This window comes from Numida meleagris, chromosome 2 (assembly GCF_002078875.1).
Source record: "Numida meleagris isolate 19003 breed g44 Domestic line chromosome 2, NumMel1.0, whole genome shotgun sequence".
Classification (NCBI taxonomy): Eukaryota; Metazoa; Chordata; class Aves; order Galliformes; family Numididae; genus Numida; species Numida meleagris.
In genome coordinates, this window is record NC_034410.1 from 61965171 (window position 1) to 62037259 (window position 72089).

General features: G+C 38.0%; 1 protein-coding gene across 3 annotated transcripts; it reads left to right on the plus strand.

The window, feature by feature from the left end:
• SLC35B3 (solute carrier family 35 member B3) lies at positions 20413–46886 on the plus strand. 3 transcript variants are annotated; one of them, XM_021387010.1, is made up of 10 exons: positions 20413–20879; positions 24324–24602; positions 26023–26144; positions 27798–27952; positions 29127–29234; positions 33616–33713; positions 37257–37349; positions 37749–37860; positions 42392–42461; positions 43555–46886. In XM_021387010.1, exons 2-10 carry the CDS (start codon positions 24402–24404, stop codon positions 43703–43705), a joined length of 1110 nt encoding a protein of 369 aa, XP_021242685.1. In that variant the 5' UTR covers positions 20413–20879; positions 24324–24401; the 3' UTR covers positions 43706–46886. The 3 variants fall into 3 exon arrangements, with proteins under 3 accessions (XP_021242685.1, XP_021242684.1, XP_021242687.1); XM_021387009.1 differs by having other exon boundaries at positions 20774–20920; XM_021387012.1 differs by lacking the exons at positions 42392–42461; positions 43555–46886 and adding an exon at positions 39952–40660 and having other exon boundaries at positions 20774–20920.

The window sequence follows — 72089 nt, forward strand, 5'->3', positions numbered from 1 at the left end:
CAACATCAACATAAACTGGTGGAATCAAATTACAGTTTAATGCCTTTAGATACATAGGTAAATTAAACATTACACATGTTATCATATTGCTTTTCAGTTTTGCTTTTAAAATTTAATGTAAAAAGGAACAAAATATCCTTAACTACCATAGCAACCATAGAGAAACACCAAAAAAGAAAAACACATGTCAGAGTTGAGTAAGATAAGAACAACTACCACGCAACTTAGGATTTTTTTTTGTGGCAGCTGGTTTGGGGTTTTTTTATTGTTTGTTTTTTTGTTGTCTTTGTTTGTTTGATTTTTCTTCCAGCGAGGTCTAATGTAGCTCCATGTATCACCAGCTCAGAAGGTTGCAAACCCCAGAAGGACTGCTCAGAATCATACACCAAAATTTACAAAAGTTAAGATATAAACATAAGTGAAGTGAAAATCTGTTGATAGATAATCTACAGGCTCACAGATGGTTCAGTACAATTTTCTCAGCTTTAATTCCGTGTCTTTCGATGGTGGCTTACTAAAGTCAATAGTAAATGACAAATTCACCTTGAGTGTCATTCAGTTTTGCACTCAATTGGTATTCATGCCAGCTGCACTACTGCATGGAAGGAAGATGTAATGTTTAAGCTGCGATGGCATTGCACGGTATTCCCTCACACAGTACTTAGTCATGACTGATGTGCATTTCTACAGACAGCTTCGCAGACAGGTCTGCATTTACAAGGGATGATGCCAAGCACTTTTCTTTTGTATTTCTGATGGTCTTCATGCTGAGAGGTGACTCTTGACATTTTGGCATATTGATGTGAAGAACATGGATATGTTTTCCTGCAGTTTTGCATAAGACATATGGGAACCAGAATGCACCTGTCACAAGTTGCCAGCCATAATATATAGCTTGTAAGAAAACATAACCTCTGGGAATATCCAAATGATATTAATATAGTATGGCTAAACAGACAGAGGCCATAGTCAGGCCTGGCGCATAAGGGTACAGCTGCCATTGACTTTGGATACTGTAACACTTCCTTACATTGCAGTTGTACCTGGTCCCAAATGACTATCCATATAAAATAAACTCCATGTTTGAGCTAATCGCAGTGCTACAGTAAAGACAGAAAAAGTTAAACTGCCACATAACCTTCATTTCTTTCAGGGTTATTATGAAGCATTTAAGTAGAGAGAAACAGAAATCACCTTCAAGACTTTGAAAGCTCTCTCCTGAATATCTTCACTCAGAACATATATGACATTTATAACCTACAGTAGTTATTTCCACACTGTAATTTTCTCTTGAAGTAAATAAAAATAAAAACATTGTACTTAGAAACGCAAATGGAAATAGAAATAGTACATTTTCTTCAAAAGAAAAATATTAGAAAATAGTTCTTCAATTAGAATTTGAATGGTAGCAACTGCTAATAATATACAAAGATATACAAACTTCTGAAGTTAAAACAGGTATTTTTAATCAGAGTAGAAATGACAGCTAAGAAAAAAATCCCACATTAAAACTGTATTTATCTCAACCCACAAGTTCTCCTTTCTGATTCTCTCTCCCATCCCACTTGGGAAGAGCAAGCAGCTGTGTGCTGCTTAGCTCTCCACCAGGATTAAACCAAAACATTGACTCAACAGCAAATCAAACCAAAAAAGAGAGGCTAGAAGCATAAGTAATCTTCATCTACATTAGCCTTCAAACCACCAAATCTAAAACCTGTATAAAGGCTTGGGCAATCTAAATTATCAGTATGCTAATGAAGACGACCCTTAAGCTTCCAGATTCTCACACCTACCTCTGCAGCACATTCCTAACAGCCAAGTCACGTAACCTCTTGAATAGGAAATACTTCACAATATTTTGTTTCTGTTCATATTATTTACCATTTGTGCTGAAACAGCAGTAAGGCACTGCATTTTAGTTTCTGCACAAAATCACAGTACACACAAGTTTTATTACCCCAGAAAGCTTACAAACCTCAGTTTCACAATATTTAACATCATTACAAAGCTGTGATATTAGACCTGATCTTGCAATGAACCACAATCCCCATGTTACTGAGCAGAAGCAGCAACAATTCATAATGCCTCAAGTCTATCATACACAATAAAGTACAGTCAAGTGACAGAAGAAGCACAATTACTGAGTGATGTGCATCTTGCAACACTGCATGCTGCACTCATTTTTATACCAAATTTGTGTGATCACTAGACAGCCATGGGGAAAGCTATTGACTAAACAAACTGATAATTTACTATTCAAAATGAGAGGTCTCACCAGATACCTTAGGACCGTGTTGACATTTTTGTTATCATCAGAATCAGTCACTGAAGTCCACGCTCCCGAGAACAGAAGTTAAATTAAAAAATATAAAAACTAAAAAGAAATTACTTGTATATCACAAAATTTATCTTCCACTCATAGCTGACTTCAGATGACTCAACAACCAAAAATCATATGAAGTTGTTTATATTTTGAACTCGTGTGTTTGATCTGAAGATGCCCAACATGAATTATGGAAGAGCACAAAACAGAACATGCACTCCTTCAAATGAGTATCAAATTAACAATGGATTAAATTTCTTTAAAGAAAAAAGTGCAACCGGCATGTTCAGACCTCTTAGTGATACGGTGCTATACAGAAAAATATAGAAAAGAAGGACGCTGGTTTTATTTTACCTTTTAAGGGATGGCTTTGTGTGGGTTTTGAGTCTTTTTCGATCAATACACAAAGAATACTAACAGAAATTTCATCCTCCTCCATTTTTGTCATTTTTTATGATGATCTATAGTACTGCCTAGATGATTATACTTCACCATCTGGTTAACCTTATCAGCAAGACACTAGAAACAAATCCTGTGCAGTACAATTTTATCTACACTTCAGTTATTCTGATCACAGGCAGTTACCCAAAACTATGAAGAATTGTTATGGAGTCTTGAAATGTGCTGCCTAAACCACTTGTGACTGAATTCAACTATCAGTTCCTACACTTTTCAAGAAAAAATATATCCACCAAAGCTCCATTCATCATCATGGTTTTGGTGAATGAGAATATGCTATTAGATCTTAAACAAATTGATAACACTGGTTGGTACCAAGGTATTGGGAAAGAAGAACTCAGAGAACACCAAAGCAGGGTAAAGTTCAGCAGAAGCAAAAGAAGTCCCAAAAATTCCAGTCTTGGTAACTTATTTGAGGCTTGGAATAAACAACCTGTCTGGTAAAACAACCAGCAATAAAATGTTGTACTTAACTCTTCAGGGCTAAATACACAAGTTACCTAACCTACATAGTAAGAGTTATTTTAAAGTCTCACACAGTGGTTATCCATGTACATATGAGAGATAAAAATCTTATATTTACAGCATAACAAAAAAGCAAAAGTAAGAATCTCATACACTACACAGCAGTCATGCCAATAAACATTAATGATTTCTTAATAAGAAAGCTACTTTATTAGAACAACATATTTCTGGTTCTTCTAATTCTTTAGTGAAAATGATCAACTTTTCATAAACTGGAAATACTCCTATGTAATCATTGCTCCATTGTCTGCAAAGACAGAAGCTTTTACAAAGGAAGTGTAAAAATCCTAATTGGAGTTAGTAACAGAATACCTCCCCAAGAGTGACCTAGAAAATTTGTTCAGTCTTTCTCTTCCAGCTTTCTCTGGCATAAGTATTACAGTCTTATTGTCTATTGTAGGGCTGCTTTGTATCTCTTATCATCTGAAATAAATGAAGACACTGAGAAGGAAGAACATAAAGAAGTATGTTACAACTACCATAAAACTGTTATTCAAAATGCAGCAGGTAATATTCCAAGCAGACAGACCATCATAACTTTTTGATGCAGCACTTTTTAGAAAACAGAATTAAAACTGATCATAGGTTTAGTCCTGCTTAGTACCATGTACCATGCCAGTACCATGTCAAATACAACAAAGAGGTTTGATCTGTAAGCAAATGCAAACTGTTCTGCTTCCAGATGACATTTCTATGAGTTATGCAGAACTGATTTGGGTTTCTTCCACAGCATTTATGCACCACTAAAGTGATAAGAAAGACAAATGAGTAAGCCACAAGGAGGTAGGGAGAAATTCCCACAGGAAGGCAATGTAGAGACAACAAAAGCTGCCTGATACTCCACTCCCGACCCTACTATAGAGCATGGTTAAATGTGTGGGAACTTTACATCTCAGTCCTACAGAAAATATATACTTCACTGCATATCACTGGCTAAGAAAGGCTGCTATGAATTATAGTAGTATCCAGAAACTATGCCAAAATATGGAGAATAGCACCAAGTAGTCTGTCCTACTGGGTCACCTTTTACAGGAGGACTTCAAAGTAGTTGGCAGCCCGCACTATTTCTGGAAGCAATGAAGCCCCTGTGCTGAAAGGAATTGTTTTTAAAACAAACAGTCAAATGCCTCTGTATTTATTATTACTCAAATGAGAGGCCAATAACAGAATGCACGTTTGCTGTCAATATAAAGATTTTAGAGAACAGCTATAATCCTGCTACAGTTTATACCTCATCAACCTCAAAAATGACCTTAAAAGATCACCACATTCTGCTAACACTAGACTTGTTCTGCATACTGAAGGAGTTCCATCACTCTTAACTTCTGTTACAGTCCCTCTCTTCCTCATACCTACAGAATGCCAAGAGCTTTGAAATACATTACTATGCAAATATCTTGGGTGCCTTTACTACACATTTATATTGCAGGGTAATCAATAAATTATTATTTCAATATTTATTGGAATCCCAGAATAAGAAAGAAGACAGATTACACAAATCCATCTTAGTTGATTAATGGGCACTCTGGCAAAAGGCATACACTGATGGAGTGGGTCAGTATGCAGACTATATTACTGAATATTTCAGCTCGGTTGTAAATATAGTATCTGTTTCTCTTAGGGACTGTCACACTGAGTGCAGTATAAAAGGCAATAAATTTCAACAGATTAATTAACTCTTTGGTTACTGGGGCTGTGTGTCACCTATCCTGGCACCTAATAAAAAATCCTTTAATGCCAAGACATAAAGAAGGGCCTCTTTGGAAATGAGTTATTAACAGCATTTCGTGAATAGATGGAGAAATTGTAGCCCAGCCATTTAAGTGTCATAAAGTGCAGCAAAGGCTGCTGGAGGCCTCTGAGGGACGCCAGGCAATACCATAACAATCAAATCTGAGATGGAAGAGGGATTGAGCTGTCCACTCAGAATTTTTATATTGTCAAAGAGCAGCGAGAAAATAATGTGATCAAGAAGTGAATTAACCTTGTGTGTGAAAGAAAGGGGATGATCTGATGGAAAAGGCAGTAAAGTAAAAATCACTCCATAATGCCTACATTGCAGGCTGGTCATGAGGGGCCCCTAATGTTTGCAGGCTGTCAGGGAACAGATCCAGCCTTCTAACTACTGTAAAACCATTACCTGCATTAGTCTGTAATTGGAATACATTTATTCATACTTTTTAAGTTCTTAGGATCCTGGCAGTGGATAACCACAAAGCATAATTTCTACAAATGTTCTCTTTTTCTGTTCTCGTGATAGAACACGGACAGTCTTCTGGGGCAATTACTCAAAAAGGAATGGAAGACTTACGCACCATGTTACATTTACACTTATGTCTACATCAACCATACTGTTTAGTCTGGTTTCTTGGTGTCAGCTCCCTCTGAAGCCAAGCTGGCATTTCTAGCTGTAGAAGTTCATACAGTTCCAAAAGGAATTGATGTAATAATCCATACCAAACCTAACACAGTTACTTTGATCTAAACATATTTAACATACTAGACAACCCAGAGTCAGTGAAAGCCATGCAGTACACTTCTGTCAGCTAGGAGTACGCTTTTTTTTTCTGTACACAAAATAGTTTTTTCTTGGGCAACTTTTTAAGGTAGTGATGGGCACAATTTACGAGTGAATTATGTCTAGTGGGCACAAGCCTCTTATGTATGAATAATTCTCCATCAGATGTTACATCAACGAGGCCCAGTATAAAACAAAATCATGCATGCTCAAGACACACACTTACAGTGACCCACAAACACGAGATAAATTATACACAGGCAGTGCTCACAACTTATGTTCTGTAGTTTGAAAAGTATTTTCTGTTATTAAATAAGGCTGCTTTCCTCCTAAAAATATGTTCACTATTACAATCAGAGCACAACATATGACACTGCAATAAGACCTAAGGACAACCTAAACAACTGGTTGTAGCATCACTAAAGGAACTGAGAACAAATTAAGCATCCTTTACAGAGGGTTTTCATTTCATAAACTATGCTGATGACCAGAGATAACCAGAATTATAAAACTAATAAATAAGTTTAACGAAGATTTTAAAATGCAATATGACTGTCCAAATATTCTTACTATAGTGAGGAGAAGTTAGTTATCATCTACATAATCATACTTTAGTCCATCTAGCAATAAAAGTCAGATTGAGAAATGCAGGCACACAAGGTTGTTGCCAACAGAAATTACTTTGAAAAAAGACCATGCTTCCTAGCCATTTCTCACAGAAGAAAAGGACAGGACTTCTGGCATAATCATCCTTCTTAACAGCCATGTTTAGCCACCATCGTGGGCATACCACTTGTTCTTTGCTTACAAACCTCTGCAGTTCAGCCTCTAGTACTTCTGACTCTCAGAAACAGAACGGTTTTCATTTAACCAGGAAGGGTGACTAAGAACTACTCTTATTTTATATATATCTTATTTTTCAGAGCCTACAGCACATACTATTGCAGATCTCACTGTGCAGCCTTTCCTCTAACAAAGTGACACTCAGATAAAAGCACAACTGACATTTCTGTCAATAACACTTCTTCAACATGCTTTTGTGAAACAGCATGTTCATACTTGTGCAGGGGGACTTACTAAGAGTAGTAGAATGGATTGAAAATTAAACAGTTACATGAAGAAAATGTGTATTTATTCTTATAAAATTCTGTTCAGCAGACCAACCATACAAGCAGCTGAGCAAGTTTGGAATCCATTGGATATGCATATAATGAAGAGATTACATTATGAAAGTAACTGTTGGTAGCCCTTCTCTGTTCCTTCAGTATTGTTTGCACACTCCAAAACACTCGTGACAAACATAAAGCAAAATACCTTGAGTCATTCTGTATTATATCCACTTCCAGTTACTACCAAAAAAATAGACAAAAGCTACCACTTGCATCTTTTCAGGGCATGGAAAAATGCATTTTAATCTTTTTTCCTTTTTGTTCAACCAGCCAAACATCCAAAGCAACTGAACAAGTAAGCAATACGAGAGATGACATTCAAAGCTACAGTTAGTTCTGTCATTTCCCAAGTCTGAAGAACAAATAAATTGACCAAGAAAACACAGAATCAAACCACGCAGCACTCTGTAGATGTAAAAAGCACTTTCATCTTAGAAAGAAAAGAAAGTATTCGCTACAAAACAGCTGAATGAAAATGTCCTTCTGCATGTCTGAAGAGCATTAGTGAGAGCCAAGCAAGGATCAAGTGCACCAAAATTCAGTCTTGCAGAATTCCGGGCACAGATTGCCAAGCATTGTATGCAGCAGGGATGGAGAAATCATTTGTCCTGCTTCCAGTATTCCAGTTCAGCATCAGGTGAAAACATCTCATCATCTTAGTAACCTCACAGTGATAATCCAATTGCTTGAAATGAAAAATAGTTTTGCCAAAGAATATTAAATTCAGGCAGTATTTGCTGAGTCTAATGACATTTGAGCACACGGCCACAAAAAGAGTTAAGACCAAATATCACTTTTTCAGGCTCTTTTTGGTTTAGTAAAAAAACAGACACTTCGCTCCTCAGCGTTGCAAAAATTGGTATCTATATGAAAAGCTTGTTTAGTAACTTTGTTGCATTTTTTTTTCCATAAAACGTATTACTTAATCCAAAGGCTTCATCTTCTATCTACAAAACGGGCACTTTAATCCATAATCTATTAGCAGGAAAATTTATTTACCTCAAAGTACTGTTGATGTTCACATACATGACGTTAGCATCTTTCCCAGTACTGTTTAACTCTTGAATTTCATCCAACTAAAACCAAGTTATTTAAATGTTTCCATTAACATTCCACATGCCTAAAGATTTCTAAAAAATTTTCGCAGAACAGAAACATAGATATATAAATATATAAATAAATAAAAATTGATAAATTTACAGATACAGCAGAATTTTGAGAAAAAAGACAAAATATCTGTCTTCAACAAAGAAGGAATTGGCCTACTTTTCAAATTACACAACTTCACATCAAACTCTCCTCAAATCTGAAGCATTCTGGGACAACAATCACTGGCTGTGAAAGGAATTAATGAGCTCTAACAGTACAAGTACTGCTGCCCACTGCGTTATAAACATTTTGTTCACATTTTCAGTTTTCTCACCTACAAACAGGAGCTAGAGTAAAAACAGCATGGTGCTGTAAGATTACCTGCAAAGAGTTTACGTCATTATCAGTAATTATTAAACACTATAGTTTAAAGTATTGTAGGTAAATGGCTGGACTAAAAGACAACATTTCTATGCAGATGATTTCAAGGAAACAAGCCCACAGAAGGGTTTTTATTCTTTAGGAATGGAAAACGTTATAAATGGATGGTTGGAGTCATAAAACATCACTATTCATTGCTTACTAAGGTCATGCCTACCACCACACTCAATCAATTTACTTCTACTCAGTTCAGTTCTGCAGTCATGAAATTTAAACATCTACATGGACACACCACCATGTAAAGCACTGATCAGAAAGACTGAAGAACCCTATGGAAAAATACTAAGAAGACCTTTGCTTCAATCTGAAATGAAATATCTGTTGGTTGGTTTTGGAACAGTCACAAATAGATCACCAGATGTATCAGTCAAAAGCATCGATACTGGTTCATGAGCCCTGGCAAAACTGTTCTGGCAAATGAACTATCAGAGTTCCTAATACAGAGGTTCAAAACTTGCAGAACAGGATAATACTAACCATACTTACCAGTCAAGACTTTTGTCACAGCCAATACCATCAAAAAGAACAGTTATTCATCTTAATGAATCTACAAAATTTATTTTTCTCTTCACTTTAATTTTCTCTCCTGTAGTAAATACAAAAAAAAAAAAAAAGATTATCTTCACAGTCAAACACAATAGGTACATGGGAACTGAAGGCCACTTGTTTCTAACTAAACAAAAATTGTTCAGTGCTACCTTTAATTCTTTACAGTGAATCCTGCTGGTTCTTTCTTGGGAAAGGATTTTTTGCCACCAGCTTTTGTGCCCCAAGTAATTCTCATGTTTCTCACACACCATTAATATTGCTAGTGCTCCAGGTATCACTAAACAATATAATTAATGGAGCCCAACCTAGCCATGTTGTGATGTGATTTGGGTCTATAAAGAACATGCTGAATGCCTTAGCAGAATTGGTCAAATTACCCAAAATAATAATGCTGCATAGGTTCATAAAAAGACGGAAAAAAATGCCAAAAGAAAACCCTTTCAATATAATCAAGCCATTGGAATACAACTGTAGTAAACTAAGAATAACAAGCATGTTATAATGCTACTTATTTGAAAATATCAGTTTAAACAGCTTAGCATAGGAAAAAAAACTTGCAAGGTGGACCATGGGGTGGGGGGTTGGGGAAAGTCTTCAGATTATTGGCCTAAGTTCAGCAGCAGAGTTAGCAATTTATGGACTTGATTATACCTTCAAAATGAACAATAACCCAGTAACTACTGCAGTAGAAAGGTACTAAATTTTTATGATATGGGGTAATCAGGTTGGCTACCAAAGACGTAGCAGACATGCTGCAAAGAAGAAACAATTCACGTTAAAATAGCCGAGTGACAAATTCCCTTCTTGGAAAGGATATTTTTCTTTAGATTATGTCTTTAGCAGACTGTAGGCTGTTTCTTTAAATGAATGCATGACATACTTAATTTTCAGGCACACTTGGTTACAGAAACAGGCACTACACTGTACATCATGTTTAGTAACAAATAGAGCTGTCATACCTGGATTCGTATTGACATTTACATCAGACTCTTAATCTGTATAGATTTGACGTATAGGAAAAAGTCAGACACCTCACATATAAATGATCCTTAGATATTCATAATCAAAATGTTCTTGATTGTTTACTCAGTAAAGCAAAACTAGTGGGTTTTTTTTACATCTTTACTATGGTAGTAAATAGTCTGACATTTCAGCACATTTGGAAACAGCATACTATTTTATTGAAAATTAAGGGGCAAAAATTGTGGTGATTTTTCAAAAAAATAATGTATTCATTTTTTCGTGAAGGCTGAAAAGAATTTTATTCTTTGTTTCATGGTGTAATGGGTACTCACAGACTGTGGAATTAGCAATTTGATGCAAAATCAGTAAACTTTTTCTTTCTATTTAGTGCATGAGTTGCTAATAAAAATGAAATAAAAAATGAAGTAACTAAGGTGATTCAATAAGCACTCAAAATAATATAGTAATACTTCTTTTTAATTGCTTAATGCCTACAGGAGTTGTATATCAATTGCTTAAAAAATGATGCAAATAAAATTATAAAATAAAAAATGCAGAACTTAAATAATATCCAAATTTTATGACTCAACTATGTTTTTCCAACTTATTGCTGTCTTCTAGAACTTGAGTTTTCATAATGCTCTGTCCTGTTATCATCCAAAAAAAAAAAAAAAAAGTGAGTGCATAAGCACTCGCTTGCAATTCACTTGCACTGAGCTGAGCCCAATGCTGGGTACCATCTCTATGTACTTTGATGTTGAATGCCTCCATATGGATTTTCAATAAAGACAACAAAGCTATGTAAGACAACTTTTAGGACACTGAAACTTAACTTTCTAGACATCAATTTTTCTTTGTCAGCTGCATTAATTATGCTGCAAAATATTCTTCTCTTCAAGCATTTTAGACAGACTCGTGACACATCATAGCTTACCCTATTTCAGTCAACACACTATGCTTAAGAAGGAGAAGACAAAGCTTACCAATATACTTACTCCTAATAAAATGAAATCAACATAACACCATTAACACTGGCAAAGATCAACCTTCAAAGAGACAACAATGCTCTTTTCCGCAGGGTATATGTACACATTTTATCCTTCCAGTTACTTAACAAAACACGTGGAAAGGTTGATTTCTGTTTGATTTGTTTTTAAATCACATATTCCCAAATTAAGTGTGGTAATGTCAGTTGACACACTGAAGAATGTAACCACACTCATTATCTGGATGGTTCTTAAAGCAATAAAAGTCCCAGCATAATCAACAGCCCGGGGGCTCAGATATATGCAAGTCAAAACTAGATTTTGAGCAGTACTCTATGGGATCTAAGTTCAGGTTTACTGATCTGAAATGTGAAAACACAAACTGAAGTGAAACTGTTGAAATGGCAATACTAATTCAAGAGCTTAAGTGAGAAATATCAGCGCAAAAATCTACAAACTCCTGACAAAAAAAAAACCTGAAGAATCAGATGAGACACCTAAGAGATAAAGAATCATGCTGTTTTAGGGGGAACAATGAAGACAAACACTTCCACATCTTCTGCAAAGTCTCATCAGACTTCTGCATTCAAGAGTTTTGAGATTAGTGCTTCACCTCAAGACCTGTCTGCTTGAACAATCTAGATGCTACAGCAATTAGAAAATTTATTAACGATTAGGGGACTTTCTTACTGATGGGAAAACAAAGAGGCACGCGACTATACACAATTTCCACACTTGTTTCTCTGTTGCAGTAAAAATCTTCCTCTTCCTGGAACATTCAGAAATATCAGAAGGACGTATGGTCATAAATTCAGAAAAAAGTAAAATGTTCTGCTATAAAAGGACAATATTACAGAAATAAGATGCATAGAGGCCTTTCTGAAATAAATCATTCTTCATATTTTGAAATATCTACCTAGTAAATATTTTTACATTGTATCAGTGCTACAATTAAGTTTGTGAATGTGTGCTTTGATTTTGTTTCTTTGTTGATTGTTTAAGTATCAAAACTTGTCTTTCTAGTCATTTACAAGTTTCTTAAGGCAACAATCTCCAAAAATACCACTGGTGATTTTTTTGCAATGCATGTGGCTTTACCTACACAGAAAACAAAGGCAGTTAAAGGGAAAGAGATGGCTCTTCAGGAGTTCATAGTTATCAGCAGCTGCACAGTGCTCATGTGCATGCCTGAATACATGCAGCACCCTGTTGCCTTACAAGAGTATTGCCAACTAGCTTGACCAGACCATTAGAACAAGAAATCACAGGTCCTGCTTACTGTAGTGGAAAGTAGGCCACAGCAATAAATGTGCACTGACAATACAACACTGCCTATTGTGTATACATAACACTGACATCACTAAATAAACAAACAAACAAACAAACAAACAAAGAAATAATAGTGCTGATGCAGCATTTTGGAGATTAAGTGTAACTTTCCCAAAGGAAATAAAGATTCTTTCCTTAAAAAATCAAAAAGTAAAAAATAATTTTAAAAAAATTGCTGAGCTATGGCCCCTCCTCCTCTGTTCCTCATTTGTACAGCTCTGAAACTTAACTCGTATTTCTAATGTGGTTTAGACATTTGCACTCTCTTCATGTTATTTTAGTATAAAAGAGTAGATAAGTCCTTGAATACTGAGGTCTCAATGACAAATACTTAGAAGCAAAGCAACACCCTTGCAGGCCCAGCACCACTGGTCCAGACATTTGGTTAATAGTAATCATGATCAGGTTTCCCAAATTTTTCCTATGACCAGTTGACACACAGCAAATGATGGTGAGATTGTATAGAAAAAAAGGACATACTTAGCACATCACTCACAAGTTCTAAGGTCCACACTGTGGGAAACCAGAGAGGAATCATCTCCTACAAGGAAAACTACCGATGACACCAAGCTGGAAAAAAAAAAAAAAAAAAAAAAAAAAAAAAGGAGAGAAGAGATGCCAGAGGGATAAGCTGGTTGTTACAGAAGTCTGTGGCTTACACCTTGGATCACCTGTCTCTTGCAGAAACTGAACTACTTTTCTCAGCAGCATGACAAGAACGAGCTGAACTTGACATATAAGTTTGAAACTGACTTCATCCATTGAAAGCTAAAGAGTGTATTTGATGGTGATTTCTCTGGCAACTCCAGTAAATTCTCTGAACTTTCCAGAACACGTTCTGATGCTTGGAAGGTAAGGCTTTATGCTGATTTGGGGTAGGAAAAAATAAGATTAACTGAAAACATTTTCATTGGAGAGTCTTTACCCTAGTTCCATGTGGGTCCATTCAGATAACTGAGGGGTAGAGATTAGAACAGCTTGACTTCAGAGTAAAACTTTTTGTAAAAATATTTTGGCACACAGATCCCAAGTTTTTAACCCCTGCAAATCAAGAGGAAGAGATGAAACAAGGAGGAGAACTGCATTTCCTTCTTATCTTAGCCACTGAAGTCCATATAAATCTGGAAAAACCATTATATAACGTAGCACAACAGTTCCAACCCCCATAAAGTGCTAACAAAATTTTACTTCTCTGAAGTGTTATTTTATCAATTAATTCATGCTTGCAAGATACGCAAAAGCCACTATAATATATCACAAAAATACCAATGAGTACAAAACAAGTGGTGTGAGAATTCATTTAAAAATCTTCCCGTGTATAACATGTCAGTTTATTCAGACTCCCTTATGAAACTGAGCTTTTCCCAGTCTTTTTTTGCCTTCAGAAAATTTGGTAATACATATAAATATCATTATTTATCACAGCAAGTCTTCAGTAATAAATGCAGTATATTGCTTTTAACTGCAATTGTGGTTAATTCCCAGCTGACTTTATTTTTCTAGTATATCAGCAAGGTATACAGAGTTCTTTGACCCAAGTTACTAACAAATATTAACTAATCCAGCAGAAGAAACCATTGAAATGTAAAAATTACTTCAATCCTCTTTTAAGACAAATTAAAATGTAGTGATGAATGAACTTCATAAAAGTTTTATTCAAGATTATTTTGACATAAAATACTTTGACACTTAAAAGTATCATTCTCCAGCCAATCTTGTCCAAACCTTTTCTCTGCCTAAAGCCAGCAGCCAAAACATAAAGTAGACCTTCTATTCTCCTTTCTTTTTTCTGAGACACTAATCTTTCCTTTCTAGTACCACCAAACACCAACGCAACAACACTGTTTATTTTGCCTTTCATGAACATGCACGTTACTTGTTGAAAATTTAACTTCCACTTTCAAGTTCATGTATGTTACAACATCATGTTATGGCTTCACTTACTCATTTCATGACATTTCATCCCAGACATATGCAAGTTAAGAATCTCTTTAAGTTACCTATAGCAGCTTCTTACCTGGACATTATGGCCCCTTAAATATAAATGATTTCAAAGCTGTATAGATAAAATGAGGGAGGTGATATCTACTAGTAGCCATCAAACAACCTAGTCACAAGCTCCACGCAAGCTACTAGAACAAGCTAGGGAGCTACATAAGGAGGAAGACTTCCTGATGTGTCCCCAGTTTCCATGCTCCTCCCTAGGCTCCATCAGAGTGAGTGACTGAATGGATCTTTGAAATGATCTAGTATTTTTTCTTAGGTTGGATCTCAATGATCTCAGTGCCAATGAACCAGTCTGATGCAAATGTTTCACAAAAACAAAGTAAAACATCCCACTATCTTTATTGTTTTCTTGCTCTCCTTTTTTAATTAAAGATATTTAAAAAGTTTTGCTACTAATGTTCATTAATTATATTATATAACTCATGAGGTCTGCTCCAAAAGTAATACCTTCTATTTTATTATGTTGGTGCATGATGTCAGAGGTGGATGTTGGTAGGAGAGGTTCAACTTTCCCACCAGTATTCTGTTACATATTGTTGCCGTGTGACAGCTGGCAGCAGAGGGGCAGTCTGACAAAATGGCATCTGACATGGAAGTGTGTATCAAGCAAAGGTGTGTCACTGAATTACCCATGTGGAATAAAAGGCACACACTGACATTCATTGATGCTTGCTGAACATTGATGGAGACCCAATGTGGGTGTGAGCACAGTGAGAGGGTGGGTGGTAAGTTTCAGCAGTGGAGACAGCAACAGTGGTCACCTCCACTGGTGCAGGCCTTTACGAGCATGGCACGCAAGCTCTTGTTCATCACTGGCAAAAATGCCTAGCTAACAGTGGAGATTATGTTGAAAAATAGTGTAGCTGAAAATTTGCTCTACCAAATAGCGTCCCTGTGCTCTTTGTAACTGTTGTAGTTTCCATGGAAATAAATAGGAGGCACTACTTTCGGAGTAACCTACAGATACATGGCTCAAGGCACCCTCTCTTCACTCAGAGCAGCCCAGGCAACCCCAAAGGTCGGACAGCTCCGCACGAAGCCACGTCCCTGAGCACCGCACTGACACGTCTTTCAAACACCTCCAGGGAGCAGCAGCGTGCTCGTGCGGCCCCAGCTCTGTTGCAGGTGAGAACGGGACTTTTTGTCAGTGGCATAGTCATTTGTAAAATTCATTTTTGATATTTTATTGAACACGAGGGTCAGCGCTGCTAGCGGCGCCGGGGGGCGGCCGGGGAGGACGCCGGGTGCTGTCGGCCCTCCACAGGGCGCCGGGGCCTCCCAGAGCTGCGCTTCCCGTCCCGGCCGTGAGTGGGGCCGCGCCCGCTCCCCCGGGGCTGGGTACGGCGGGGAGCTCGCCAGCACTCCCGGGAAGGGCCGCGCCGAACGGGCCAGGGAGCTCCTCCACGTCCAGAGCCACGGAGCCGCCGGAGGGCGCGGCTCTGGGGATGGGGTTCCTCCTTGGGGCGGTGGCCGCGACGCTGCGCTCCCGCCGCCGCTCGGCGTTCTCATCCCCGAGGCGCCGCGGCCTCTGCGCGTCCGGGCCGCACCAGCTGGCGATGGAGCCCACGAGGCAGTCGACGAGAGCGCGGCGACGGGTCCCATGCTGGGCTCCACGCAGCGCAGCACGGCCTCCGTGTCACGGTGGAAGTCCGCGGGTACCGGCACGGCAGGCCGGGAGACGACGCACTGTACGTACTGTTCGTCTCCTCACACTGAGACCTTGATGGAGGTTGAAGGATGGAGAACAGGAAGAGTAAAACTTCATCAGAAATATCTGACAAACACCTTGAGAGCTCGCTGTGAATGGCAGTCACTGCCACTGAACCAGCCTGTTGCACTGGTTCCACAAAAACAAGGTCACATATCCCGGTAGCTTTTTTTGTTGCTCTCTTTGTTTAAGTTTCATTAAATAATATATATATATTTAAAATTGTTCTATACATTAACTATGTTACATATTTTATATGTGGCCCAAGACAATTCCTCTTCACTCAGAGGGGACCAGGCAAGCCAAAAGTTTGGAGACCCGTGCTTTACAGTCTAGAAGGCCTTAAATTATTCCTAAAATCATGCAATTGGATAGTGAGAAATTCTCATATAGAAAATATTCTTTCCATCAGTCTGTCTCACTAGTTTATTGCCATTTTCTCCAGTGTAACAAAGGACCAGCAGGTATAAGTGAGGCAGCTATTACTCACATGCTCTGGATTGTCGCTGGTGTAACACAGTCAGTTTTATGTCACAACACCTGTTCAGAACTGCTTTTGAATAAAATGGTATTTTTCTACAGAAGGTTCTTTGTGAACTAAACCGACCATGAATGGTACTAACCTCCTCAGATCATAACGCACAACACAATTTGAAGAAATTCTGGTTTAAGGACAATTTTTCTAATACCCACCAGTTACAAGTGCAAAATTCCCCATGAAGTTAATTCCCAGCAAGTCAGAGAATGCCCATGTGCACATCCACTTTCTGTGAAAAAAAATACTTGCTGCTCGCATTTCCAAGCACTCACATGTATATGCACCAGAGGTAAGACAGGAATATTACATTGTATCTAGAGAGTTAGCAACACTTGATATATTATCTGTCTGCTCATATGTTACAAGTTTTTAAGTGCAATTTAAAAATTTAAAAATCAGTATTACAGTACTTTGTAATGTCGGAGGAAAAACCCTAATTTAACTTTATAATTCTAAATACAATAGCTTTCCTTTGAATATGAAGTGATGTATCACACACTTCAAACAGGGTATTCTATAATCATAAAGCTTTTTGTTACTGTTAAAACTGCAGTTCAGTTTCTGAGGCAGTAAAATGCAGTACTACATGTCAGACATTAGAAAAGCTTTTAAAAATTAGGCTAGGAAAAATCATTTCAGCTGGAACTTAAGTACATCAGTCAATAAGAGAGGATTCAGAAAACATGTATTGGAGAAACCTAAATAGCAGATATTACATAAGAGAAAACATCCTTGCTTAATCAAATTAATATCGTGACACCTATCTCACTGTTCCCACCTTCAGCAGGCACTTATTCCTGATTTTAAAAATATTCCTAACACATAAACTTATCAAGTCTTTCTTCTGCATGTGCCTTTATTGACTTTGTTCTTGTTCCACAGCAGCTTGCTCCAAGAATAGCAGCAGTAAAAAGCAGTACAAAGCTGGCAGGAAAATCTTACAGTGAAACATACAGCATTAAATTATCAGTAAAAGCATTATAGTCATCAACAGGAAAAGAAAGCTACTGCTCTTGCCCGCTTCCTGGTGCAACAGAGAGAAACATCCTCACTTCTTTTTGTGAATCAAGTTTCCAGGCTCACCTAACTCCCTCGGATTCAGTGGATGACAATGTTATGATGGGCAAAATGCTCTTCTATCTAATCAATACTTACTTCTGCATAATACTTAGTTGTCTTACATGCAGCCCTAAAGCACAATAAAAACAGGATGCCTTGTAAGTAATTTTTGGTAAAGACAATAAAATGGTAAATTATACTGGTTTTAGCTGCCTAACTCATCACATACTGCATCCTCATTTGCATACATGATGTTTCAGTCAACACAGCAGGTTCTAAAATTACTTATACAAAGCAAAAACCACACAGCTCTGAGAGGATAGGCACAGGGGTACTACTTTACAGTTGAGAAATTAGGAACACTCATATTCAAGAGCCCATAAAATAATCCAGGCCATAAAGACAATATCATAAAGTTGCCGTTTCTAAGTTGGATTGTAGTGAACAAAATTTTTTGTCAATGGAACTACAAACATCAGCATTATTGTTTCTGCATCTTCACTAATGCATTCCAGATGACAGACAAAGGATTAAGTTTGTGCACAGAGTAAACTTCCTCTTGAGTTAGTGAAGAATGAGAAATTCAAACAGGCAGCATGACAACTTTGAGATCTGTAATACTTGCACTGCCTCTGCTTGTGATGTACAATATCTGTTTCCTGGATAAACAGAGAAGTTAAGTCCCCAGAGTCTGAATTCAGTTCCTTTCATAAGCCCTAACTTCATTTTTAAAAGTGATAAAAGAAAATGTAATTTGCTTTCCTGCTTTACCAGTAATCCATACATGTTCATATTGCAGACTGCAGAAAAATCTGTGAGATCAATAATAAGCATCCTACTCATGGTTCATTTTTCTGCTTTATTTAAAGAGAACATTCTCTAGCATTCACTCTTCTCCACACTTTCTGGAGTTTGAATAATGGAATATAGATAATGGAAATAGAAAAATGCATTGCAAACAGAAAAAAATGCATGTTCTTTACACACAGGAGACCTTCTGAACAAAATCAAGCAGACTAGTTTACATATTTCTGAATAAAATAGTTATAGTAAGACGGCAACAAGACTTTAAATTCTCAAATGAGAGGGAACATCAGAACCACATTTGTCAATGTGCTTCTCCTCAGCACTCCTCCAAGTCAATGGCCCCAAGCCCTTCATTCCCGTTAAGGTTACTTAGCCAACTCCACTTAGTAGTATGATTTGAACTTTCCTCCTATCTGCTGGTTTCCACTGAGACAGCCAGGTACATTCTACTCCCTTCTTCAGCATTGGGTTCAAATCTTGCCTCCCACGTATTTTAACTTGCTGCCAAACTTCACAAAGGTGAGAGAGAGCTTTGCTGTTGTTGCTTTTGATACCTATTTTCCATCTCATGGTAGCTGGAAAAAAATAATATCATAGAGAAGTAATCACTCTGCTAACATCCATAAAAATAAAGTTTATTACAGATGACATGTCTAGAAAATTTACTTAAAGGAAGCTAAAAACTTTCCAGTGACCACATGCAAGCTTGGATTTATTAACTTATTAGTACTTACCACTTTCACAGAGACAACAAAAGTGTCATCATTTGGCAAATGGGAAATAATCCAGATAAAGAAAACCCAAACCAAGGAGCAATGAAACCTCTCAAGAAGATCCTTTATACTATTTTAATCAAAAATCACTAATTCCTTTTTTTTTTTTTTTTCAGAAAGAGCTATTTTGCTGAGAGGTTTGAGGGTTTCACATTTTATTTTTCAAGTCAATGTGAAGCACGCACTTTCTTATCAGTGTCTGCCACTTAATGAACACTCTAAAAAAGTTACAATGCTGATGTATTTTCTCACTGCTACCCACAATACATGTGTATTTACTATGTTAGCTCTGGAAAAAAAAAGGAGAAAATAAAAAATAAAATAAAAATTTTAAAAGACTACAAATGTAAAACTGCGAGCTTCCCAAACACTACAGGAAAAAGGGATGAAGATTTATGTTTAATGTCAAGTATTTTGCAGAGCATTTCCACAAGATTATTAACTTTATGTATCTAGGGATGATCCGAAAGTAATGCCTCCCTTTTTATCATATTGGCCCATGATGCCAGAGGCAGATGTTGGTGGTATGGCAGTACAGGCTGAATCTTCCCACCAATATTCTGTTCCATTTTTTTGCTGTGGAACAGATGGCAGCAGAGGGGCAGTCTGACAAAATGGCGTCTGAGATGGAAGTGTGTATGAAGCAAAGGTGTGTCACTGAATTCCTACATGTGGAAAAAATGGCACCCACTGAAATTCACTGATGCTTGCTGAACGTTGATGGAGACCCAACACTGGAAGTGAGCACAGTGAGGCAGCGGGTGGTGAGTTTCAGCAGTGGAGGGAGTGACAGTGGATCACCTCTGGTGGTGTGGGTTTGTAGAAGCACGGCATGCAGACTCTTGTTCACAGTGGGTGAAAATGCATAGCTAGTGATGGTGACTATGTTGAAAAATAGTGTTTTATAGCTGAGAATCTGCTCTATCGAATGGTGTTATTGTGCTTTTTGTAGCTGTTCTGGTTTCCATGCCGATAAACAGGAGGCACTACTTCTGGAACAACCTCCACGTTTGAAGTAACCTCTAATTAACGTATAGCCTTCAGCTATCTTCTTTTTCTAAGCTTTTTTACCTGATTCTTACGTTCTCTATGCTGTTATATTTCCTATGCACTTTGCTGTCACTGCTCTCATTTGCCTTTTGCTTGTCTTTATTAAATATTTTTATTATTCTCTTCAGGGCAGAGCAGAAGGCACGCTCGATGCCTGTCACGAAGGCAGCATCCCCTCGGTGGTTTATTGCGTACATCACGACAGCTGAGCGTTGCCAAGCCTCGGCACAAAACTCGCTCACGGCTGCAAACTACTGTGGTTTCCACGCTCCACTTTCACAGACACTCCTCCTCAGCGCGCCCTAACTGCCCACTCGATTTAAAACTCGATTTCACACGTAAGAACCGCCGGCAACAGGAGAACCCCTCCCCCAGCGCGGAGCAAACTCCCGCCCTTCGCGCCCCCGCGCCGGGCAGAGTGCCACCCCCTCAGGATGATGAGCAGAGCGCCGAGCCCGCGGCTCCATGCGATCGGTGCTCGCGCCGTGCCCTGGCGGCACCGCCACTTCCGGTATGCGCGGGGCGCTGGTGGGGGGGGGTAGATGCGGCGCTTCCTGTCCAGCTGGCCCCCTCCCTTTGGCTGCAGGTACGCGGTGGGAGTGAGCGGGGAGGAAGCTGGGCGCCACGGTGAGGAGCGTGGGTGCCGCGGAGCGAGCCGGGCCTGGCGGGAGCGGGGCAGGAAGGGGCGGTGTTGGTCCTGTCAGCAGTGGGAACCTCCCCCCGCAGCTCCCTGGGGTGAGGAGCGGCCTGTCGCTGCTCGGGAGCTCCGGTCGTGGCTCCGCCTGGGCTGGTGCTCGGGTAGGGCCGCGTCTGTCTGGGCCCCGGGGCGCGGCGTGAGCCCGGTCCCGGCGGCGGGGGAGGGCGCAGCTGCGGGGCGTCGTGCTGCGCTGTCCGCCGAGCAGAGGCTCCCGGAGTTGGTGGGGCCGTTTCCGTGGAAACGCATCCTGGCGTGGGCCGGCGTCGCGTTTGGCTTGGGCGGCTCACGGGAGCGGTCTTGCTGGAAGAGTACTGAGATGCCAGTTTCTCCTAAACTCGTGTTTCTTCCGTAATTGTTACAAGTCAGGAGCTTTTCGGAGGCCGAATAAATTTTGCTTTTCCAGTTGCACGTTCATTTCCTCTTTTTCATACAGTAATCACTCAATGTTACTTGTGTGTAATGTTGAAATCTTGCTCTGCATGGGGTAATTGTTCCCAGAAGAGCAGGAGTAGAAACAGATTTTTGCTGCTCACGTGTTCAACAGACAAATCAATCGCTTGAGGGATTTTTTGCAAAGAAGGAAATGAGTAGCACTTTTGATACGTAGAAAAATAACGGTTTGAAAACTCAGTAGACTTCAGAAGAGTTCCAGTACTGTTGCTAATGAGATCGCTCGATGGAGAGTGTTTCAAACAAATGCATACACTCACTGTTTCTCCAGTCACTAAATAATGTTCCTTGAAGTGTTTTTCTTGCGTACTGTATTTTTATTTAAATTATTGTGCATCATCTTATGGATGCCCTTGAGCATGACTGGAGCTAACACTGCTACTATTGTTTTATTGGTAGAATCTACAATGAAGTAAATTGACAGATCGTAAAAACTGGTGTTGTTGCTAAGGAAATACTTCGTATATAAATAGCTGATAACTCAAAATTATGTTAATAAGTACACTTGTTACTGCCTTTTCTTACCCTTACGTTTTCTGATCTGACTGTGATGTTCTATTCCTGTTGCAGGTATTCCACAAATGTCTAAATTAGTAGCCAAAGTGGGAAATCTAGGTACAAAACTTCATTGTAGACTTTCACACATTGCTGAATTTGTGAAGTACACATGACAGTATGGGGCTATGGGTGTACATCAGTCTCTGTTTTCCCATTCAGATGAAAAATGAGGCTCAGATTATTTCTGCAGCTCTTGATATTGCTGAGAAAATGTGATAATAACAAACACTTTCCCTGATACTGGTCAGGAAAGATCTGAACAGGCCATAAAGTAAATTGAAGTTCCGCTATGATGTCCTTCCTTGCTAGGGAATTTGCTCCTTAGGCTTGAAATTTGGAGTCCTAGCCTAGCTCAGTTCTTTCAGAAGGAGTAGTAACTTTTATCCTGATCTAGTGATCTCTCTGGGTAATAAGTAAGGATCACTAAGGATCACCAAGTGTCTCTGCAGGCAGCCTTACTCTGCTTTCAGTAGCAAAGTAATGCTGTAAACACAGACCTGCTCAGTAATTAAATCCCAACTTAATGGCTCCACATAATCTCTTTCATAAACTTCACATCTTTTAAGCAGTTCAGCTGTTTCTTCTTTATTCTTACTCTGTTCTAGAATGCCAATATTGTAGGAATGAAAAGTTAATTTCTAGTACAGTTTCTTCTTGATCAGTTCTTGCCCATCTGCTCTCCATCCACTGCCCTTAAAATTGGAATTATTTTTCTCCTTAATGATGTTCACTATGATACTTTTATTTAAAGCAGCTCTATTTGCTTTTCACCAGGATTCTGCTAGGTTAGGGAACCCTCATTCTGTTGACAAGGTGGGCTCTCTGTTATTCTATCGTGACGGTCTTTTCTGGAGTCATTCTTTAAATTTCATTCTTTAAATTCATCTCTGAGAGGGATCAGAAACATGCACGATGTTGTATCAAAGAGTTTGCTGCTGCCTACTAGGATGCCATAGGTACTTTTCTATCTCTACTGAAAAAGCCTACTTAACCTTCTTCCATTCTTATAGCTGCCTCACTTTGTGATTAACTAACAGTCTGCAAGGGTAAACTTCCTACCTTCTACTTCTGGTTTTCATCTGAAGAGCTTTGAATTCAAGCATAGTTATTATGATCCCTAAATTACTGTTACAGTCCCCAAACTATTCTTTCAGAACTTTAATAGGAATCTTGTTGCAGGTTGGTAGTAGGTTGTATCAAAAAATGAAACATAACCACAATGTAAGTTTTATGTTTTTCTTTCCTTTATCAGCTGAAATTGTTGTTTCTTATATTGCATAATTATTGAAGTCAATGCAGGTTATGTTTACTACATTTACTGCGTGATCTGGCTTTCATACGCTAGCACATTTTCCATTTGGAAATGATGGGAAGAGCGCTTTTCGTACATGTATAGTGAGAAGTATTTTTGAGGAGAGGATTGCAACCAGCTGAGTAGTTGAGACCAGCATAATTTGATTACGGACTGCTGGCTGAACTAGACTCTCTGCTGTGCATATTAATCTGTGGACGGCTGATGGACCAGTGTGCTTGTTCTTGAGGCTGAGAAGAAGAAGAAAAGTCTCAAAAGTCATAATCTGTACTGAACTTGGAATTAAAAATTGTTTGCCTGTCAGTCTAGTAAGTTGCTAACCATTCTCCAGACTTCCCTTATCTAATTTTGTTTTCTATTACATGTAGAAATGGCTGCATGCATTTAATATTCAATGGATTGCCAATAGCATCTACTTAATCAGAAAACCAGGTTCATTTTTGAGTCTGACTTCTTACTCTTCTTGTTTTTATCTTTAAGTTCTTTTCCTCAGAAGTACGTGAGAAATGGTGTGTAAACATGACAGGGAATGATTTCTTTCACTTCCACACTTGGCCAATCACCATCTCAAATCTGTAGCTTTTTGCAAATTCTCACAGGTAATGGACTAGTCTGGTATATTCTTGTAAAAATGCAGTAAACTAGGCAGAACAGCAGTGCCTCCATACCAGTATTTTCACCAGGATTTGATCATAGGGATCATTCCTTTGCCAAGCAGCCACTGGTATAGCAAGGCCAGTTTGAGATACTGCCCAACTGAGGCTAGTTTTCTATGTGCTCTTTTGGTTTTTTTCTTAGAGTGTAAGAATACTACTTTCCATATCAAGTAAAAGTGCTTTTGAAAATGTTGAAAGCTGTCTTAATCTTGGACATCGGAAAAGAGAAGTCTGCAAATAAAATAATCCAACAAAACTCTTAAACCTTTGTATGTTCCATGTAAATTTCACATTTGTTTACTGTTATTGTTGGAAAGCTATATATTATGTCTTATCTGACTCTAACGTTTCTTTCAGCTTTCAGTCAGAGGACACAAGGAAGAAGAAGGACAGAAAGAAGATAACAGCAGCACCGAATGCAGCGAACGAGGAGTCATGGATCTGAAATTCACTTCATCAAGAAAATACGTTTCCATCAGTGTACCTTCCAAATCCCAGACTATGTCACCCCATATCAAATCAGTAGATGATGTTATAGTTCTTGGCATTAATCTTAGCAAATTTAACAAACCTGCTCAATTTTTCATCTGTGTTTCTGGAGTTTTTATGTTTTATCTAATCTATGGATATTTGCAGGTAAATGCTATGAATTTGTGTCTTATTGTACTTCCCCCATTTAAAAAAAATTCTTTAGTAATATGCTACTACTTGAATATGTAAAGACATAAAATAGATATTCACTGCAGAGTCAAGTTCTTAGAATTTAAGAGCAGTAAGCAATTATAATTTAAGATTCTTCAAAAAATCACATGGTTTTGAGGTTTAGCTCAGTTCATTTTCATAATTTTTTATTTTTTTTATTCAAGACATACTGCACAGTACATAATTGTTTTTAATGTATGTTTTTATATGCGATTTTATAGTCTTCTAAAAACAAATTGTAGAACCATTCAGACTGATGTAGAACCATAGAATGGCTTGGATTGGAAGGGACCTCAATGAGCGTCATGTTTTAACGCCTGTGCCGCAGCAGGGTTGCCAACTGCTGGATCAAGTACTAGATCAGGCTGCCCAGGGCCCTGTGCAACCTGGCCTTGTCCACAGTCTGTTCTCTCCGCTCGTCCTTCAGGACAACGCTGAAGTATATATTATGGTTGTTTGTTAAACAGAAGCATAGTGTTCAGGGAAATGCTAGGTATTTTATTATTTTCATGAAGAATTTCTCTTCCTGACAGCCTTTTTGCTTTTATCTTCACCAGTTAACGTTTCTGTTCCTAATTTATTTTTTTTTTTAAGTTCTACTGGCTCTTCTCAATAAAGCAGTGACTGAAAAGATCTCAAATCATCCTGTTTTCAGTGCAGTTTCTAAAACACCTAAGAAGATTGTTTAATTGAAAAAGTTACTTCCAAAGAGTTAAATGGTTATCAATAAATAAAAGCAGAATCTCAAGAAAAAATATTAAGCAGCTTTTTTTCTACTGTAGTTCTTGCTGCCCTGTCTACGTATAACTGACACATACACAGTTCTTTATGCAATGTGTGTGTTTTTCCCATTGCAGATTGTTCCAGTTTTAAATGTCCCTGTAGCCCACAAATTTATAAGCTCCCAAGTACTGTTCAATTTAGGCACTCAAAATTTTAGTCCCACACTCATAAGAGATGAGAATTACTAGTAAATATGTCTCTTAGTGGAAATATGTATTTAATTTATTTTGAGCTAATTTACAAATTCTGGCTAAGAAGAATCTGCTCAAGTAAATGAACTGGAAAGCTGACTGAAAACCATCTATAATTTGAGATAAATATTCATGGATCAATTGTATTCCCCTGATGAATCGATCCATTAATTTCAGTGGATTTACACCAGCGGTACATTTTCTTATTGCATTTTGGAGAAACTAAATTGTCTTCGTCAATACTGTGGAAGTTATGCATGACAAGCAAATTCTAGTTAATTCTAGCAAGGGCTAGATTTGCATGTACATGAAGAAAAAATATTTTAAACGTGATGTTTTTGGTGTATGTATGTGACTTTGGTGGGGTTTTGTTTTTATAGGAATTGATATTTTCAGTGGAAGGTTTTAAACCTTTTGGTTGGTACCTCACTTTAGTGCAATTTGGATTTTATTCCATTTTTGGACTAATAGAATTGCAGTTGATTCAGGACAAAAGGAGAAGGTATGTGTTTTTTCCAAACATTTTGCATGCTATCAATCAGAAAAGAAACGTTTTGATGCTTATGGTAAATTTATATGCTATTGCATCATTGTGACTGTGTTGAGGCGTTGTTAGTAGATTCTCAATAAAAATAATCTGAACTTAATGGATAGCATTAAAAAATATTTCATAAGCATCCACTTAGAACTCAGGCTTGTAAGTGGTCTTGTTGACTTGTATTGTTGCTTTGTTCCTCTTACGTAGCGTATTCAGTCTCAAAGGGAATTGATACCGACTGCCTGTGGTTTGTGCTGCTTGATATGGTCATGTCTAGAATACCCCAAGCGCATTTGACTGCAGTAAACCCAGGAGATTCTTGCAATCTGAAATCCTAAGCATATGGGATTGTTTGATGTAAGTCCGTTTGGCTGTTGTGTGGCTCCCTGCCCAAGTACAGCCTCTGCAAATTGCATATTGAAGCACTCAGGAAGCTTGGATAGAGGTTGTCATTGTGTATGTAAATTTTACATGTACAGTAAAGCATTATTTCCTAGTTGAACATAACCAGTGTTGCTTACAAGTAGTCGTCATTGTCTGACTTACTGTATACTGATTTTAGGTAACAGAATTATTTTACAACCAATATAATTGAGAATATTTTGGGGTAGCTAACTTTCAGGCATGCATCAGATAACATGTAGTTACCCCATAGACATTATGTAACTAGTTTTTATGTTTTGATTACCAAAATATTTGGTATTGGTTACAGTACATGGCCTGGTAAGTAAGTTATGTTGGAAATGTAGCTCCTCAGTATATTTTTACCTGTTGTTTTATGTAATCTAGGCAACGTCTCGCAGACATTAAAAATCTGTTTCCTAATTTTTATTCTGTATTCACTCTTAGATTTTATTATATGAATCGTTTGTTAATGCCTGAGTATGCCTGCATTGTATAATGAATAGTGGATAAGACGGTGTTACCACAAGACATCTCCTTATGTTGCTAATTGTGGCTTTGAGCATGCATAGAAAATAGTGGAACATATGCACAACAGTAGCTGTGAAAAATCACAAAGTGAGCACAGTGATAGGTGAAAACTAGTGCTGGATCATCTGTTGTCAGGTGATCATTTCATCAAATTGAAAAGAACAAGCCTGAAAATGTTCAAAGAGGATCTCTTTTTGTAGTATCTAAATCACCTCTTATTTTTGTTGAGATTTTCAGTGATACTTTTTCTCCATTCTTCATTCTTAGGCTGTCAGTGTTCATGTGAAAACTTAGACAAATTGACACGGTGACAATGAAAAGACTAAGATTCAGGGTAACTAGGTGTACTGACATTTTGTGTTTCCTTTTACAAATAACCTAGAGCCTTTCTCTTGTTTCTTGTGTGATATACCTTCTCAGAAGGAGGTTAAAAAATTCTTGCTTGAGTACTTTAAGCCGTCAAGTTTGTGTCTCCCATTTGAACAAAATTTATTGGCAGTAATTGAAAAAAAAAGTTTGAAACCAGTCATTTATGTGTATTTTAAAAATTCTATTATTGAACAGAAATGAGTGAGAAAAACTATGAAGTTCTATTACGAACACATTACTTTATATACGTTTTCTAAGCTAAACCTCCTGTAGATGTGTCTGTAATACCAGCATTTGTATGTTTATATTTTGTAGAATTCCTGGCAAAACCTACATGATAATAGCCTTTTTAACAGTGGGAACTATGGGTTTGTCAAATACCTCTTTAGGATATCTGAATTACCCTACTCAAGTCATCTTCAAGTGCTGTAAACTGATTCCAGTTATGGTAGGCGGGGTTTTTATACAAGGTGAGTACTGGTCTTGCTGTTAAATTATTTCTTTATCTTTGAGGGTGCAGTTGTGTTTGGACCCTGTACTTTGCTAAATCCCACTGACTAGAGACGAACAGGTACCATTTCTCCTACTGGAGGTAAAATGTGAATTTCTGAAGCATCTTCTCAGAAAAGGTGGTAGAAAATGTTATACAGGTTACTTGCAAAATTTCAGTTTTACATAGACTTTTCAAATTAGTATTACTTTGTTTTCTAAACAAAAACACTTTGTAAATGAACCATTTTCAGTGCTGAAATGAAAAAAAAAATTCAACTAGGATTTAGTGTTTTTTGAAGAAATCCCCTACTCTTTTTGTTTGAAAGTCTTAATTCTTAAGTTGTATTATATTTATTGTTCAAAATAGAAGTCTTTAATTGAAAGTATATCTGCCTTCAATCATCCTTGGCTAATCCCAAAATAAATGTTTGTTTACACTGTAGTTATGTGAATAAATTTCATTATTTCTGGAGTTAGTAGGTTTAAGTGTATTATAAGAAGTTAATGTTTCTTTGGCACACAAGGATTAATTAAGTCAGTTCTGCGTATGATAATGTTGTGGAACACTGACAATAATTATACGTTTCTATTCGTTTCTGACATTCCAGTTGCATTAGACTGAACTTGTACAGTACTCAGGGCCGGCAAATATTGTTGAAGAATTTTCATCCAGGCAACGATATATATTTTTTTATTTCCCTGCTCTCCTTCTCCACTTCCACTTTACATCCTCTCTCAAACTAAGACACAGTAGGGTTTTAAAAGTTCCCAAACGTAGTTAGTGTTTGGGAATGACTTTTCTCTAAACACTAAAGGCAGTCAAAGTCTCTCGCATAAGAGAAAAATTAAGAAAATATCCAGATTGTCCTGAATTTGCAGGGATGATGATTTGTTACGGAGGATGTATCTTAGGAGTAAAATTAAATTTGGTCACAAGAATCAGGTAATACCTTTTAAGATCCCCTTCTGTGTTAGTAACTGCTGCTATAGAAGAAACTGATTTCAGTCACGAAAGGCCAGAACGTTATGACTTCTGCTGAAGTGAAAGACGACTGAACGGTTTTTCCTTTGCCTTCTAGTCTACTGACAGGGTAAACAGAAAATGCTGAGAGTGTTGGAGTCTCATTCATGTTGTTTTTATTCCTTTTGCAGGAAAGCGTTACAACATTGCAGATGTGTCTGCTGCCCTATGTATGAGTCTTGGATTAATATGGTTTACTTTAGCTGACAGCACAGTTGCACCAAACTTCAACTTGACAGGTAAAGATATATTTTTCTAGTTTAATAAAATGCAGACTTTTTCTACTGTAAGCTTTCCATAAAAGTTTTAAGAGTTCTTGCTGTAGTGCCTCATGTATCCTATGGAAAATGCAGGTTTTTTTCTGTCTTTGTACTGGCAGAAATATGTTGGTGGCAGTAGAGACGTTTATTCCAAACCTTAGTTTTTAGGGTCTTAAAACATAGGGAAATAACCACCCTTTAGGTTGAAATACCACATACTTGTTCTCAAGAAATATTTATTTCCCTGTGAATGCTTTGCAATAAATAGAAATCATCAGACTGATTTTAAAATTGCAGAAAACTGTCTTTTCCAGTTCAACCTTTCAGTCTTGTTGCGTTTCAGAACCTTTGTATTTATTGCTGAATTCACTCTTACTTAGAGTGTAGGCACTGTAACTTTTCTGTATAACATGAAATCATAAATAACTAGAACATTTTAACAATCTTAGGTTTAAAAACTTAATTGAATCTCTGTCACAAATGAGAGGGGAGAATTGGTTATTCCTAAAATGCATTTTATATACCTGGTCAGTGTTTGGATTACTACTGAGCCCTGCGGTACATTTGAATAATCAATTTTAGCCGTATTCTTCCTTTTAAAATCAGAGACTGATTACAATAACCGTTATTAGAAATGTTCACTCTGAAACTTTTATTTCTCAATAGTGAAAACATTGATTTATAAGTTTTGTTCATAAAAATATTAATACATTTATCTTTTTAAATAAAGGCTTTTTGTTCTAAGAGACCGTTATTTCATCCAGTGTTATTTATGATCAAATGGAAAGGTGCTGTTGTCTGAACTATATTTTTTGCCTTGCTTATATGTTAGGTGGTATGACAATTAATTGTAGTACTGCTGGTAGTGGAAGACTTTTTTTTTTTAAATCACTCAATTATATAACCTGCTGTGCACTAATGTGTTTGTGGTGCAATTGGGTGGCCACTTAGACAAAATATACTTATTTTGAGTATAGGAGGAAGGTGGTATGCATGTGATTACAGTCTACTCTGAAGTACAGATACATTCTACTTTTACAGCAATTTTAGACAATTGCTTCTAAATGTATTCATATGTTGATGCATTCATTTCGTAAAATATGAATTGTTTTAAATATATGGTAACAATCTGAGAAGATTTGAAAAGTTTTCTTCAACTGCATAGAATAGGGTAAAGTGCAGCAAATGTAGCAAAATCCTGACACCCAAAAACATCTGCAAAATGCAGTATAAAATCTTCAGAGAATAAACAGGGTTGTCTATCAGTTTATTTTGTACATATCAAACAATTCTGTATATATTCAAGTTTAGAGCACTACGATTTGAAGGACATCAGTTCTGTGAAAATAGAACATAGACCTGAATTCAAAACTCTGGGTCTTCCCTTAGGAAGGTAATTCAAAATTCTACTGCTCACCTTTGAGGGAGGTACTTTCTGCATTTTTCTGTTCCTTCTTGACTGTTTTATTTATGCTAAATAGAATTCATAGTCTTTGTCCAATGCAAATACTAAAATGGAGCACGAGCAAATGTGAGTTTTGCCCATGTCATACCTTCAAGAATTTTACATGTTTGTTTTGTTGTTTTTTTTTCTGCTATTGAATTCCAGCCTCAGTATTGCTGGGTCAAAAAAAGAATCTACTCAGGTTTTGTTTACACATGAAGGAGTTCAGCAAAGGAAACAAAATCTGTCTTCTGCCAGAACAGGTACATATTTGTAACAAAGGAAGAGATATATATTTCAACATAGAGATGGTAATGAGAGCTCAAAAAATCTCCTAGCATTGCTAAATTAGAGAGGTAGTGGTAAATAACCTAAGTAGTTACAAATAATAGAGAATTTCCAGAAGAGAAAGTAGAGGAGAAAAATGTGCCCAAGAGGAAAATCTTGAAACAATGATGCTACCGAAACTTCCACTGTTCTGTCATTACAAGTATAAATGGAAATTATCTGTTATTTGCAGTGAGGAAACAGTGAAAAAAAATACTTCTGTGCAGATTTCTCCATTGTAGACTATAATGTCAGGTGCAGTTTAGTCTTTTGCAGACTGAGGCATTTTGTGAGTTACAGAGGTTAGTTACCTCTGCTGCGTCTTCTGACCTTATGTGTGGCAGGCTTCTAGAAGGTGGAGTGTTAAAGAGATCTTAATGAGCAGATAACCTCCAAATAACTCATTGGTCTTTAGTACATATAAGTGGTGGGAATTACAAATGTGAGAATGTGTTGTTGAGGAAGTTAAGTATCCGGTAGCTTATAAATAAATACGTGGTGTTAATATTTCACTGTCCTGAAGCATCTCATTAGTTGGATAAAATAAAATGTGAATATCATCAATCAAGCCTGCAGGTGCAAGATCTCCAGATCTTACGTCTTTCAGAACTAATGTAGAACCAGTTCTTCCAGTCATTTTTATTTGTGTTTTCTATAATATACGTTGTTGCTGCTCTCATTCATTATTTTGCTGCTGCTGCTTGGCATGTCAAATGCTGTTTCCGTGAGCAGAACAATTCCTATTTCATGCCTCCAAAGTCTGCCTGTAATATTTACATGCGTCTTGTCTCTACATGTCTTCATTCAGTGTGCACTTTCACTACAGATTCCAGATAACTTTTCTCGTATCGATCCAATACTGAACCCAAGTATTTGTCCTGTGATGTGCCTGTGTCGTTAAGCACTGTTGGAGGCAGTGTGACAGCACAGACAGAGACAGGTTTGGTCAAGACTGTCACTCAGCTGGAGTTGATAGACTTTTGCACCAGAAAGTTAATGTCTCTATACTGTGGTCTGTAGCATAACCAATACTATTCTGGTTATAATGCCACTACTGTTGACTCAAGCCTTTTCCAGTGCAGAGTAACTTTGAATAATGAAGAGTTGCCTGCACAGGCTTTTTTGTATTGCTTCAATTGCATGCATCTAGCATGGGAAAGGAAATGGTTCCCAAACTAAAACCACTGGTTTGAAGTTTGCATATATCCTGAAGTTTACTAAGGAGGTGCTACCGTGAACTTCACAGGTCAATAAAATTGTTAAATTTCTTAATTCTAAAACTCCTGAAAGTTGGGATTTTATTTTACTTTTCTTTGTCAAGAGCTTAAACTCCATTTGGTTCTTGAGAACGCTTGTTGTGACACCTCCAATCTTAAAAACATAAGAAAATTCAACGCTACTTCTTTTGAGTCTTTCACTCCTCATTCTTCTCTGACAATCGTGTTCTTTTAAGGGACCGAGACTAGAACAGACAGTAAACATGATTTTGTTGACAAATGTTTTCTGTTCAGCAAGTTTATATGATGTCTTACTTCTAGAAAAGTGGTATTTTAATCTGTATGTATTGTTAACTTCTAACTCTTGCAGTATTAAATATAATACTTGTTACAATCAGGAGAGAATGGAAATTTAGAGATTGAGAAATTAATTGTGTCTGGCATGAAGGGATAGTTATTATTTTTTGTTTTGGAAAGCTGCTGACGGTATTGATTCTGTAATGACTTTGTTGTGACCAGGTATGTAGCATTAAACCACAGGATCTATACATGAACAGTGCTTTTTAAAAATAGAATATTTCAGCAATGAATGATTTTCATAGTGAATTCTCTTGCATTTTTCTTATCACTACACATAACATTTCTATTTTCCTTTTTTTCAGGGGAAATAATGTAGGGCTAATTTCTAAAAGAAATAACTTCTCTGATTATGTATTTAAAAAATACCTAAATGAATGCAGTTGACATACTTTAACTGTTTTTACTACAAAAAAAAAAAAAACAACCAACAACAAACAAACAGCTTTCTTTTTTATAGCAATAACCAGATGCTCCTATCAAGCCCAGAGACAGGTGCAGCTTGGAGCTTAACTGTTGGGAGGAGTGGGAGTGGACACTGCTTTAGAGATTTGTTAAAACTTATGTTAGTATAATGAAATAGATTTGCTGACATTTGGAGATAACATAGAGTCATAGAACCATAGAATAGCTTGGGTTGGAAGGGACCCCAAGGATCATCATGTTCCAACCCCTTTCCACAGGCCGGGCCACCAACCTCCAGGTCTGGTGCTAGACCAGGTTGCCCAGGGCCCCATCCAACCTGGTCTTGAACACCTCCAGGGACGGGCATCCACAACCTCCCTGGGCAGCCTGTTCCAGCACCTCACTGCTCTCTCTGTAAAGGACTTCCCCCTGATATCCAATCTAAACCTTCCCTCCTTGAGCTTATCAAATATGAATTTGATATGGAGATGTTTTTTTATTACCGGTTTGCTATTTCTGAGCTTTTTCAGGATGAGTACAGAGTGATCTTTATCACTACTCTGCTTTGTTGATAAATATTCTTAACAGGTTTTTGTTTTTCTTTTATTAGGTGTGGTCCTAATATCCCTTGCACTCTGTGCAGATGCAGTTATAGGAAATGTACAGGAAAAAGCTATGAAGTTGCACAATGGTTCTAATTCAGAAATGGTAAATATTAGTTTCTCATTTAGCGTTCTGTCACACAAACCTTGAGAGTCTTTAAGTAATCAGACTAATATTGTTATCTGGGCAGGATAAAGGCTGAATTAATGCAGAATTAACATCCTTTGCAATTTTGAAACATGTTCTGTCATACACAATGTATACGATGACAAAATAATGCTGTTTTCTCTCTGCAATTTCAAATGTATATTGGAGCTACAAAAACCACAGAATCATAGAAGCATAGAATAGTTTGGGTTGGAAGGAACCTTTAAGATCATCCAGTTCCAGCTCTCCTGCTATAGGCAGGGACACCTCCCATTAGACCAGGTTGCTCAAAGCCCCACCCAGCCTGGCCTTGAGCGCCTCCAGGGAGGGGGCACCCACAGCCTCAATGAGCAACCTGTTCCAGTGTCTCACCACCATCACAGTAAATAATTTATTCCTAATATCTAGTCTAAATCTATCCTCTTCCCGTTTAAAATCATTTCCCTTTGTCCTGTCACTTCCTGCCCTTATAAAAAGTCCCTCCCCAGCTTTCCTGTAGGCCCCATTCAGGTACAGGAGGGCCGCTATAAGTTCCCCTCGTAGCCTTTTCTTCTCCAGGCTGAACAGGCCCAGCTCTTCATGGCCCTCCTCTGGACCCGCTCCAGCAACTCCATGTCCTTCCTGTGTTTGGAGCCCCAAAACTGGATGCAGCACTCCAGTGGGAAGTCTCACAAGAGGTGGGGTCTCATGAGAGCAGAGTAGAGGGGCAAAATCACCTCCCTTGACCTGCTGGTCACACTTTTCTTGATGCAGCCCAGTATATGGTTGGCCTTCTGGGCAGCAAGCGCATATGGCCAGCTTACATTGAGTCTTTCATCAACCAACACCCCCAAGTCCTTCATCTCAGGGCTACTCTCAAGCTTTCTCTGCCCAGCCTGTATTTGTGCTTGGGATTGCCTCAACCCAGATGGAGGACCCTTGCACTTGGCCATGTTGAACTTCATGAGGTTGGCACAGGCCCACCTCTCAAGCCTGTCAAGTTCCTTCTGGATGGCATCCCTTCCCCACTGCACCATTCAGCTTGGTGTCATCTGCAAATTTGCTGAGGATGAACTCGATCCCACTGTCCATGTCTCCTGCAAAGACGTTAAATAGCACTGATCCCAGCACCAATCACTGAGGAACATGACTCAACACCAGTCTCCACTTGGAGATAATATGCTATATAAATGTTTTATTTCTAGCAACAGGTTTTGGTGTTGTTTTTTTTTTTGTACATACAGGGAAGAGTCTGCCCTGCAGGCCTGAAATCAATGGAGAGTTTTCTATATGCTCATGCACTTCATTTGTAAAAAAAATTATATACTGTTCTTTTGGTGTAGATGAGTGTCTGTTGCGTAGAATGCATTGCTTTTTCTCCTTGATGGATTTCTGATTCTAAAGTGTGCTAGTACTTGAAAGGCAGCCTTTTATGGAACTTATTCTGTTCTGCTGAAATCAGTAGAACTTTGACTTTTGGAGTGAGTGGATATATGTGCTTCTGATTCAGTGAAATACATGATTTTGTACAAGTCTTATTCAACATTTTTATGTACTTATTTGGAACATGGATTACATGTTCACATACTGTGACGTTTTCCTTGTAGGTAAACTTCTGTTCGAAGTTGGCATCATTTTCTCTAAAATTGAGTCAATATTTTATTATGACAAACGTTATTCCAATATGCCACAAGTAAAAACAAATAGTGAAATTTTATTTGACATATACCTTTTCTGATGTGACTGATCAGTCTGGTTCCTCATTTATAAGAACAGCTTTAGAAATGGAGAGGAAATTAGAAAGAAGCTTCATTTATGCATTAAAGTAGTTTAGGCTGACAAAAGAAGTTCAACCTGCAGGTTTCTGGAAAATGGAAGAATATACTGAGAATACGGCATCATATTCTTGTATTTAGGTTTGTATTTTTCCTTAACTGAAAGTATCTACTGTTCGCTGCTGCCGGAGGCAGAGAGCTTGGCTGGGTGGACCTTACCTGACCCAGAACAGCGTTTTATAACTATAATCTCTGAAATCCAAAACACAGCCAGTTTTCTTGCCCAGTTTATGTCTCATAAGCGGTCATCTGACATTTGTTACCTGCCTTCCAATGCTCTTGATTTCTCCAAAACTTTGCTTTTTATTCTGTATTATATGAACAGATGAGATGTTGCTCTTGGTATTTTCTACTACTTGTAGAAAATCAGTGTAGTGATTAAGGACATTAAAGGCTTTGTTTGTTTGAGGCCTAGATACTGCATTCTTGGATTCTGTTCAGAGAATTCAGTGCAGAAATACAAACAATTTCAGAAATCTTCTTTCTAGACTTGAGACTGTGAGTGAGGATTTAAGGGGTCCTCTCAGTCAGAGAGCATGTTTAATGCACAGTGATTCAGAAATACAGTTGGATAGTGAAGGAATGTGTCATCAGTGGGATCTCTTGCAGAAGTTGGAACTCATTCTGGATTAAGCAATTATGAAAAGAGACAAAATGTCTTTTAGATAAAATAATTTTCCAGAAGAATGGCTACTATGTCTGATTTTGCCTTGTGTTTGATTCACACTTCCTAAGAAGGAACTAGCTACGTGTTGTTGAGTCCTCGTTCTGAAAAGTAAGATCTTAAGTCTGGGAGAAAAGCTGGATGGTTGCAAAGGCAAAGAATTAGAGCCTAACTTTTATGTATATAAACACTGTGCGGAATAAAAGCCCTGAAGGACAGTCTGTTTTTTAAGAAATTGAAAGTAGTTCTGCTATTGGAACATATACTGGTCCTTATTTACTATAGAGCAGTGGCAAGTGTTTTGTCATCTTGTGGCATTGTTATCAATTGTTAGTACGTTTATTTTTGCAAATAATTGAGATGCTACAACAAGGAAACAACTGATAAAACCCTTGCTAGAAGAAGCATGTCTGTAATTGACACTGAGTTTTGAAAGTGTAGTAAGTCTCCTTAGTTTTCTCCTTAGTAACGTGAAGTAGTCCTGTTTGCTGTCTCACCTAGGCCAGAGCTTGTCATATGTGAAGATTTGGTATCCTCTAGCTATAATGCAGATGTGTAGTATAGGTGAACTGAAGGGACACACATGATGCTTTGTGACGCATACTGTGGCAGCTCATGGTGATTAAGTGCACATTTAATGTAATACGCATCTTAATGTGTAGGGTAAATAGCAGAAATCTATCTGTCTTTGACATATTATTCAAGCTAATTATATAGGTTTCTGGAGCTTTATTTGGACTGTGAAATCTTGAACTTGGAGGATTTAAGTCAGCAGTGACTTGAGGATATTAACTGTCTTGCTTACAAAGCTTTTTCATGTAGTTGTGGGTAGGAAGAATGATTAATGCTTATTATTCACTTTTCATTGTACATCAGCTATTACAGAAATACTAGTAAAAATATCTTCAAACACTACAAATCCAGCTCAGAAATTGAAAATATTAATAGGGCCATATGTTTGAAAGCGTTTGATTTTCTTTTTATGATATCACCTGGTAATTATTATCTCTTACACTCTTCTAGGTTTTGTACTCCTATTCAATAGGTTTTCTGTATATTTTATTTGGATTAACTTGCACTAGTGGATTGAGCCCTGCAGTAGCATTTTGCTCACAGGTAGGTTTAAAAATTTCCTTTTTTCTTCTGCATCAACCTCAATAGAAAACATTACTCTGTATAGTTTAGAAAATCTCACCAATTCTCTAATGTTGTTTTCATCGTGTAACCTGGTTGACTTGCATATTTCATACATTAAGCATGCTGTTACAGTCTTTGATGTATAAGATGATGTGATAATGTTTTAAAAAAAAAATCACAAGACCAAATTTACAAGCTTATAATTTCATAATTATTTTTCCATTATTTAACTAAAATTAAATAAGGATATTTGCATGAATGCGTTGTTGAGCAGCTTATTATTGCTCAAACAGTTGATTAAAGTCTGTAGTTTTGTCATTTTTTAATACCTCAGGGTTTGTTTTACATTTTCCTAACAGGCTTTTGTTGTTGTTGCAGCATCCAATTCAGACTTATGGTTATGCATTCCTTTTCTCCCTGACTGGATATTTTGGCATATCCTTTGTTCTAGCTTTGATTAAAATCTTTGGTGCCCTTCTGGCTGTAACAGGTATGAACAAATGATATCTTTGCTGCTTCTGGTACAAAAACTTGAAGTATTTTATTATTTAGGACAGCTTCTGAGAATTGTTCTTTCTCTGGCCTTTTTTTTGTTGTTGCTTGTGCTTACCTTGGTTTGTTTAGCACACATCTTTTCTTGTGTGTATTTGGGAACTTCCTCCTTCTTTTCCTGCTACAGTTTCAACACAGCAGAGCGTATTAAGCAGCATTGTGCAGGTGGCCTGTGCTGTGTTTTAATACAGAAACAGCACTGTTCTAAACTGAGGAATACAGCCAAGATATAAGGAAAAGATGAGTATTACTTGAAACATGGAAGGAAAACATATTCAAGTAAGGCATGGCAGACACCCTAAGCATTTTGGAGATTTCCAACAAATAATGTTGTTAGGAAGGCTATGAAGAATTCCTCTGAAGATTTTGTGCATAATCCATACACTTTCAGTGGAACGCTGCTGTAGCAATGTTAAGTGTACACTAACAGTCAGTTCAAAATAAACTCAAGTGGAATGAATTTTGGCTCCTGTGACAGTTTATTCAGTTTTTTATTAAATGGAATGCAGTAAAGAGTATTTGTTTTGGAAGTCAGAATATAAACTGGACAGACTTCTCCTGGACTGTAATGTTAATGGCAGAAGCAGACTGTCTAGCCTTTAGGTTCTTCTAGACTTCCAGAGCAATTGGCCCAAAAATGGAAGCAGTCATATTTTTCTGTTAAATCTTAATACAGCGTATAACTATATCAACTATATCAAGATAAAGAGATGTAAAAAGTACATGTAAAGTACAAACGTAAGGTGTCAGTAATATATTGAAAACATTTTTCCCAGTCCCTGGTATGACTAGCTGCACATGAATGTATAATAATATGAATTTCTCAAGTATGTCAAAGGCTCCTGTAATCCTCTCCAAGTTAAGAAAGTCACTAAATGCCATTGTACCTGTTCTTATGGCAGTTCATATGCAATTAAAAGTTTGTGATGTTCTGACTTCGCTATAATATTTTTCTGTGAGTAAATGCAAGTCAGACCTATCTGTGCTGACAATTGCCAGGTATGTATCCAAATTGCTGAGGAAAAAGTGGATTTGAAACGAGAGGCATTCACAATCATTATAGATTTTCAGTCTCCATAGTCAGACTTGACTCTTACCCTGTATACAACTGGGCACAATCTTCATGTTGAGTAACTGGTCATCTGGAAAATTCATGTAGAGACTGAAATCTTAATAGTTAAAATTGTCAGGCTCTGTATGAGTGAGTAGGCAGCTGATAGGAGTCTCAGCACTGCACTGGCAAGTAATGTCATCTAGTTATACTTGGTCTTTACTAATATGTTGGCTGATATGTATGCCTTAGAAACAATGAAGAGTATTAAACATACTCTGTTTTGAAGGCTGACTGTATTGGTTCATAGGAAGAAGTGAGCTTATTGATAACTTTGTCTACCTAAGATCCTTGAAGGAGGAACAGTATAGAATATGGTTAAATCAAAGGAAGTGCTGATAAGACAGAAATAACAGAAATAACAGAAATTGTGTTACTCTGTTGTGAGTTGCATCTGTCTATGTGAAGCTCTGACAAATTTTAGCATGAGATCTTTGCTACCTGAGCGTAGCAAAGCTACAGCAAAACGATGTGGTTCTTGCAAGTGAATGAATGTTTTCAACCTGTATCACAGTGAGTTTGTAAACAGCTGAAGTGTTTACGTATTGGAATGCCCTCAATTGTTGGGATAAACAGAAATGACGCTGCTGTTAATTTTAGCAGTTGTTAATTGTAATGTTAACATTTTCAATGTATGTCACAACACTGAAGGAAAAGCCTTCAGGCACTTGTTTGTTTTTCAGCATCTTTCTGTATGTCTGCTTTCAGACTACCCCTAAAATTATTACTCTTTGCTATATGCGACTGCTGGATTGGTTAATTGCTTGCCTGAAGAACACTGTTGCTTCCAAATTTAAAATGTCACGTGCGTGAATTTTCCAAAAAATAAGCCATTGCCTATCTAGCTTCTCTTGTTGCATGTGTAGTTGTTACAGCATTCTGTCAAGAATGGTTACATCAGGATCGTTCCTTCCTTAGGTTACCTTTTCTTAAAACTTCAAACATCAGTCACAAGGGACTAGGGTGGGGAGGTGTAGCAAGATGCCATGGAACTACTTTGCTCTCCTCCCTCTTCCCCCAAAAGCTGGTTTCTGTCAGGTAACGCTCTACTTCATTTGCATTAGTGGAGAGGAAGATACAAACAGTTATTTTCTGGCCTGAAAATTGCATGCTCTGATTTTCTATTAATTCTTCTCTGTAGCGCTACCATTTCGTATTTGTTTTTATTGAAGTTGAGTGCATTTAATGGCTGAAAGTTGGCCCAGATAAGAGGGTTGGTTCATGTGCTAAAGTTGCTCTTAATAAAATTTAGAAAAAGTATCTACCTGTGATAAAAATTGTTTAAGAGTGCTGTGGAATTGCAGAACCTTCCCAAATTTCCTTGTGCCTAACCCTGACAATCCTAACACTTGAGCCCTTTCTGTGTTGCCCGTAGCAATGTGAAAATGTTTATTGTGCCTTGGAAGAGCAACCGCATTCATTACTGTCCCCCTGTCAACCCTCCTCCTTGTTGGGGAGAGTGGGGTGACGGAGTTTAATGGAAATTGTATTTCTATTAGCAGAATGAGAAATTATCAGACTTAATTGGGAAAAAGAAGAAAAGGCATTTAATTTAGAAGGAAATGGTTACATAAATATTTTAATTAATAACTGATTTGAAAGAACAGAAATAATCATGATTAGAAAAACTGAATTTAACCATTTTTAAATTATTCATCTGTAAACTGTTTTCTAATTAAAACTCAGTTTTCTTCTTCATTCACATTTAATTTTTCATGTAATACAAAATCATTTCATTTGATGTGCATAAATTTCTTAAAATATATAGAAATTGTTACCGAGCAGTTGAGGCTGGGGCAGATAAAGCAATGATGAAGGCTGTTTCTTCCAGTGCTAAACATGCTTTTAAGAAAAAAATTTTTGCGGGAGAGGCTTGTGGGGTGTGAAACTTGCTTTACTGGACAAAAAAAAAAAAGCATGAAAATACATCCGTAGTCATTGGTTCCTTTTGTCATGGTGTTACATTAATACTAATGTGGATGTAGTTATGAGAAAAGATTTTTAGTCTGCTATACCAAAAAGCACTTCATGGTAATCAAAGTATTTTCTGCTTGATAAAAAGCTTGGTTTTCCACTGGTGCAGACAAATGTACTAGATTCTTTAATAAATGAGAAGCCTATGCTGTCATGTAACACCTTCTCTAGCCCTTCATAGCTGAATTTGTGCACCTGTCTGCATTGCTAACGTTTTTCAGGGTTTTTGTAATACTTTTACTCATTTACTGTTTGCATGTTTCAATGATAAATGTTTTCCAAGTATGCCGTTTACTAGCAACATTTTATTCTTAATCATAGCAGATAGCTTTGACATTGTTCACATAATTGTGGAAAGTTTTAGTTAGAGAGTAAGCCAAACAGTTTACGCCTGTTTTGCTAGCAGAATTGTGTTCCCAACTTTTCTTACAACCTTGTTTTTGGTAGTGATGAGATCACGTGTAAAAGGCTTTTTAAGAATTTTAGGAAAGCTTACTGGCACATAGTCATTGAAGTCAGGCATCCTTGGTCTTCTAGATTCCTAGCCAAAGTTAAATTTCTCTGCACTGCTAGATAACTGAAATAACATTAACTTGAAAAGAGTTACTAGATGGCATGTCTCATTCCACTTAAAAATAAAGCCCAAAGCAACAGTCTAGACCACTGGACTGTGGTAAAGTCACATGAGAATGGCAGGAGATTTGGTGTGTCCAAGTCCCCCTGGATCTGAACCCACTTCTTTCAGCTTTAACAGACGAACGTTTGTAGTTCAAATGATCGGTTACTTGCAGGGATCATTCACTGCTTTCAGGTATTATGAATTGATTAGAGTGAAGCTGATAAACATGAAGTCTTGTTCTGGGAGTTCCTGTGCTGCAGATACTGGGACTAGAGCTGATAGAACTCGTATGGTGTACTTGTTTTGCGTAACATAGAGTCATATAATCCATGCTAGAGTTGGAAGGGATCGTTAAAGGTCATCTAGTCCGACTCCCCTGCAATGCACAGGGACACCACAGCTACATCAGGTTGCTTAGAGCCTGCTCCAGCCTGGCATTGAAAGTCTCCAGGGACAGGGCATCCATCACATCTCTGGGCAACCTGTTCCAGTGCCTCACCACCCTCACTGTAGAGGCTTTTTCCTTACATCTGATTTAAATTTACCCTAAGTGTGAAACCATTTCCCCTTGTCCTGATTCATGATTCTAGCATAACTTTACACTGGAGAGGTGCATCTACAGTTTGCCTTTGCACCAAGGATGGCAATGAGTGTAGCCAGGTCCCTAACTATGTAGTAAGGGTGTCTACTAATATTGAGGACTATCGTGTGTTCTTATGCTGTAAGTGGATTGTTAAAGAAATAAATTTCTGTTTTCCTCTGCAGTAACAACAGGAAGAAAAGCAATGACAATTGTGCTTTCTTTTTTGTTCTTTGCAAAGCCATTCACATTCCAGTAAGTATTTATAGTTTTAAGTGTATTTTTGTATGTTTTATTAAAATAAAACAGTTGATCATGGATATATAAAAACAGTAATCATATTCAGGCTTCAATGGTTCTTGTTCTATATCTTCTACAATTTTGACAGTCTGTTTTAGATATTCTCTTGATGCTAATCATGCTAAAGAAAATAGTTTTCATTTTTCTAAAGGTCTGGAAGATAAACTGTTCCGTATGTTGGCATTTTTTGTTGTTGCTTTTTAAGAAATATCTGATGTAATATCTGCAATTTATGATACTTAATAAATTGTTTGGGTACTTTCTCTAGGAAGGTTTGGCTAAAGGCAGGCTTTTCTTCATTATTACACCTTTTCTGAGCACAAGCTTGGATTCTTAGTGAGCTGTTCTTAACAAATGTAAACTTCTCCTATCTGGGTAATAACTGAAAATGTCTGGGGCTTTGATTTCTTACCCCTTTTAAATCTCAATGAAGCGATTTTTGTCTGTGAAAAACTGCAGCAGAAATATTGCAATGGTTTAAATTCTAATTTGAAACAAAATAAAATTTTATTTTATTGCTACAGGTAAATTTGAAACTTACTTAAGAACAAAGCATACAGCTAAATGCCCAAATACAATTTATTCCAGGTAAAAATGTTGGGATTTAAAATATCAGCGAGCTTAAACAAAAAATGCGCATTGGGATGTACAGTCGTAAGACACTGAATGAGTGTGTATTTTAGACCAGTGATAGAGAGAATAGCTCTCCTAAATGTGGGCAAGGAGAACATACTAAAACCTCTCAGGTCTACTTTATTCACAGAAGAAAGAACAGTTACTGTTTATTTATGTATTTAACTATGAAAGCACCTTAATGAACTGTCCATTCTGGACAAGAATAGGAAGGATTGCAGGACAGTAGTAATGGAGATTCAAGGAAATTCTTTCTCCAAGTCCACTAACTTGTTTGTTGTGTTGTTTTCTATTTTGTTTTGTTTTTCTTAACCTCTTCTTTCATTAATTTAGGATCTGTATCTCTAAATCATAAATATTTGTCATTCTAAAGTGCTAATGGTAACCTCTTTTCCCTCCTTTCTCTCCCCTTCAGATATGTGTGGTCAGGCTTACTGGTTGTCCTTGGAATATTTCTTAATGTTTACAGTAAGAATATGGATAAAATCAAACTGCCTTCGTTGCATGGTATTTGGAAAAAAAGTGTGGAAGAAAGAAAAACAAGGACGTTGTCACAAACTGTGTAGAGAGTGGTTTATGCCATGTCTAGACTCTGACTTCCTGTTTTATTGGAACAGTCTTCAACTGATTCACTTTCCAAAGGGAACATTATTAAAACCAAAGGAGCTGAAGGCATAGTATCTGCTTGCAGATGGCTGGAAATGCACATTTTTGTGAGCCCTTTCTCCAGAGCACTTGAATTCATCCTAAAAGGCATTACAGGCCATTATCAGGTGGCGTTATCAGGCAATGAAGGACAGCAGCTCCTGGTAAACTGCTGAGAAGCTGCACTCTGAATGTGACACAGTAGAAGACTTACTTGGGCATTTTAATGATATTGGCCATGTGTCTGATTCGAGATCAGTGTTTCTTTGTCTTTGTTAATTGTCTAGCTGGGGTAATTTAAATGTAATACTGTATTCACATTTAATGGAACCTAATTAGCAACCGATTGACCAAATTTCAGTTTTAAAGGTGCAAGATTTAGAATATGGTATGTTGTCACTCTTTGTCACGTTAAATAAAAATGTTGTCTTTTTTAATAAGTTATTGATCAAATCATCACAAAACTTGTTATTTATTGTCATAATTTCCATTTTTATGGGAATCTTAAGGTGTCGTTCTGTTTGGTGGTCATTGCTTGCAAGCAATGAAAGTAAGATTGTGTTTGAGCAGTCAACACCTATGCTTTTACAGGAGTGGAAGTGGGTTTTGGACATCAACTAGCTGAGAACAGAGAATGAAAATGTCATGATTGAAACAGTGGTGTGATAAGCTGTAGTTTGCTTATTCTGTGGTGAAGCAACAAACTTTTCACGGCCTATGGCCCTCTTTGTCAAAGTGGTGTAAAGAGATAACAAAGAAGGTTCTCTGAACAAGTATCATAAAATCAAGATTCTCTGTTTTCAGTATTGGACATAAAAAATAACAGCATCTGATACTGTATTTGAGATATGTATTGTGTCAGTCTGTTTGTGGTTCTGTAATGAATTTGAGAAGATTAGGGTACAGACTACAATATTCTTTGTTTTATGATAGGAGGAGACAGTATACTTCCAGTCTTTCATAGTGAATTTGGGAAGATTGAGTCCATTTCTCTCTCCATCTTTCATATTCAACTCATTTTAAATCACTTGCCTTCTCTTTCATTTTATGTATTTAACACTGGCGCTTTAAAAATACAAATCACTTTACAGTTCATTGTTCTCTCACAGTCATGGTAGTTCTTATTGTTGCATCCCTTAGCTACATCTTGTTTTGTGTTGTTCCATAAAAAATTAATGACTTATTCAACTTAGGCAAGTGTAACTTTGATAATAGAACTGTATGATCAGAAAGAATGTACGAAGAATTGAAAAACTACACAGCATGTATTGCCTTCTGCCAAAAATAGTTTTTTATGAAAGTAAACAAAATGTGTGTGCGAAACGTTTGCCAGACATTTGGGAAGAACTGCTGTTCCAAGGAGCTTGTAATCAAAGCACAGACATAAAAATGTGCCTTAAATTTTGCTTAACTGAGTTCGTAGCCAGCATATGTCATATCAGGTATGTTATAAAATAGAACATAGAATAACATAGCCATGTTAGCATGATGGGACAAATAAGTGGAGTGCAGAGCAGCAGTAACAAACGTGCACTGTTTCTAATGCTCAGGCTACTATATGTCAGCAAAGCCTTTCAGCCCATACATGCACGTTGTCAGCAAGTCATGAGATTTCGTTGTGAGTGCGACATTTTTTTTTTTTAATTCCTAGCTACTGTATTATTTATTGTGTCCTGGATTAGGTGGAGAGGTGTGAATTTGACAAATACACACCTTGAAATAAAGAGAGGGATGACCTGTCATAGTTGTCATCAGTGTCCATACTGCAGTCAAAGTTCTATGTAAGATATGAAAAGGGGTTACAATTTCAGGTTTGGTGCAAGAATGGATTTTGGACCAAGTCTTTCCCCCATAACTCCTTTATTCCCATGCATTCTTTTCCCTAAATTAAGTTGCTCTTTGCAGTGCGGTTAAGTTATCTATCAGGCTTTAAAGGGAGGTGGCTTTTGAACCAGTGAAAAGGAAGCAATTACAGAATATTGGCATCTCAGTTCATCTTGATGGAACTTGGTGATTAGTATTTGAGCATCAGTTTTGACAATATTTCTCAGTTTTGCCATCTGCAAACTGTGTCTGTTACTAAACTTTACTAAACTTCCAGGAACCAAATTATGTGGAAGCTACCGTACTTACATAATGTCATAATAAACATAATTAATTTGCTACCTGTTTTCTGTAAATATTTGAGAAATCACTCCCAAAGTTTCTGATAAGAATTAAGATATACTATATAGACTGCAGAACTTCTAGCCATCAACCTGACCTACTGAGTTCCATCACTAAACCAAGTCCTATCATGCCACATCCACGCATCTGGTAACGCAGCTTTGCCTTTGTTTTATCTGGAATACATAAAGTTCACAATATTGGCCTTTTAACATTGGCCTTGTCATTTGCTCTGTTGTGTACGAGACTGACTCACTGGAGCGCACATCAGGAGAAGTCTGGACGTTATTTTTTTTAACTATAAAGGGTTTTTAAATTCTTTTACAGGTGCCTGGTACTTTAAAATCTGATTTTGTAGACAGATTAGATTTAGTACTAAACTTAGTGTACACAGCATACATTTAAGAGTCAGGTTTTTGTTTTCATAGGTGTGAATTCAGTAATGGTTACTCAGCAATATGTAAGAAAAAGAAATTGCTTGCCGAAATGAGAGTAGCTCATAATTTGCCACGTGTCGTGATCTGTGCGGTTTCATGCTTTCCTTGAAATGTTCAGAAAATCATCATTTCAGTGAATTGCTGTAATTTTTTAATGTTTTATAGTACATGCAAGTAAGAGAATCTGACAAGCCTCCAAGTGTTCTTATTACAGAATTTTGATTTAGGATCTTCTGCACTGTGTATGTCTGTTGTTTTATGTTGTCTGTGAAACACAAGTAAGGGCTTGTTTGCAAAGGAACTGGACATTCTTTATTTTTCATGAGGAGAGCTCTTACATTGGGGTGTTGTTAACCTTTCTTGATGCTGCTATGTAGGTTAATCAAAGTAACATTTGCAATTTCAGATTCATTAGCTCCTGGACTCTTTACAGTAGGCATTACGAAACTACAGAAGAAAGATTGATTCTGTCACCATAAAATCTACTGTCTAAACGTAATGAAAAGTGATTGTTTGCTATTCTTATGCTACACATCTTTCTCCTCTTTGCACAAAAACTGTGTTATAAGAAATAGCTATGAGATTGAACGTCACACTAAAAATTAAGGGCAGCCCAAGGTGTCTCTGATGTCAACTATTTACTACTGTGACACCATCCACTTCCGCCTTCTTCAGAGGACTAAGGGAGCTCTAATTTCCTAAATTAGTATGCATTTGCAGTTGCTTTCACATTACATTTTTGCTTTTATTTGGTACACTTGAATAGAAAAGTAATTGACTGTGCAATGGATTTCTTCAGTATTTCACTAGATCAGTACCATTAAACTGCTAATTATTCTAATATTAATATATATATATGGTGTGAATAAAAGTGTGGAAGAACTAATGCTCAGAACCCTCTCCTAAACCTACAGTGTTTCCTGATGCTGCATTCAACTGTTGGGGTTTTTTTGTTTAACCTCTTATGTGCTATGAATTTACCACGTACTTTCAGATTTAGACGTGCAACATTCCTGTTTGTTGTCCTTACTTTTCTAACTGTCTGTCTTCCAGATGCCCTTTCCCTTTTTGCATGCTGTGTTGATGTACTGTGGGTTGTTTCAGCTTTCTATTCCTGCTTTAAGAACTCCCATCATACTAATACAAATTGGTCATGTTTCATATCTGTTGTGATAGCCTGGTCAATTCTTTCAAATCCTTTCTTCTCCCTGAACAAATCGTTACTTCTTATCGATTCCATTATTTTGGAAAGGTCTTGCCAATTGCATTCATGGGTTAACTCCTTGACCTCATTCCATCTTTCCATCTTCCTGGAAAATCTCTCTTCTCATTAGCTTGCCTTTGAGGACAGAGGAGATAAATTATTTTAAGTCTTTTTTTTTTTTTTTTTTTTGGTTAATAAGTGCATTCCTTTCTAACCTGGTTTGTCTTAATTGTTTCTTCCTGCCTCCCATGCTCCCAGGCACAAACAAGCCCTTATCTTACATTTGACCACTGCTTGTTCAGTCATGGAAACTTTTTGGACTGTTTACTGTTCTAGAAAGTGTATAGAATTGTAACTGTATTCTGGAGGCCAGGAAATAATAAGAAAGCTAAACTTCACAAGTTAGGGAAGCAATGAAATGGATTCATACTTATTTTTTCTAGAGGGATTTTATGTATGGTACAGGTAACAGCTCAGAAACTTAGTGAAAGGTTTTGTTTACATTTTACCTGTTTAAAAAATCTTTCTGTTTAGTTTTATACTTAATATAAAACTTCTGATTATTCAGGCCATTTATAGACATTAATCTTAGACTCACCTATGAGGCAGAAAAATCCTCTCTCTGTTTCACTGATGAAGCAGAAATGGCATCTTGCCCATAGTTGTCTTAGTACTAAGTCCGTGGTGAAGAGGGAATAGATTTTAATACTCTCAGTCGCTCTGTCTATACCCCAAGTCCCACAGAGCCCTTCCATGCCAGCAATGAAGTGGTACCATCAGTTTTCTTTCACACCGGTGCTAGAGTTTTTAAACTGGTTCTATTTGCTATTCTTTGCCAGTATAACTTAAAGTGAAATTAAGGAAGCTATAAAATAGACTTCCTACATTTTGTTTAAAGCTTCTTTGCATTATGGGCATTGTTACTGATTTTTGGTTTGTTCTATTTCCTACCAGCAGTGCTATGGAAACAAACCAGAGAGAAGCCGTTGTTGAAAATGAAGGATATTTTGCTTCTCCTACGAGTGACTGGTTTGAATTTTGCCCATTTTGCTGTAGGTCAAATTCTGCTGCCATTTGAAAGCTAAGAAGAAGCTAAGTAGAATAAAAAAGCACACAGAGTTGCAGATAAGTAACTCACACCCATCTTAGTCTTAATTTGCATGACCAAGTCCAGCTAAATAGTTGACCCTCATGAGTGAAACAGTGATAGCTGCAGGAATTGTAAATATCCCTTCTGTAGCTTAAAACATAGCTTAAAAGTTAAAAGTACTCTTTTGGAAGAGAGTTGTGGAGGAGGCATGGCTCTTGACTACTGTGACTGAGAAGAGAAAAGCCACATTATCCAGTGGAGAATGGTGTTGTTGAGAGATAAATGGCTTCTCTCCTGCTCTCTGTGTCTTTAAATGTAGCCTGCCATATCAGTGCTCTAATGCCTAATCCCGTAAATCTGCTTATTCTTGCATGCAGGTAAAGGTATACCCACTTATGTTGAACTTGATGGGTGTTTCAGTTTGAAATAAACAAGATTTGGACAATTGTGGACATTTCTACAAGGGGGATTTGGGGCCCCTGAAAGGCTTTAATGCATAAAGCAAAGTTAACGTAGGCTCCAGGCAGAACTACGCAGTATTTAAGCTCTTTAAGATTTAACATGCCTTTAATCTTTTGTTGAACTAGCCTAAAGTTAGGATTATTTACTTTGCCTACTATCCAAATTTTGGTGCTGGAAAATCGCTTTAGTGAGAAATAGGCTAAAACCTGCCCTTAGTATGCAGTTCAGGTTAGTGTCCTACGCCTAGTACAGTGTCCTATGCCTGCTTTACACTATCCAGTGCAGTGCATCTGAAGCTAAAATCTGACAGAGTGCTCAAACTTCTTCATTTGAAGATCATATTCTTCCTGTTAGGCAATATCAGGGATCTTTAATTTTATCAAAAGAAAATGAATTCTACATAGCTATATAAGTGTTTTAAAAGTAGCTGATGCTGAGTATGAATCACACCTAATTTCCCTTGAACTCCTTTATCCTTAGTAAGGTTTGCAAACCCCATCTCTCCTGGGATTAAAGCAGCCCAAGATTAAGCAGTCAGGTTTATCTGGTTTCCTGGTATGAGACCAAGAGTTGGCTAATGCTTTTGGAACCCCAGACATACAGGCAGCATGAATTGACCATTTTAGATTTGCTAAATTTTACAGTGTGGGACAACTTCAGTATTTGATTCTTTCACAGATAGAAGCTCTTTTTTCCACCTCCAAGAATTTGAAGTATAGACAGTGCAAATGATGTGTGTTTGGTTTCTAGATAGAAATGCCACTATTTGAGTTAGCTTTTTTCCTGCTGAGAGAGAAATTGGCACTGAGAACAGATGTAGTTGTGTATTGGAAAGGCGCAGTGTAGTATCTTAACCAGATAACATTTCTGTGCTGTACTAGGATGAGGAGAGAAAGTCAAAGGAGAAAAATGAAAAAACAGATCACTGAATAATAGAATATCCCGAGTTGGAAGGGACCCATAAGGACCATCAAGACCAGCTCCTGACCCCACACAGGACCACCCAAAATTCAAACCCTGTATCTGAGATCATTGCCCAATCAGTCTTTGAACTCTGGCAGCTCAGGGCCATGACCACTGCCCTGGGGAGCCTGTCCCAGGGCCTGACCACCCTCTGGTGAAGACCCTTTTGCTGATATCCAACCTGACCCTCTCCTGACACAGCCCCATGCCGTTCCCTTGAACTGCTGTTATCAGAGAGCAGAGATGAGCACCACTCTTCTGCTCCCCTTGTGAGGAGCTGTAGGCTGCAGTGAGATCTCCCATTATTCTTCTCTGGGCTGAACAAACCAATGGATTTCAGTGGTTCCTGACATGTCTTCTCCTCTAGAGCCTTCACCATCTCCATAGCCCTCCTTTGGGCGTTCTGTAATAGTTTTATGACCTTTTTGCACTGTGGTGCCCAAACCTGCACACAGAACTCAAGGTAAGGCCGCACAGCACAGTTTGGAGAGGGACAATCACTTCCCTTGACCAGCTAGTGTGCTGGACATTTTGTCCAGGACCCTGTGAGGAACAGTACTGAAAGCCTTACTGAAATTGATGTAGACGTAAACTGGCTTCCCTTTGTCAACTAGATGGGTGATCTTGTCATAAAAGGAAATTAAGTTTGTTAAACATGACCTCATGAACCCATGATGGCTGTGACCAGTGACCACATTGTCCTTCAGCTGTTTTTCACTAACCCCAACATAATTTTTTCCATAACTTCCCAAGGTACTGAAGTGAGACTGACAGGCCTGTAATTACCAGGTTCTTCTTTCTTGTCTTTCTTGAGAATTGGAGCAATGTTTATCAGCTTCCAGTCAGCTGGGGCCTCTCCAGATTCCCTGAACCACTGAAAAATAATTGAGAGGGGTCTCGCAATGATATCAGCCAGCTCTCTGAGTACCCTGGGATGAATCTCATCGTGTCCCATGTCCCAGCTTGTATGCATCCAGGTGGAGCAGCAAATCCAGCAGAAGTTTGGGGTTGGCTGAGAGATGGTTGCTGCCATAGTCACAGTACGTCAGCTTAGGGCACGTGAGGTGCCTGAGCCCAACATCAGAGTTGAAGACAGAGGTGAAGAAGGCATTAAAAGTCTCTGCTTTGTCTATGTCTCTTTTCTTAAGATGACCATTCTCATTTAGTATCGAACCAATGTTCTCCCTGGATCTCCTTCTGTTGTTAATGTATTAAAAAAAAAAACAAAAAAAAAAAAAAACACTTTTTATTGTCCCCCAAAGTATTGGCCAGCTTCAACTCTAACTGAGCTTTGGCTACAAGAATTTTCTCCCCACAAAGGCGAGCAGCATCCCGATAGTCTTCCCATGTCACCTGAACTTGCTTCCAGAGTCCATACACTTCCTTTTATTTTCCACCAGTTACGCAAGACAGCAATAGCAACAATTCTTGGCTACCCTGATTTTCCACAACGTAATGTTGAATGCGGTACAACACAGGTTTCAGTCATGATGCTAAGTATCATGACAGGGATTTTTCAAAGCCATTGAAGATAATCTAAATCTTGTTGAACCCTAAACACTTTTCTGTCCTGAAAACATCAAACTGGAACACCACAGAAGAGAGTGTTCAATGCTGCATCTCTGTGTGCAAAGCTTGCTTCCCTTATGGAGACATGCCATGAGGACAGGTTCAACTCAAATGTGCACCTTGATCAGAAACATTCATTTTCACCATTCTGAGACCTCGCTTTTGGAAATAGAGAGGTTCCTGTCAATTATCATCTTTGCAAATCCTTCAGAGTTCACGATAGTTGTGCCTCCATGAAAATGAGTGACTCGTGTTTGGTAGATATGCAGGAGGCTGAACAAAGAAGATGTAGGCAATTTAATATGGTGTTTCCTTGGGCTGCTGGATTTCTTCTTCCAGAGCTATGACTGTTGGATCAGTTTAACTGTTCTCTATGTGGTAATGACTTAAAGTACTAAATTTTATTGTTACTATTAGTATTTAGAAAGCACAGATATTTGTTTGCACAGTTTATGGAGCTTCAGGATGGTATTTTCTTTGTATTTTTTTTCAAAATTAATATTCTGTGAGACAGAAAATTGTTTATGAGTAATTTTCAGTATTGAGCCTTTATCCTCTCTGTTTAGCATGTTTATCGAGACTCACAGAAAGAGCTATCTGCATCTCATCTTCCATTTGTTCATTTCTATTATCACAGTAGTTCTTCAGTAGAGTTGGTAACCTGTGTTATTTTCTCAGCCTCATGTAGTAAATAATGGTACATGTCTGAAGCTCATCAAAACAGCAAATAGAATGGCATACAACACATCATCCTTTCAAAATTGCCACGGCAGGGAGGGATGGCAGTGCATCCATTACCTCTGTTATTTCTCACAATGAAAGCTTATTTTTTCTGCCTACGGATGGCAAGGCAGCTACAGAAAAAGCTGAAAGCTACATGAGGAAGTGCTGCTTCTGAAGAACATTGTTTCTTTTTGTCCAAGGAGTAACCTGCACCAGGTTGTTCATGCTGTAATCTCTACCTTTGTGCCTCTGTTCTCACCCTTTCCTTTTTTTCTCCTCTAGTCTAACTGGAGAATACCACTTTATAGCCTGGTGTCATGGTTGCTACTCTACAAGTAATTTCTCTATAATTTAGCACCACGACAACTAAGACACTTTTTTCACAGGCTTATCCTTTCGTTATCTTTTTGAGCCAAGGGTATATGACTGTTTATGGAAAGAGAGTCTTGAATTACTGAAAGTGTAAGAACTGGATCCGATCCCCAAAGTACTTTGCTCCTTCACATGGACATAAGACACATAAGTTTACCTCCATGAATTTCTGTGACATGAGACTCAGCAAGCTGCCACACAGTAAATTCAATTGAAACCTCTTGTGTACACACACTTATTGAAAAAGTGTGAGAGGTCGAGTATGTATCTGCACATAGGTTGTTCCTGGGGAGAATCTGACCCTACGTGATCACATTCTTCTCTGTCTTGCAATCACTCTCACATCTGCGAAGGTCCCTTACAGATTGATGTCAGTATTTTTCTAAGAGGCTAAATGTGGGACTGAGAAAAGAGATACAGCCATACCTGACCAATACTCAGAACTCTCTTTTCAACAAAAGATAGAAAGTTATATTGCTCATATAGTTAATATCCAACTATCAAAACAGCAGTGCCAGTAGTCTGTGTGCTGCACACTGCTGAGGTGAATAACATTGTCCTCTCTCTCCTAACCAAGTTAATACTAAACAAGAATTTATACTTGTTTTATTCTTCTAGTGATAAATAAAAACAACACCTTTTTCTAACAGGTGTAATTTCATCTTGGTTAATGTATGAGCTGCATCCTCCATGAGTGTGTGTAGGCAAGTGTTGATTTATTTTGGCTGTGTGGAATAACTGACACTTATGACTCTAACCTAATTTAGTCTCTTTGCCTCTGGAATGCTAGTATCCAAAAGCAAACCAAGTGATTTTTTAGAGCTGACACTACTGCAGGTTTTTGTTTTGTTAGTTTGCAATATGTGTGACAACTACAACTTTGTCCAAATTCTGTTGAATGTAATGCATTGCATAACATGCCATAGAGCCTGTTGACTTATGTGAGCTACGTGGACTGCAGATGTATTGCTGTTTCACTGCAAGAAGACTGAAAGTGCCGCTTACTTTTGAGAGAAGAACAGAAACCTCAGAATACCAGAATCTCACATCTTTCTGATTTTGTGTTGGAATAGATAAGTTAGTGCTTCTGTTGTGCCAATAAAAATAAATAAATAGAAAAAGAGAGAAAGCATCTTTCCTAAAGAAACTATGTAGGAGAAGAGACCTTTCTCTTCTGAACAAAGGACAGAGGGCTACTGTCAGCTCATGTGTCTAAAATGCATGTGATTTGGTTCTTATGCAGAATAACTAATAATCACTTTTAAAGAAAATGTGAATAGAATTTAATAGAAATTCTTGAAAAGTATTTCCTTTTCTCCAGGAAAACAAAACCTGAAGAATATGCACAATTCTTACCTAACAGAAAGAGGGAAAAAAACCACCTTCGATCTAAGATGAGATATTACGTTTATAGTTAATGATACTGTTATAAGTTAAAAAAAAAATACATTTATAGAAGTGCTGGAGCAGGAGTCTTAAATCCAGTGGTCTAGTTACCAGCTTTGCAGGATAAAATTAAATCAGTACATTTAAAAACAATTTTATTTTATTCTTTGCATTTCCCCGGCGTAGTTGCTGAAGCATCAGTACCAGAGAATCTGTTCCTAGGACATTTCTCCTCCAGAGTAATGCTGGGATAAGTCATTTAGCAGGAGATCAAAGCTGCATTTTCAATGCAGAGAAATGGTGGGCCCATGTGAACCTAATGAGATTCAACATGGCCAAGTGCAAGGTGTTGCACTTGGGTTGGGGCAGAGCTGGCCACTCTAAAAGTCCTCCAAAATAGTATGTCAAATGCAAGCAAAGAGGAAAAGTTGTCAAAATTCTAACTTATTTTTGTGGCTTTTTTGCTCTCACTCTACGTGTTTTTGGAGAAGGGGCTGACATGAGTGTGTTGTCTTTTTATTTTTTAATGGTGTCTTCATTCAAAATACCATATCACCACATACTAGGACTTCACTTGAATTTCTTAATTGGCATGTATGTGACAAATTTGTAATAGCTTATCCTAAGGAAATTCTTGAGCTAAATTAAAACTGAGTTAAGGTTTTGATAACGTCATGCACAAAATGTAAATTTTAGAGGGAAGTTTTAACTGTCCCCAGCCAGAACAGTATTGTTTCCCACTTCACCCTTCCTCAGAAAATGTCTTCCACACACTTTTTCTGCCTTGCATCCTTGCATGCAAAGGACATAACACTGGAGAAAAGTGTATTTCACTGTTTTAAACCCTGCAGTAAGAAGCTGGACTTCAACTTCTTCGGAGTCAATCCTTCAGTTCAAACAGAATCAACAGGCAGTCATCTTCCCTTGAAGAGTGAGGAAGTGTTTCTCCCCATTTTGCAGGTAGAGGAAAGCTGACACAAGAATGCCGCGTGGTGTGACTCCAGTATAGCCCTGCTAAAACCCAGCCTGGTGCCTTCATACTGGGGCTAATTATTATACATCATATTGCTCTTCCTTTGTCTTATGGGCTGCGCGGTCGGGCGGTGGCTTTATGCTGCTGTTTTAGGAAGTGGCACTGTGTTAGCTCTATTCCCACCAGCTGACAGAGATGCAAGAATTTCATTAGCGTGATAACTGCTCTCATTCTGGCTGATATCACATGAAAATGTAGTTTGAAAATACCTTCCAGGGCTGCTGTGGTGGCCCAGATACAGCCGTGTCAGAGACCCCAATTCATTTTGCAGCCTTTCAGTCCTCTAGGTGCCACATTTGCTAAGTAGGCTCCCACAGGTTTCTCCACAGCAGGCAGAAGGGCAGCTGGGCAAAGAGCTTAGTCAGTCCTTCAGCAAGTTGGACATTTGCTGGAGATTCATCAAGAAATGCTTCCAATGCAGTGCTTCCTAAGGGTGCTTTAATTAGCACAAGGGCTTGCAACCTTTTCTATGCCAGGAAGTTATCTCACAGCAGCAAGGCAGATCTTTCTCCTGGCTTGATCTGAAAAGGAGCTGCGAGTCTCTTATGCAACATGACTGCAAAACAAAGAGCTGCCGCATGCGAGTTATGGATTAAAATGTGCGTGCACTCAACTTTATTTAGAGGAAACAAAGTTCAAATCTTGAAAGCCTGAGAATTCACAAAATAAAATTTGTCTGAACATCCCGCTTCCCAGACAGAGAGTACAGTCATGCCCTGTGACTCCTACATCCTCTCAGAAAGCCCTGACTAGCTACCACAGAGCACCCATCTCCTCCTGGATAAACAACAGACTACAAATTCATCACAAAAATTGGCAAATAATGTTGAATAATAAATATATTTGAGACAATTGCACTGTGTGTTGAATAATAAATATATTTGAGACAATTGTACTGTGTTGGCTGACAGTTCATTAGAAAAGAAGAGTTGAAATTGATCAAATGAATTGTTTGTTACTAATTATTTGCCTAATACTAGCTGTGATGTGAGACCTTGAGGGGGAGAATAAATTATCTTAATGAGGGATTAGGTTAAGGCATGTTATAAATTCTCATTTCAAGAGCTAACCCCGCCATTAATGCATTTGCCTATAACTGTGAATCTTCGTTAATAGCTGCCTGTCTCCTTTGTACTGCGTAGTATGTTCCTCGCTTCTAAACCCATGTTCTGTATAGGAAGTACATGGCCTCCAGATTTTACCTTCATTAGAAACACCTATGAGGAAATAACAATACTATGTAGGCTGCAGGGTGTATTTCACTATGGAGAAAGAAATATTCACATTAGAAGGGCAGATGGAGTTCCAGATACCTTTTCCTGTGGGCTGACCACATCCCTGCTCGGTTTTTGAAAACCACATTTAGGTCGTGCACATGGCTTTAGAGGGGTGGTTTTCCAAGTGAAATCAGTGGAGAAATGGGGATAAACTGCCTCACACATTGGAAGGGAAAGAGCGACAAGGATGCATACATTATTTTGCTTGTAGTAGAGTTCCGTCTTATGATCTGAATGCTGTACAAGCCCATGAAGATAATGTTAGCCTCTGACAGTCCAAGCAGCAAGTGTTTAAGACCCGATCTTCTTCGACTGAGGTTCTGTAGCCACATTATTATCACATTTAATTACTATAACTGCTCTTAATAATTCATAGCAAAATGAGAGAAAGGTAGATCACAGGCCAGTTGAGATAGGGACCATTCCTCTATACATATTTTATGTATGCTCCCTCTCAGGCATTGCTTCCTAAAAGATCAGCAATGCCGGTTATTGTGTAAATTGAGGGAGGAGAAGTAGGAGGGCCTATCAGGTGGTGGTCTTGCCTTTCTGTGAACTTTGGTTGGTTTAGAATTTATTTAATCAAAGATCCTCTGTATTTTTAAGACCTGATATAATGCTTCAGTTTGCCAAGACCATTATAGCGCTTTACAAACGGTCCTTTATTTACCTTCTGTTTGTTTTGGCAGATGCACGTGGCTGGTTTTTCCCAGTTACCTGTCTCCTCCTTTCTTCAGCACCTGGTGGGCGATCAGCAGTGCTTGGGGAGCACCCAGGCCATGGAAGGCTGCTAATGCAAATGGCCAGAGCCCCCTGGAGATGCTGTGCCTTTCACTGGAAACAAAGTGAGGCCCTCTGTGCTTCCAGAGAGGCCTGTTTCAGGGCACCTTGAAGCCCCTCACTATTGAGATTCAGAGCAAAAACGAACTCCCCAGCATTCACTATCCTATTCAGTATCAATTCAGAGCGGCACTTGAGTGTTTGTGTTTGTACGCAAAGATTCATCACATTTGGGGGTCAGCTACCTTGTCAGCTCCACAAACTCATGCGTGCACACACACACAGAGGGAAGGAAAAATGAGCTTCGTGCACTCCATTCATGTCAGAACTCAACAACTTTAAGAGCACAAATATTCTGCAGTCACTCATGAAAAGAAATTTTTAATAATAAATATCTAACAATTAATGGGCTGGTAGCTGCAGTTGTCTTCAGGGCATAATATCTAATTTCCTTGCAATGTTTCATATCCTTACTTTTCACGCTGCAACAGTCTATCATTAAAACCGAATGCAGGTTTCTATCACTTTTATTTATTTTTCAAATCAACTTATAAATCAGTGCCAGGCCTTGTTACAGATGAGTTCCAATAAATTATCGGCTGTGGACAAATCCTGAATGTTAAACATCCTTCGCTTCTCCTTTTCTCTTCCACTGCCTGTGCTCCGCCGTAGCGCTCTGAGCCTGGAGCACACGGCAGGTGGGGATTTTGCAGGATGTTAAACTAGATGAAAACCTGGCTACTTAATTAAGTGCTGTTTAGATAATGTGTTTTAAAATGTATTTGGTTTTCTGAAAAAAAAAACAAAAACATCAAAACGTAAGGATAGTTTTACAACAAAACTAACATCTCTGAACTTTAGTAAGAAGGGCATCAGCTCTTTTATTTCTGCCTGACAGGTAATTCCCATAGCCACTTTGAACCCTAATCTAAATCGTGTTAATCCTTCTCCCAAAATGCCATCATTGCCCTTTGGAAACAGGCCACAAGTGCTTTTGTGACCTAATGCTAACTTTTCCTTAGCTGATCCATCACTTCTAAATTACTGAAATTAAGATGGTGAGGCACTGGGGCAGGCTGCCCAGAGAAGTTGTGGATGCCCCATCCCTGGAGGTGGTCAAGGCCAGGTTGGATGGGACCCTGGGCAGCCCAAGCTGGTGCCTGATTTAGTGGTTGGCAACCCTGTCTACGGAACAGGGGTTGGAACCTGGCGATCCTTGAGTTCCCTTCCAATCCAAGTCATTCTATGATTCTATTGCTGGTTTCACCATGACACCATCAGCGAAGCACATTTATAGCTCTGCCATTAGGCTGAGGTACACACAGTGAACTACAGTGACGTATGGAAAACTATTTTAATTAGTAAAGTGATTTTTGAAATATTTAGGAATGCAATTGTCTAAAGCTGTGGTGTGACAGCAAGTGACATAGCTGCAGTCCTTAGTCTTGAAGAACTCTGTATCAGATGAACAGGAGCATGAAATAAAGATGCCCCAAAACCATACACATATACAAAACCCACTCCAAAATGTTGTTTTCTCCCATTCCTCCTTTTATTTTTGTGTCTCCTCCATTCTGCTTTTGCATCTTCTGTTTTGATTTTTTTTCTCTTTCACACCTTTTGGGTTTTCAGTCCTTTTCGCCTGTTGCTAGGCATCATGGTTTCCAATCCACAGAGTCTGACTTGTTTAGTTTTACTGTCATGAACTCAAGGAAACTCCAACCCATTACTTGAACCATAAAGTGAACCAAGTGGAAATTGCCCACGGTTCTTTCTGTTCTTCTCCTTTCTTATTTCTTATTTTGTAGTGTATTTTGTTTGTAGTGTAAATCAAACCAAAACAATGCAAACAAACAAAGAAAAAAGCAACACAAATATCTGTTCTGCTATTAGATTCACTGATAATTTAATGGTATTTCTAGGCATTGTCTGACATTTATTTTGCTGGATAAATTAATTCATCTGGTGTGTTGTTGAGTGGCAGACAAACTTAAACCATGGCAAAGTAAAAGGAAACCCTTGAAATCCTAGAAGAAAAATGAGTTTCTGCTAAATCTTGATTCAGATGAGAACCAGAAGTATGCAGCCTTTTTAGACGCTTACTTTTTTTCCATCTGAACACAGAAGCAAACCATACCTTGTGACTATATGTGCCAACTTCCAGTTTCATCTGAATGCAGTGAGAAAATTCTCGCTGTGTGTTCCAGGTCTCTTTTGATTCCTGCCCAAATAACTAATAATCTTTTTTGTGCATCTTTTTTTCCAGATACCATCCATTATTTCAGTAAAGCAAGTTGCTTTCTTCCTGGGTTCTTGTAATATGCCAGATGAAGCTCTAACATTCCTATGGCAAAGTAATTATATATAACATGTTCTTTCTCATTGCTCCTCGGATTAGATACTCTTATTGGCAAAGACACTGCCTTGTGGTTTGCTCTGCATCCCTTGTGAGTGCAACAGGAAGTGCATAGATAAACACTGGCACAGAGATGAGCCACATACTCTTCCTCTGATGAAAGGTGCAACTTACTTTCTACTATGCACGTGCAACTGCTTTGCTCTAGTTATCAGTTCATAGGAATGACTGGCGAGGGAAATTAAGACTATTTTGATCTGCAAAACATGCAAATTTGAGGACAGAGCAAAAATACTAGATGGACTCTGCTATCTTGCCCTGATGTACAAAGTTTAATTCAACTAATTTACACTGCTAGTGCGATATAACAAGCTGTCTACAAGTACTAAACAAGGACTTCACAGATGTTTTACATTTGGACCCTATAAGTCAAAGCCATTGTTTTTGCTTCCTTCCCCATAATTCTACCTAAGCAATAAGCAAAAAGAAAAAAAAAACATTATTTTCAACTCTCTCCAGTGAACCTTTTGAGATTATTTCAAACATGCTTGATAGAGCTGAAAGGAGTGCACTTACACGTTCACTTACTACCTGTAGAAGTTAAGCTAGACAGGACAGACATTCTTATCACCCACTACGGGTACAACTCAGGGCTTACAGAAGGATTTATGTGACTGAAAAATAATAACTGATATGACTTTTGTTGTAAAGGCATTTCTTTCTCCATCTTCTAAAACCACTACACTTCTTTGCACTGCACACAGCAGTGCTGCCTTATAGGGCATATGCATCAGGACTCCAGTTTACCTTCACAAGCTCTCCCATTGACCCCATAGGAAGTGTGGGACGAATCCCTCTCCTTCTGCATCTCCACTCAATGAGTTCCTGAGGCGGACCAGTAAGGAATGCCACTTCCCAGAATAGCTGTGAGGCCTAATTAATCTGCAGGGTGCTCGGAGTTGTTTGAAAGAAAAGCACTACAGAAGTGGAAAAGTATGAATTATTATTATTATTTCACAGGAGTCCTTTTCATTGTCCTAATGAACAATCTGTGCCTGGCAGAAGACTGCCTTCAAATCTTTCTAGACACGAGTTCTATTAACATACAAACGAACAGGTCACACTGCTCGTGCAGCAGAACTCTTTAGCATGTTAATGACAAATTCACACCAGTGGCCCCTCAGTGCTCTGGAGAAATACAGGTTTTGCTCGGCACTTAATAAAAAAAGGCCATCATAAAATATGTCACTTGGGGCCGATTAATATTGTCGCAAGAGATAAAAATGAAGAGGAAAATGACATAAATTTATCTTTTCATGGGTGCCAAATTTGAGTAATAGAGTCATAGAACATCCCAATTAGGAAGCGACCCATAAGGAACATTGAGACCACCTCCTGGCCCCACACAGCACCATCCAAAATCCAACACTTATGTCTGAGAGCGCTGTCCCAACGCTCCTTGAACTCTGACACTTCGGGCCATGCCCAATGCCTTGGGCAGCCTGTTCCATGCCCACCTGCTCCTAACCCCCAACCTGACCCTCCCATCCCCTGACGCAGCTCCATGCCATTCCCTTGGGTCCTGTCTCTGTCACCAGAGAGTAGAGATCAGCGCTGCCCCTCCGCTCCCTGTGAGGAGCTGCAGCCACCATGAGGCATTGCACATGATGCAATGCCCATCAGTTGCTAGGACATTGAAATGAGCTCAAAGTGAACATGCACTGATGTGCCAAGGGCCTCCAGAAGCCTCAGGAGATGTAGGGCCAGCCCATACCAGACACCACCAGGGAACTGCAGCTCTGGATGTCTGTGACCTCAGTATCCATCTCATGGTGCCAGTTGCTTCGTTTAGGTCTTCAGTGCAAGATGAGCATTTCTGACAAGCTGGCCCAGCCTGTCAACAGATGGTCTCTTCTTAAAATTGTGACCACTGCTTTACTTCACAGTTTTGAACGTGTTTTAGATGGGAAAAGAAATAAGATACATTTGTGCTCCTTATCTCTTGCAAAGAGTAGTGTAAGGTTTGGTGTTGGGGGGGGAGGAGGGTGTCAGTTATGTTTTCCTTTGCTTTTGCTTTAAATCAGGGTTTCTCTTTGTCACTTATATGAGTTATGACGATAAGAGAAGAAAACTGCGCTCTAAGGACTTGACCCATGGCCTGACATCAGCAGAAAGCACTCTCCTTGATTCTCTGGGGCTTTGGATCAAGCCCTAAGTTGGGAAACATTTTGTTCTTGTGAAACATAGTTCAGTGGCAAGATTTTTATACATGCATTTAGAAGTAGTTCTCTTGTTATATACACTTCATTAACTTCCCTTTGCCATTTTTAATTTAGAAGCCAACATCTGCAGAGGGGCACTGGAGTGCACAGTGTCATTACCCCAAGTCAGTGCAGGTTCCCGTTGCATTGTCCATGATGTATGCAGGAGAAAAGTGAATTGATCCATAGGGAGAAAACCCTTCAGGGCTTACAGCCGCTAAGCAGAGCGATCACACAGAGCCCTGCACCAGCCAGAGGCTTTCCACCTGCTGCTCCACTCAGAAACTCTCTATACACACACTGAAAATCATGGCAGGGATTTCAGATGGCATACTAACACGAATGGTGCCATTTGAAATTCAATCAATTAATATTATGGAGAGGTAAAACCATTACTATAGCAGGTATATTGCTGTTGCCCTCATAGAGCTAAACACTGTACCAAGTGCTAGTACAAGTGGTTTTCTGTATCCTGTAAAGGTTAGATTCTGTCTTTGAGGATTTCATGCTATTCTCTTTCTGATTAGTCCTTATTTTATACTAGGTTAGCAAGGAACTTTATAGAGGAGTAAAGGACCAAATGAAACTGAAATATTGTATAATTGGTATTTTAATTGCACAGATACCAGCTTCAGTATTCCAGTGGCAACCTAGGTTATAATATTTACAATGAAAAGAGCAACAGAGATACTTCCTCACAGGCTTTTAATTGGAATGCATATGAAATCACCTTACGAAGGTGTGGGATGCCTGAAGCATGCACATGATGGGCAGGAAGGTGACTTTGTGAACCAGCATCTGGAAAGGACACAGCCTGTGGCATGGTTTAAGAACAGTTCACTCAATGATTCCTAACTGTGGGGAAGGCAAATTTTGCCACTCCAGGAATGGAAAGCTGAGCCTTGGGCAAAGGAAATGGAAAGGATGATACTGTGATGTTAGAGGGCACAGTGGAAACATGCTTTTTGCACTTGCTGCCCCAGGAGAAATGGGAAGGCTGGGAGAGGACTTCCCTCTTGGGTCTGCAGGGAAGGATGATAGTTGCCAGCTGTCCTAGATGCAGCAGGTCCTCAGTCATCTAACCTCTCACATGGCAGCAGCATAAGAAGCAGTACTGGCAAGCTTTGTTTGCTAGAAAAAATTAATCCACCATGCTTGTGTTGTTTTGCTCTTCCTAGCAGCCAGCCACCCTAGGAAGCTGCCTCCTTTCCTGTGCCTGCAGCAAGCCCTGCTGTGAGAGCATTCTGCCTGTATCCTTGCCCATGATAGCATTGCACCAAACAGACTGGAATAGATAAACCTCTGCTGCTGACACCAACGTGAGTCCTGTGGCTGAGCAATCATCTCTAGATATGCATGTGGGCAGCGAAGATGGTGAGCTGTTCACAGCACTGAGGTTGTCCCGGCAAAGAAAGACTAAACCTCTGCAGGCTCCCACCGTGGTCCACAGGGAAAGAAAGAGTCCTCTAAAGGGTGGTGGAGGCTATGTGCAAGGATTTCTGTGGGCTAAGACAGTAATGTTTTGTTCAGCATTCTCAGATGGTCATATTTTTGCACCTCAAGAAAGGATCTGATTTTCAAAGGTGCTATCTGCCCACCAGGTCTCATAGAAGTAAATGGAATTGCTTTGATTAACATTTTGGAAAACTAGAGAGCTGTTTTATAACAATTTAACAGGGTTCTGGAATCCTACTTGAAAGCTTTCTTTTTATCTGATTTTAGCCATCTTATGGAGCACTGTTACATCACAGTAAATTTCTGTTTGTATGACACAGAGAGCAAAGAAGGAGAAAGAAAGAAAGAAACCAGCATATCAGCCAGACTGAAGACGGACATGACCTCACCTGTTTGTCAAATACAATCAAAGTCAATGCAAAAGTGTCACTAAATCCCTTTTAATGAACTCTCCTCAAAGGACTTTTATGTGTAGAGATCCATTATTAAATACTTTGCAATGTAACTCACTACACACCAAATGATCAGTAAGGCATGTGACTAGGAGCCAATTATAAGACAATTTTAGATTTTACCAAATCCACTAAAACAGCCAAGGCCTGCAAAGACCTGTAGCCAGGCTAAAGACTGCTTCATCTCCTATTTCTAGTAAATAACATCTATTAAGCACTAGCAAAATGAAGTCTTAAACTGGCCAAGATTTTTGATTCTTAGAAAAAGGTGAACTCACTTTTCAGTAGAAAATGTCCACTGCCATGCAAACATGTTATGTCCTGATTCTCATCCCACATATATTATTTTCTTTGAAAAATTCTGATTACCATTTTGGTTTGCTTTGGTTTGGGTTTTTTTTGGGGGGAGGGGGGATTTGGTTTTTGTTTTTGCTTTACATTTTGCGTGTGTTTTGTTTTGTTTTAATTATGCTTTTATCCAAAGATACAGCTGGATTTTAACAAGCAAGCCAGCACATAGAGTAGCTGAGTCATTGCCATCAAATGCCTTGTGCCCATTTCCATTTCCACTGAACTCAGGAAGAAGATGGAAAGAGTAGAGTGCTGTTCTGACAGACATCAGCAAATATTGTAGAGTTCTTTGGAATTTATCAGAGTGCAAGAGCCCATGTATATATACGATCTTATCCCAGTGTGAAAAGCAGGAGAATGGTGACAAAGTAAGAATATTTATATGAATTTCCAAGTAACATTTTGTGGCATATTTTACTCAAGAGTTCATGATCTTCCATTCCAATCTTAGAATCCACCACCTACAATAATATTTCTTCCTTCTCTGTCTTTCTCCACATTTATATACAGTATCTGCATATATGACATCTGCATTCTCCAAATACGAAAAAAATACAAATTTTGGGACCATAGAATTTAATTATAGATTTAATAGGTCTTCCTTTCAGACAGAGATCAGATAAGTAACTTTTTGTTGTATTAATACCTATCTACTTGTTGATGAATATTCTTCTGCAAGTAAAAGGCACTTTTTTTGATTTTAATAAATCCAGTTGTACACAAATTCAGGGCATTTGACCATAAGTATTCTAGCAAGTCTTTCTAGGAAACAGTAAAGAAAATTCAAAACTTTACCTGTAAGAATAAAGCTGACTAGAGTATTTGGAGAGGTTGACAATCAGTGTGACACTGTATTTAGGGAAAAATCCTCATTTTTTCTTGTTGAGACAGACTCAAAACATACTGAAGTGAGTAGGAAAAAGTCCATTAACTTCAGTGAGCTCTGGGTGAAGATTCTGGTCTAGGAAGAAGGATGCTGCTGCTTTGCAGCAAGCCTAGCAGTTATCTTATCCCCTACACGTATCCAAAAAGCAATTTAACGCACCAGCAGCAGTTGCCTATTAATCGGGCTAGAAAAAAGGTAGCCTGCGAGGGTGGGTTTAAAAGAAGAATGTGGCACTATTATGTATTGCTTGCAAAGTAAACAAGCAACATCAGTATAGTCATTTCCTAATTACGAGCTGTTTCATAAACTGTAAATGCTAACATGGGAGAAGTAAATCATAGCAATTTAATTAATAAAACACTTTAGACAATTAAATCCATATGTGCATGTCCCGGGGCACAACATCAATAATAGAAGCTTGCAGGCATATTTTGGAAATTTTATGCAATCATTTGCAGATCTTGTAGTCAATAATTGGTACAAACTATTTTAACTCTTCCTTGCCTAGTCTGGAAAAGAGAAATGAATTATTAATTATTATTATTGTTATTGATTTCATTCCAGTTATTATGTTACCTATTTTCTTTACATACTATGTGTCTAATCTAAAATGATTTCTATACAGTCTGAAAAAGGAGTTTGATTTCTTCCTTAGATGTATATGAGCTCTGTAAGCAGTGTAATGAATTAACTTTGTCCTTTGAAGGCAGTAAAATTGTCTTCCCAATCTGCAGAGCTAAACTGCAAATGGCAGACACACCAGAACTTCAGGGCTCTGAAGTCTGAATCCAATTTCCAAACAAAGGGCCCTGTGCCCTGGAGGATATTTCTGTGATGAAAGCTGTCTTAAAAGTTTTTGAAGACCTTAAGCACAGAGGTAAATGGAGACTATACTAACTATGCAGAAAAGCAACCAGTAGCAGTAACCAAAGCAGCGTAGACTTGTACAGATCTCCTGTGAAACACAGCGGTTAGTTGTAGGATACGAACCTCTATAATTTGGAATACCTAGCACCCTATAGTGCCTGTTCAAGTCGGGAGTCCATTTAACCACAATAGCATAGCCACATGCCCTGGCAAAGTGGCCACACTCCATTTTCACACAGACAATCTGCCAGAAATATTCCGAACTTAAAAAATGTTGAAAATCTCTGAGGAGCTAGCTACAAGATGAAGAAATTGGCTATGGCTAAACTCAGGCGACACTCAAAGGACTGGCCAAGGACTGCGTCCCCACCAGCCAAAGGAAAGTTCCTGTTCATTAAGAGAGTGCTGGAGTTTTCTAAGGCTCATTAAGCTTGGAGAAGTAAATAGTATCACTTTCCTGAAGAACTTTCCTTCACCCTCCAACCAAAGAGGAAATTTTCTCCCTTCCTCCTAGATGAGGATCTGGCCACTGGCAAGTACTCAGGTAACAGAGCAGATGGGCTGAAGCTGACAGGGAATGTAGCTGTGAATTCTCAGGGTTCTTTCTGTCACGTGCACTGCATGACAGCAGTCCTTCCACCGGCTCCCCACTAATTTCCAGTGTCCATGTAAATCTTTGTTCTTACAACCTCAAGCTTTAATGAATCCAACTCTGGCAACATCAAAGCATGGTATGATCTCTGAACCACTGTAACTGCATCTCTTCTGGGACAATGCAAATCATAAAGACTTTTAAAGCAATTAATGGATTCAGCCCCATTTACATCAAAGTTCCAGTTCTGATTTATGCACTGCCATGACAGCAGCGCTCCTTTGGGACAAGGCAGCTCACAAAATCCCAGAAGTAGCACATAAATGCTGGGAACATCTTCAACTAAGTGGATCTTATAAGGGGACAGTCTTCTACCTTGGGACAGTCTTTCAAACAGGAGTTAAACAAACATTAAGTTACCCAGAGATAACAGTCAAACCATAAGAGAAACACTTTCCCCTTACAGTTTAAGCCCCCGGACCTTAACTGTCTACCTTCTCTGAACCTTAAACTTCCACCCACTTCCCAATTAGAACCAAAGAGGAGATGTAACCCGCAAAGGAAGGCCTGCCAAAGACTGAAGGAAATCTACCTGAGGCTTCACCATTTCTGTTGATTTCACATGAAAATAAAAGGAAGATGACTTAGAATTGTTGAGTAGGTAAGGAGAGAGTTGAATTAGCTGGGAAGCCACTGCTTACTTATAAAGATACCACAGAGAAAAATCCATCCTATATTTGAGAGCAAACTATCACTTCCCGTGAATTCCAGCTTTTCTTGCATTCTTGTCACAAGTTATGGAGGTATTGCTCTTACCTTTCTCATAACAGAAAGTCAAGGGTCTGAACATTTGTCTCTCCTCTTGATCTTTAGGGATGATAGTTCCACTGCTACTGTTATTTGCGGGATCAGGATTTCATACAAGACAATCTGTTGAGTATTTGAGGTGTTCTGAGGGAATAAAGTAAGTATGAATCACTGGTACAGTTACTGATAATGATGCAAAAAAGATTGTCTGCTGGTAGGGAAAGAAAATTCAGTAACATTGTAGAAATATGGATTACAGGAATGTCTTTGTTCAATTGAAAATAATTGTAAATTGAAACTTGGCTTTTTCAAGTTCCTTCTTAGTTATTGTGATTCAGACATTTGGTAATTCAATACACTGTACCACAGCAGTTTAATTTTAAACTGTGAAGGCATTTGCAGCATGAAATCCTAACATGGGGGACGTTAGTTATAACTGTGCTAGCCATTATTAAGTTGTCGATATGTAATGACGAGTATTTGCTTTTTATTCTTATTTAGAATTCTTTTCTACCCAGTAGAACATAGTAAAACTCTATTTGTTCATATGCATTGTCACAGCATGGGCCAATATCAAAATGAATAATGCTGAGGTGGTTACTGGCAAAGCATTATGGCAAATACACTCAAATGATATCGTTTATATGTAAATCCTGCTCCAGTTCATCAGATATTAAGCAGTTTCAAAGTCATCGCATTGCTTAGCGACTCATTTAGAAGAGTTTCTGCTATAGTACTTTAATTCCTGTCCAGCTTCTGCTGATGAGAGGTCAGCAAATATCCTCACTACATTTCAAGTCCCACTGCACAGCCATGCTAGCAAATGTTGCCTCTGACAACCCTGCTGCTGGATTCTGTTGCCTCAGCTATAAGACTGTCTTGACATTGGACATCAGTTTTCCCCTATGTGGTTCACTGGCTTCTATACTGCAGAAAATCTTAATTGAAAGATCAAAACAAGCACACAGTCTCTAGGGGAACTGGCACATGGTGTTGGCCAGCTGCTTTCTCCACTTTGGAGCTGAGATGTTACCTCAAATGGCAAAAGTTAAGTTTCACAGAAAAGTCCTCACAAGAGACTTAAAAGTACTACTTTTAGTTGTTCTGGGTAAGCAGTGAATTTCACACCTAGCGTGATGAGCTGGGATGTTCAGTCCATGGAGGCTCATCCAAAGTCCTCTGAGGCCAACAGAAAAATAATAGTAGAACAAATATCTACTGTGTTCTTCACCATCCATTCATTGCAAACTTAAATTAGCTTCACCCACATGGCTCAGATAAAATATGGAATGCTGTTTCATTTTATCTATTTGCTTTACTATGAAGATTAACATCTTATTTTGAGAACATTATTTTACTTCTTTTAGCAACATCATAGGTATCTGGAAGAGCAGAAAAGTGACCACCATGTACAAACTGTGCTCTGCGAGTTTCAGAGATAACTTAAACCACACAGAATATACCATGCAGCAATTTTGGTTAGTCCAAAGGGTGGTTGTTGGGTTGTTGTTTTTTAATATTGTTTAAGTTTGTATCTTGAGGTGAATCATCACACTTTTAGAATCAAACCTTCCATTCTAAATGAGTAAATAATTCATTAAAAACTGAATCTATTTTAAATATTGTACCTACATATGCTTTCAGAGTGACCATACGTATCTTTTATTTATAATGTAACTACAAATTATGTTTTATCAGTGAAATACAACACTGACTGTTTTAGCACTTTCTTTTTAATAGGCCAAAAAAAATTAAATTTTAAAGGCTACAAATTCTTCAAAACTTAGAGATAATATTAGCTCCTGCTCTACTTTCAATTTAAGCCAACAAATAGTCCAAAAGGCTGTGATATTGTTCTGTTTATGAGAAAGAAACTACTCTTTATGTTATCCCTTTTGTTTCCAGAATTTTTGTTACAGAATGTGCTACATATTTTAATTGAATGCAAAAGAAATTAAGATTCAGTATTGAATATCTAAATTATTTTATATTGTTTGATCTAAGAATTTTGAAAACAGGGAAGATCCTGATTTTCAATTTCACTGTGCTTTTCCAGATGCATCTCTCACGTGGAAATAATGCACTCATGTAAAAGTTGATAAATCCTATGTGAAAAAGCAATTTCAGTGTGAAATTTAATTGTTCTCACATTTCCAGTTAAAAAGATCACTATTCTTCTAATTTTGTAGAGTAAACTATATATATCTAGATTGGGTGCCATTTTAGTTTTCTTGATTTTTCCAGCCAACATATCAATGCTTTTGGATGACACTACAGGTAGACTTTGATATCTCTGATAGTATATGGTATTATGCAATTGTATTTATTTGCTGAAATTATACCCAAGAGCCCCAAAATAATTCGCAGAAGGTTATTAAACAGAAACTGTTCAAATTCATTAAAATGTTTTTTATCCATTCTATCGATACGGTTGTAGATTTGATTTTTAATGAGTGATTTATAGCAGAAAACTATCCTGCATGATTTAAATTTGTGATAGACAAGCTGTATTAAGTTCTGGGCTTAATGTGAGATATGAAGTATAAAATGCTGCTGCCAAGGTGGCACACTGCCTCCTTGAAAAGAGGTGAATGGTTGGAAGACTCTTAAACAGGAATGATATGAGTCTTTTCACACTACATGAACATGCCTTCATATTATCTAGAAAACATACCTGTAAGCATACAGAAATATATTGTCATTCTTACAGAAGAGAAGCTTCATGGCCTTGTGTGAATGTAGGAGGAAGCACTGAACATGTTAGACAGTCTTCCTTCAGGCCCTTAAGCAGCTGTAGTTGTGCCACATCCAAAAGAAGCGATTAGAGACTGCTTGAGGTGTGGAATATTGTCTTCCTAAACTGTATTCCCTCCCGTTATCAGCAAACTGATGTAAGACTTGATAGTTATTGTGAATGTTGAGCATTTTCATGGGGCTGTCAAGAACTGGAAGAATATAATGGTGAGCCATGATCATCATTATCATTATCGTCATTGGCGTTGTCATCAGCAGCAGCACAATAATAATAACAATGAAAAAAAAACCAACAAAACCAGAAAAATCTCACTGCTATTTGAAAACAAAGTCACGTGGCCAGATCATACAGATTTTAGAGAACATGGGGAGTGTGTAGCACATCATGGTGAGAAATGCTTTTTTTAAAGGAAAGAATTTAACTGTTGTTACTACAGAAGGAAAGTGGTGTGAATGTGAACAGCTCGTTGATATGTATAAACATGGACACAGTCAAAAATTAGAGTTGTCAATGGAAGAAGTTTTACTTAAAAATATTATTTAAATCCATGAAAGCCCACTAACTGTCAGAATTCGATGTTTTTCCTCTCTTCACTACGCTTAATAATAATAAAAACATATTTTCAGAAGAATGTATGAGATCATGGTGCTTTTTTTTGGTAATAATAGCTACATGGCTTTAGATATCTCTCCAGTAAATTATAATTTAATTTTCAGCTATTTAAAGGTCACTCTGAATAATATATATGCTGCTTAATAATCAGTTAAAATAATGGCACCTTTCAGGAGCGGAGGCTAATAGCACTATTGCCTTTGTGCAAGCCTTTGCTGTTTTCATTTGTTGTATGATCAGTGAAGCACGAGAGATATGCTGGAGCCAGATCTTCAGTCTCTCTTTCTTTCTTTTTTTAAATGGAAGGAACAAAAACCTTTCTGCAATCAGAAGTAATCTCTCCAAAGGTCTTTTAATTTAAAAAGTCATAAGTGTTAATTAGCTATTATTAAGTGCCCCCTGTATAAATTAACGTGATTGATGAAAAAATTAAGGGTAATGAAAAATGTAGCAATGCATGTATTTTTAAGAGACTATATTAAAGATGAAACTCCCCAAAGACAGAAACTAAGGCCTGCTGCACCCGTGCCCTGCCTTTATTAGTATTAATAATAAAAAATATGTAGATATGTATCTCAGGAATGCACATGGACACTTCGGATATGCCATTTTTAAGACATTTCTTACTTCATTGTGCAGTGAATACCAATTTCTGACAAAGACTTATTCCAGTGTGATATAATGTTTCCACTTTCTTCTAGTTTTGTGGATCAAAAGAAGGTTGTTTGAAAAAGGAAACTTGAATCCAGATGTACAGAGAAAAGAGAACTGAACTAGCTGATTGACTGCTTTTCTCATAAATTTTACATGTATCTTGATAGGATACTACTATGGTTTATAAAATAGGGATTCTCTGAGTACAGTTCTCCTTTTATCTGCTATCAGAATCAAAACCAAAAGTATAAAGAAGAGAAAGATCCATTTCTTAAAAGGCCAATTTTATTCTGCGTTAAAAACTGTTCTTGATTCTGCATTTGCTTACATGAAGCTGATTTGACCACCATCACTCTTAATAGCATTTCAGAAGGAATAGGCTAGAAGATGGGATGGCTGGACTGGATGATCTTGGAGGTCTTTTTCAACCTTGGTGATTCTATGATTCTATAATTCTAAGATAAGGCCACAGTCACTTCTCATCAAGAGATTTCTCCCAGTAGGGAATATTTGAATAAATAATATCAGATCTGAACATTTTGTTTGCTTCCTACTCACCCACTCAAAACATATACCTATAACATATAGGTGCTAGTTTAATTAGATTTTTGTTTTATATAACAGTCTTATGTGAAATCGTAATAATAATGTGATATACACTACATGAATATCCATTAAGGAACAGTTCCCACCAAAATCTAGATTTGCAACAAAAAGAGAAAGACTAAGAGAAACTGATTATGAGCGTTCTTATATGATATAAATGCAGGATCCCTCTCAAAATGACAGGAATTT

Bases quoted from the DNA above. Each gene is read 5' to 3' on its own strand.
- SLC35B3 (XM_021387010.1), top strand. From the start codon at position 24,402: ATGGATCTGAAATTCACTTCATCAAGAAAATACGTTTCCATCAGTGTA. The intron at 24,603-26,022 runs GTAAATGCTATG...TTGTTTTTATAG, and splicing joins TAATCTATGGATATTTGCAG to GAATTGATATTTTCAGTGGA. The intron at 37,861-42,391 runs GTATGAACAAAT...TTTCCTCTGCAG, and splicing joins TGCCCTTCTGGCTGTAACAG to TAACAACAGGAAGAAAAGCA.